Raw genomic sequence first — 72,089 nt, 5'->3', positions numbered from 1 at the left:
AGTCATAATCCTCCATGTACTCCTCTAGTAAAGAGGTGAAGCCATGTATGTTTTCTAGGTCCCATGGGTCATGTTTGACCTCCGAGGACGATAATGAAATCTCTCTCTCTCTCTCTCTCTCTCTCTCTCTCTCTCTCTCTCTCTCTCTCTCTCTCTCTCTCTCTCTCTCTCTCATGCTCCTCTCTCTCTCTCTCTCTCTCTCTCTCTCTCTCTCTCATGCTCCTCAAATAGTCTCACCCTCTCCCTCTTCCTCAAAATAATCATTCTTGCTTTGCCTCCTATTCTCTGTGTGTAGCCCTTCCTCCCCATCTCATAGAGTTATGGAAAACTATACCTTGCAATCTGATTTGATAGGTTTACTTGCATGTTCAAGGGGAAAAGAAAATGAAAGTAGCAGAAGGGATCCTTTACATATGATGAATCCCAACTTAAACAATCCAATGTGTAGTCGTTAGGGATTATGAGAGAAAAAGAAAAAGGAAACGATGCAAGAAGAAAAAACTTAAGCAAGTTTAGGCTCGTTATCTTGCCTTTGATGAGGAAAAGAAGAAGAAAATATCCTCTAAGATTGTGGAAATGTTCAAGAGGGGGACCAAAGGCATCCGTTTAGAAGTCAAGCAAGAAATTTGGAATATAGTCACTCATCATCCTGACGTGCAAGCGATTTGTCCAGAGTCTACACTAGAGGAGTCTACTATTCAAAGAGCAATCATGCGCAATGTTTGCAACCCCTTAGCTCTTGTGAAGCAACCAAGCTTTAATGAGGAGTTGTATTTGAAGAATACAACATTGTCCATGATGTTGAATTCAAAGGAGAACATGCATATGTCAAAAGTCTTGAGAGTCCTTAAAGTTTTGCATCGATTGTTGTACAAGGCTAAATTGTGGGAGAGATCATTGATGGTGGAATGTTTTTGTTGGCTACATGTCACAAGCATGCTTGCTATTCCACAATCATAGATGAAATGAAAGAGCTGGTTGTAAACACATTTTGGAGGGATGAGACGCGTGTATCCCTTGATAAAAAGGATGTTTATCAAAAGAAAAAGCACCATGTACACCTCCTTGATGAACCTCAGGTAATTGATCCAACCAAAGCACCATTGTACAAGTACACTAATAAGCATGTGAAACTTAACAAAGTTAACATAATGGTTGTCATTTAACATTGTGCTAATTCGCATACCAAAAATGATAGTTAGAATAATGTATATGCTACTTGAAATCTTGAATATGTTTATTAGCTTACTGACTGTGTTATTTATTGTATTAGTAATGATAATTAATGTACACTGCATACATGGAGGCATATTTTAAGTGCTAGTTAGCATATTGTATGTAATAATTAGCATATTGTGTGTGCGAGTGAAAATCTTGTATATGTTAATTGGCTTATTGCGTGTGCAAGTTATCATATTAGTAATGCTAATCAGTATACAAGCCATACATGGAAGCATACTATAAGTGATAGTTAGCATATTGTAAGTGCTAGTTATTATATTGTATGTGCTAATTAACATATTGTATTTGTTAATTAACATATTGTATGTACTGGTTAGCATACTTCATATGCTAGTTAAAATCGTGAATATGTTAATTAGCTTATTGAGTATGCTACTTATGATACTAGCAATGCTAATTAATATATAAGCCATACATGAAAGCATACTGTATGTTCTAGTTAGCATACTGTATATGCTAATTAGCATATATTGTATTCTAGTTAGCATATTGTATATGCTAATTAGCATATTGAATGTGCTAGTTTGCATACTATGTATGCTAGTTAAAATCTTCAATATGTTAATTAGCATACTAAATGTGCTAGTTAGCATATTGTGTATGCTAGTTAAAATCTTGAATATGTTAATTAGCTTTTTGAGCATGCTAGTTAGCTTATTCTATATGCTAGTTCACATACTACATATGCTAGTTAAAATCTTGAATATGTTAATTAGCATATTGTGTATGCTAGTTAAAATTTTGAATATGTTAGTTAGCTTTTTGAGTGCGCTATGTTATTATACTAGTAATGATTATTTGTATACTGTAAGTGCTAGTCGGCATATTTTATGTGCTAATTAGCTCATTAATTGTGTTGGTTATGATACTAGTAATGCTAATAGTATACAAGCCATACATGGAAGCATATTGTATGTGTTAGTTAGCATAATGTAAGTGCTGGTTAGCATATTATATGTGCAAGATATAGGTAGCACACAAATCCTTCTAACTTCTCTCATATTTGCAGGTTGAGCTCTACTACAAATTCAACAAAAAAATTGCAAAATTGGTATGAGAACATTTGAGGTGATGAAGCCAATTTTTGTATAGTGGTGGTTGAAATATAGATACACATGTTACTGCAAATATCATGTGCAAATGTTCTTTTTAAAGACACATTTAACAATATGCAGTCTCAATTATTTAGGTAGCATTGAGCCCAATGCAAATGTACATGTAGTGTTTGTGTCAGAGATGATGAAGCTAGCATGGGTTGCATGGTTCTATGTCACACTTTCAAAGGTATCACACATCTATGGGAGTTAGTCCTCTGCCCAAAGTAGATAGATGTTGGTTACCATAATAGGGAGTGTTTGATGGAAGAATGCAAGAAATGTGGTGTGAAAAATCTCAAAGCATGCTGCTTGGAGACACAAATGCATGATAAGAACATCTCTCTAAAATTGTTTGCATGTGTGGAGGCAATTTATAAGCATGGAGGAAAAAAAAGAGAGAAAAGGTCTTGTGAATAAAGAAATGCAATGTTGGGAGTTTCTTCAACACTTACAAACCAAGCTCAAGGTTTTTATCGAACATAACTATATCGCTCAATGGCAAGCACAATAGTTCAAGGAATGTATTCTTAAATTCCCAAATGATGTGGTTGTTTTGGTTGTATATTTTGTTGGATACTATGCATTCGAGGAGCAATGTGAGATTCAATCTATGCATTGGCACTCAAGTCACACATGGAAGGGGAAGCAGTCAGGACAATCCACTTCTTCCTATCAAATGACAAGGTGCATGGCACATATGGTATTTTTGAGGTGATAGGGTATCTAGCTAAAAATTGGGTCAAATATGTTTCATGGTCATACTTATAACAGACTTTTGTATTCATGTGCACATATTATAGCCTAGTATGCTTCTTCTTGGATTGATGTCTCAATTTTTTTTGGAATTGAAAGGAAGTGCCAATGTCTAGCAAAAGGAATTGAAAGGAAGTGCCAATGTCTAGCAAAAGATGTGTTATTTCCAGGTCCCCCTAGAACAATTGGGTGCAGTTATACATCATTGTAAATTTGGTCTCCTAGCCTTGAGATTGTCCTAAGGGTTCACAAGGGCTACCTTACTATGATTGTGCTACTTATCTGTATCCACATTTGGGAAGCAATGAGAGTCTATAGATGCAACTAGAATGTAGCATGAGATTACAATTGGTAGTGATAGCTCCTACATATTGCCATTTCCAAAGGCTTGCTGGTGGGCAATGTCTTTAAATGAAGTAGCAGATGTCTAGGGTACCAATTTTCTACCACAAATCCACACACTCTCGAATTTGTATAGCAATGATGCTCCATCAATTTTGGTTCCATTGCTCGAGAGAAACCATTATCTCTATCTCTCTCTCTAATATATATATATATATATATTTATTTACTAGAGAGAGAGAGAGAGAGAGAGAGAGATTTAGTTATTGTCCGCGGAGGTTAGATATGACCCATGGGACCAAACAAGACGTTACATCAGTTCTTTGAGGTGAAGATGCTAGATACATATTAGTTAGGGACTGAGGGTCCATCAAGGGGTAAAGGGAAGAAGGGATAGAACAAGAAACAAAATCTAAGGGGGGTCAGGTGGAGGGGGAACTAGCTTGGGATTTTGAAACTCTTGGTTGATGGCTTTATCGCCATGGTAGACTGCCCCATTTACCTTGTTATGGGCTTCATGCATCTTCTTGAGCTCGCTTGCTTTAAGCTTGAGTTGATTTGTGGTCAGTTCCTTGGCAATCCAAATCTTTGTCTCCTTGAGACGGTAGGACTGTCATAGTAGGCTCATCCGTTCTTCTTTGTTCTTGAAAGTGAGGATGCATTGACCAAGTGGCACATGCCTAAGCATGTTGTTGATCCAAGAGACAGTATCGGGCTCGATGTTAACTGGTTGAAGAATGTCAGTGAGCTTTGTGATGGCTTCTTTGAGTGTGTCCTCATGGTGCACTCATCTCCTTAAGCCTACTCAAGCATTGTTTGAGTTCAGCAATCTCCAATAGAAACTCTTGGATCTGAGCCTCTAGGGTCGTGGTCGAGCATGAAAAACTAGGTTCCTCTCAACAGCCAATGCACTCTGACTGTCAGGGTAGATGATGTTGGTAGTGTCATGTCCAACCAGCACCCAAATCAACCATAAGGCATCTAAGCCATACACACTTGATCGTAGTTTTGAAGACTACCCTGTAATCAAGCTCACAACTGGAAGTGGCCACAGTAGGTTTCTTCTTGCTCAACCATGATATGCATGAGCATGAAATGAAAACCACTTGTGGACACTTGCATGTCATAACAACCAGCCCACTCTAAGTCCGAAAAAGCATGTAAATATGGCGGCAAGGATCCCCCTTTGGGATAAAACAAGCCAAGATGTAAAGTGCCACTCAAGTACCAAAAATTCCCTTGACAGCCTACCAATGCTTAGACCCTGGGCTATGCATAAATTTGATGACCTGTGAGACTACAAACTAAATATTGGGTCTCGTATTGCATACATAAATAAGGCATCCAACAATAGTCTGATAAAAAATGACATTGGTAGCCTCAATTTCAAACATGTTTCCATGGGAGTAGCAATAGGTTTGTAGTCCTCAAGTCCAAACTTAGATAGTAATATCTCTATATAGCTTGTTTGACACAAGGCAATACAACCATCACACTGCTTGAACTGTATGCCCAAGTAATGATGGAAAAGCCCCAAGTCTTTCATCTTGAAAGTAGCATTCAAATCAACCTTACATTCATAAATATGTCTCATTTGGGCCAATAATCAGCAAATCATCTACATATAGAATGACGATGAGAAATAGATCACCCTCACACTTTACATACAAAGTGGTTTCAGTTGGACTGTTACAAAAGCCTCGTTTAACCAAATGAGTGTCAACTTTCTCATACCAAGCATGAGGAGACTACTTCAACCCATACAAAGTGTTCTTACATTTGCACACTTTATCTTCTTGTCTTTTATCAACAAATGGCAAGGCTACGTTACATAAACTTCCTCAAATTTATCACAATTTAAAAAGCAATAACAATGTTTGATTGATGTACATCCCATCCAAGATGAGTTGCCAATTGTTAGCAGTTGGACACACGCAACGGAGGATGATTGCCCGACGGGATACTAATTTCCTTTGTGATCATTCCTTAATTGAGAAGAAACCGTCATTTCACCTTTGTAAATAGTGGGGCTTGCAGAAGCTTCCAAATTGTATCCCATTTTTGACATTTAGACTTAGTAAATGGTTAAATTGGAACATTAGGGTTTGAGATTGTAAGGTATTGATACCACTTTTGACCTTAATGCAGAAAACCTTTTGTCATTTTTTTATAAGTTTTGTCTGTGTGAGTTGAGCGTACTCTGTGTACGAGAGAGTGAGAGTCTATCTTGACGCTACACGCACACTGGTGATCGGAAGCAAGTGCAGAGAAGTGCAGTGTGTTGCTCCCAAAGAGAGCTACGTGCCAACACCTACATTGCAGGTGTACGGCCCGGCTTTGCGAGATCGATCCACGAGCTATATATGGTGATTCGGTGAGCATACGTTGTCCGTTTTTGCATTTCAGCATATCCACGCGTTCGCAATGAGTAGAGCTACGCATTAGGCATGTTAGTTTCAGAAAATGTCAACCTGTAAATTTCGACCAGACATCCTACGTGATTCTGCACCGGGTGTTTAGGGTTGGGGTTTTGGGTCACGGACCTTAGGGAGAGTGACCTATTGGTGTTAATAGGATTTCCTTCAAGTTCCGTAGCGTTTCGAGAACATTTGATGGGTATTTGTCTCTTGAAAGCGTTGTAGAAAATCTCCTCTTGTGTACTCTTGAAGGTTGTAACTTAGACGTTGGGTAGAGACCTTTGTAGGAAGTAGTCAATAGTCGGTCGAGTGTAGGTTGACACCCTATGCTTGCTTCCACGCGCCTGCGGGTTGAGCTTCGTCCTTAGCTGACAAATCTTGTTAGGTGAGTTCTCGCTGTGCTGACGTCCGTCACAGCGTATCCGCCAACACCAATGCACATAGGACAAAAAAAGTATTCATACGACAAGTGGGAGCAAAAGCCTCTTCATAATCACAATGCCTTTTTGTTGTGCATAACCTTTTGCAAGAAGGCGAGCCTTGTAGTGATCAATCTCACCAAAAGGTTTACATTTCAACCTGTAAACCCACTTTGTACCAATGGCCTTTTTGCCATGAGGCAAATCACATAAAGTCCATGTGTCATTTTCTATAAGTTCATCATATTTTGATTGCATGGCAGTCATCCAATTTTTTGAAGTATGTGCTTCATCAAAAGATAGAGTTTCCTCCACATCACATAAACTAGAAACAACCAAAGCATAACAATTTGATGCATAAGATGCATGCCAAGAACCTGAACGAGTATGACTAGACATAGGTGCATCCAATTTACTGTCACACAAAGGATGCACCAACCATTTTGGTATACCTATAGCCTGCTCATTCTCAACCCTTTCCACATCAAGTACATCACACACACCTGCATTAAGTAATAGCATGATCCATAGCATTTCAAAAACCCCCATAGGCTGCATATTTGCCTCATTGGAATGTACATTCAAGTTTCAACCATTAAAAAGTGGCAACAAATTGTCCCCCTCAAACACAACATCTCATGAAACCAAGATACGTTTTGTTTGCGGATGGTATAACCTGAAACCTTTGTTTTCAGTGTTGTAACCAACAAAAATGCATTTAACAACATTATCATCCAATTTTTTGCACTGCGTTTGTGGCACCAAAGCATAAGCTAAACAACCAAAAATGTGCATGTGATCAATAGATGGCTTCTTATCATGCCATGCTTCATAAGAAGTCATAGACTATAGAGATTTTTAGGACACTTGTTAAGTACATAAGTAGCACACATGATGGCCTCAAGCCAAAACAAATGTGGCAAAGCTTGACTCTTGACCATACATCATGCCATGTCTGTAAGCAACCTGTTTTTTCTTTCAGCAACACCACTTTACTGAGGTTATACGCACTGTAAATTGGTATTTTATCCCACATTTAGCAAAAAATGCATAAAACTCATGAGACATATACTCCCCTCCTCGATATGAACGGAGGGTGCCCATAGTACATTTAGAGATATTTTCAGCCATAGCCAAAAATTGCTTGAAGCACATAAACACTTCACACTTAGATTTAAGCGGATACACCCATGCATGCCTAGAGTAATCTTCAATGAAAGGCACGAAGTATAGATAATTGCCTAAGCACAGAGTTTGCAGAGGCCCACAAACATCATTATGCACAAGTTGTTATCTGTATGTAGCCCTTATTGAACCATCCTTTGGAAACTTCAAATGTTGCAACTTATCCAAAATACAGGCTTCACAAACATGCTTAGAAGGTGCTTCAATATGTGACAAAGAAGCAACCATATCAAACTTCTGCAAATGCAGCAAACTGGCAAAATTCAGATGCCAAAAATGTGCATGCCAAAGTTTTGCATCTAAAATATCCTTCGAATCCACAATTGCATTTGCAAAAGTTTTCCCACACTTGTCATACAAAGTGAGCTTATACAACCCACGGCATAAAATGCTAGATGCAACAATTTCATCACCAAAACTGAGACCATGAGCTATACATCTGTCATCCATAAATTTGACAATAAGGCCAAGTCTAGCAAGTTTAGATATAGACAAAAAGTTCTTTTTTATCCCAGGTACATAAAGTGCATCAAAAAGGATGAAAGATCTGCCATTTGCAGAAGTCAGCACAATATTTCAACTCCCTTGGTCGGATAAGATGCATTGTTGGCACGTGACAGTATTCCCATGAGAAACATACTCGAGAGAGGTAAACAAGTCACGATGTGAAGTAATGTGCTTTGTAGCACAACTATCAAAGTACCACACATGTGAATTTGCAGCAATTGACATACATGCATCATGGACAGAAGGATCATAAATGCACTCTCCACTAAATGCCCACTCTGCATCTACATCAGCATCTCCTTTCATAGAAGATCTTACGATAGCTAATGGAACCAACCTCTTTCTTCTTGGCCTCTTTTTCCTTCAATTTAGGACACTGCTTAATCAAGTGATCATTAGCCTTGCAATAATGGAAACTCGTCTTCTTCTTGCCTTTTTCACCAGAATTTCCAGACGAGGTGTTGTCAGCAGAAGCATTAGGAACACATGATTTGCCACTTGATGAAGAACCATGAGAAGTGGCTACATTGTTGTTACCCTCGTTTTTTTTAGAAGCAACAAAGGTATATTCAACCGTACGTTGTTTAGCCATGTTCTTTCTTGAAGTGGAATTTGTCACACTTCATCATGCTTGGTCATATGCCACATCAATCATGGCACCATGATTGATGGGTAAGAGGGAAAAAAACGGGGGGGCAAGGTGCATAGGAAAAGGATAGCATGCAAGACTTGTGGGATATAGAAGGTGTGAACGATAAAAAGTGGAGGAGGGAACTCAATTGCAAGGAAGATCTCTCTCTCTCTCTCTCTCTCTCTCTCTCTCTCTCTCTCTCTCTCTCTCTCTGTCTCTTATTGAAGAGCATTAGCTCTCAAAGGTTTGCTCCCTCACCTTCGATCGTGAAGGGCTCCCTTACCTTTGCTTAAGGAAGGCTCTCTCTCGACATTAATGAGAGCTTCAAGGATGGCATGAAGCAAGGGAGATAGCATGGGTGTGTGCAAGGAGACACGAAGGAGAAGAAGGAACGAGGAGGAGAGACAAAAAGCAGGGCACTATCTCGCTCGCAAAAAGGAAGCATGGAAAAGGAATCTCTCTCTCAATCTTGTCAAAGGAAGGGAAGGTCGAGCAGAGGGTGTGGATCAAAAGCAAAGCAATAATTTCTCTCTTACTCTTGACCTTTTCAAGGGGACATAATAAGGTGAGGAGCATTAGGGCAAGGAGGGAAGAGGATAATTTTTCTCTATCATACTTGGGAGATACAAGGGCATCAGGTTGTAGGTAATTTAAGCTAGGTTTGCATGTTCAAAGAAGCAAAAGGATTGAAGAGCAGTTTTCATGTTCAGGGGTGCAAGAGTGCTAAAGACAGAGAAGAAAAGAGAGGCTTTGGAAAAGTAAGGGTGAGCTCAATAGCAGATGGGTAGTTATTGATGTTTGGAGCAGGGGCCAATCTATGTTCATTGAAGGGCTTGACTGCATGCAACTATGAGGGTTTGGACATGCATCAAGAAGACTCCAATATCATGATTGACTAGGTGCCAAGCATCTATTTTGATTGATTGACAATGCTAGAGCTATTGATTAAACTTTACTCATTGTTTTTATTACCACCTGTTGATTAGACCACATCTTGTACAATTTATTCCTATTTTAATGATATAGTACTCCTATTCGGTTCATATTGGCATCCATCTATCTCTGTCTGTTGTTTTCTCTCTCTACCATCTCTCATAGCCAAAGGCCTCGTGCCTTCCCGACTCGCCTCTTGAACACATATTCCCCCACATTGGGAGGATGCAACTTGCTCTGATACCAATTGTTGGAAATAGGGTTACAAGGAAACACACACAGCTTGGAGAAGATGAAGAAGCTCAAGGTAAACAACATAGAGTGTATTGCTTAGTCCACAATGGAAAGATAAGTCGGCCCTAGCGTGATGGGCGTATATATAATGCAACGGGGGAAAATCCTCCTAGTGAGGGAAAAAATGCCCCGGCGGTCCTAAGTGTGTTCACACACATCACTACCACATATATATAGTAACATCTTTGGGAATTCCACGAGTAACATTGTTCTTGGAAAATCGCTCTCGTTTCTTTAACTCCTCTACATCCACATTCTCTCCACATTCTCAACATTCTTTGTTTGGGCCATAACTTGTACTGGAGAGGAATTAAGAACCACATTGCTACCACATACATCAGCTCAAGACTCATTTGTGTATACATTTTCATGTTGAATACATCACGACTCATGGTGTCAAATTTCTCCTCTTTCAATACATGGTCATACTCCGCTTTGCTCATTCCCTCCTTCAAAGCATTCAAGTCCACAAAAGAGTGTTTACATTCTTTGACTTCCTCTTCAAGTTGCATCCAATGTGCTCTTTGCATCTCAAATCTCTTCTTGAGATGCTCATTCTCAATAGCAAGAACCCTTAATGTGCCATTCTCTATTGCAAGTGCTTGTAAGTCTTCACCTTGCTTGTTTATGGTCTCTTGCAACGATACCAACTATGCCATAATCATGGTTTTTTATGTTGTTGGTGAAATGGTTGTGTTGCTATCTCCATCCTTAGGATATTTTGGATCGTTTTCTACAATGATTATGGACCTTGAAGAAGAAGAACCCTTGCGAGTATCGGAAGATATTGTATGCAAAGACGGGATGAGAGTTAACTTTCTCAAACTTGTTCACTTCAAAAATGCTACTGCATAAATACCTTTCATTCCTCAAAAAATTCATGTTCTTACATCAATGTGTAGAAGCTATCGTTCTCTTTGATGGAGGCTATATAACAACCAAATCGGAGTTTGAATGAAGAAGTTACAATCAAAAGAGTGACTGTTATCTACTAGGTCAAAAACGACTGCATGAGAGAGAGAGAGAGAGAGAGAGAGAGAAGAGAATTTTTATTGTCATAAGAACAATTAGAGAAGATATCAAAGATCTGCTCAACGAGTCTTGATCTCAAGATTTGATGGATGAGAGAGAGAGAGAGAGAGAGAGAGAGAGATAATTTTCATCTTCATGGAGTGATTACAGGAATTACAATCCACCCTCCTTGATTGCGTGTGTGTGCACACACACGTATAACTAATTGTAACTCCCCACAAACTTGCATTTGCCCATAGGGAAAGAAAGATTGATGGAGGGAGACAAAAAGAGTAATTAATTGTGGAAATCCCAACATGTGTCTATGTATGTGTGTGTGTGTGTGTGTGTGTGTGTGTGAGAGAGAGAGAGAGAGAGAGAGAGAGAGAGAGATAGAGAGAGAGAGAGAGAAGAAGAAGAAGAAGAAGAAGAAGAAGAAGAAGAAGGAAAAAAAGAAAGAAAATTATAACCCACCAAAAAAGAAAAAGAATTCCAACAGACTTCAAAGATCCACTTGGGCGAGAGAGAGAGAGAGAGAGAGAGAGAGAGAGAGAGAGAGAGAGAGAGAGAGAAGTTTTAATGTCATACGAACACATCAAGAGACCTCAAAGCTCTATGTGATAAGTCTTGAACTTTGAACTTAAGACGTACTGTGATAACCACTCTGCTACATTCAAAGGTTATTATAGTTTCCTTTTCTTATTCATTGAAAGGGATCTCAAAGATCTAGCCGATAAGGTCTTGAACTCAAAAATTTTGTGTGTGTGTGTGTGTGTGTGTGTGTGTGTGAGAGAGAGAGAGAGAGAGAGAGAGAGAGAGAGAGAGAGAGAGAGAGAGGGGGGGGGGGGGAGAGGAGGAGAGAGAGATTCTTGACTCAAGACTTGATGATAGAGAGAGAGAGAGAGAGAGAGAGAGAGAAGAAGAAGAAGAAGAAGAAGATAATTTCTATTGTCATAGGAACAATCCAAACATATATCAAAGATTTACTCAATGTGTCTTGATCACAAGATTTGAAGAGAGAGAGAGAAAGAGAGAGATAGATAGATAGATAGATTTTATTATCGTCCTCGGACATCAAATATGACCTATGGGACCAAAGTTACATGTGATGTAGTATGTGCATGGCCAATTAGTGACTCTTGATGCTCCAAAATTGTGGCGATGAGAGTCGCAATGGAGAGCCCACACTTTGGATGGGAGAGGAAAGTGTGTAGGTCTAAGTTATGGCTGAAAATGTGAGAGAAGCAAGTTCGGATGTGACCAAAAGCTGCGCACTCTAGTAGTGTGTGGTACTCAGACTCTAATTTGACTCTTCTCCATTGCCCAACGCCCTATCTCGCATCGAAGGAAATGGGAGCTAAGCCGAATGGCTACGATAGTGCGTATCGCCAACAAGGGGATAGGCTCAAGCGTGTAAGTGTGAGTCTCTTGAGAACCCAACAATTGATGTTTCTCGCATTACACATGTTCTCAAATGCATAATATGCTCTCTTTCCCGCTTCCAAACGATGCATAGACATTCATGCCACTTGTGATTGGACGGAACCTCAAGGCCAAGGTACTTAAAAGCGCTCAACAACTTCAAGTGTCTCATTGTTGTACACAATGCATGGATTCTCCTTATGGTTGGTTTTCACAAGCATAACCTTTGTCTTGGATTCGTTCACAATCAGTCCACTATGCAAGCAAAAGTTCTCGAGGACAACCATAAGCTTTTGTGCATCTTCTAAAGTGTGTGCTAGAAGCACTACATCATCCGCATACAACAAAAGCATGATTGCCACATTGCAAATAGTGCCCTCTTCAATGCCTTCCTCTTGCATAAAGTCAAGTACCATTTGTTCACAATTGATTGATGCATAGACCAAAGAGAGTTGGTGACAACGGACATTCTTGTTTAACCCCAATAGTGCTTACAAAAATTTATGAAATTTCTCTTCCTATGCGCAATTGAGAAATCACCTTCTCATAGATTCGAGAAACCACAAGCATAAACTCACTTGGCAATTGGAGTTCTTCCATCCTTCTCCACAAATTGTTACGTGGAATCGTATCAAAGGCTTTCTTAAAGTCCACAAAACAACAATACAATCACTTGCCTTTCAACCGACTTTCCTCCATGAGAACACGAAGAGTGACAAGATGATCAATGGTGCATTGCATCGACAAAAACCCGCTTGTCCCTTTGCATGCTTGTCATTATCTTCAGCCCAATCACTCAATTTTATCTCCATTATGCATCCAAACAACTTTGCCATAAGAGACCCAATCATTATAGTCCGATAGTTGTTTACATTCTTTACATCCCCTCCTTTATGCAAAGGCTTAACCCAATTAGTACTCCAATCATAAGGCATACCATGTTGAAGTGCAAGGTTGAACATATCACACATCCACTCATGGGTAAAATCTCCCGTCCATTTGATCATCTCCGGCTTGATACCTTGAAGATCTCCCGCTTTGCGAGTGGCCAACTTTTCAAGCCCACCGCATATATCCTCAATAGTAAAAAAAGAGGGCATACATGGAAGTGAACCATAAAATGGCAATTTTTTAGCATTTGCTTGCTCATATAATTGCCTACAATGTGTGTACATATCCACAAGACTCAAGTTATCAAAATTCTCAACCCGCTTGTCCCTCAAGTTTCTCCAAAATCTTTCACATGCATGTGCCTTTTCTTGGAATTGAAAAAGTTGTTGCTTTACTTCCCATTTTCTTCTCTTCTTTTGAATCGATGCCTTGTATGTATGCAAATGACTTTGATTAGTTGTCTTTGTCCATAGTTGCATCAAGCCTTATCAAGGACTTTCGAGCATCTTGACATTCTTTATCAAACCACCTTTTGCGTGATCTATCTATGTTGATACCATGGAGATGCTTTGTAGCAAAGCATTCTTCGGCACAAGAACAAATAACTTTCTTGAAAGCTTCCTATTTAGTTTTCAATGGTGCATTATATTGAAGCTTCTTCATCCATAATTTTTGCTCAACCATTTCAATGTACATTGGTGCCCGTTTGAAATTCATACATAGTGAAAATTTCTCTTTCCTTTGGCTGGGATTATCATGCTTAGTTGCTTCTCCACATGAAATGCCAATACATAAGGTGAGATGGCATGATTCTAGGGTCCATTGGCCAAACATAAAACCCTGTATACGATACATGATGGCTTTAGAGAGTAGCATATAGTCAATCACACTATCCCCATTATGTCTCCTATATGTAAATCCATTGGTTCCACTCCACAAAGATACACCATTGGCAATGGGCATATCCATGCTATTACACATGTGTAAAAGTAACTTATCATAGTGATTTGGCTCTTTCTCATCCATTGAAGAACGATCATACAAGTGAACTTCCTCCAACTCCCTTGAAATGTATGGCATATCAAATTTGTTGAGTATCATGTTGCAATGTTTTTGTGCGAGCATTCATATCCCCAAATACAATAACATCACCTTCACCTTTGAAATAAGTAATGTCCTCTTCTAGATCAAAAAATGGCTCATGTCTATCCATGCAAGCATAAAAGGGAGAATCATGATGAGGAATATAGTAACCGGCTACAAAAATGGATGCTCTTTTTGGTGTCATAATTTTCAGTCATACATAACGTTTGTACTTGTCATCTTTCACAATTGATACAAAATCTTCCAATCCTTTCTTAACCATACACGCTATCCCTCCTTGTCCTGTTCGTTGCTTAAGGTTCTTTGACCACATCAATGAATGTACATTGTAATTCTCTAAGCCGTTAATCCTTTGTGTATCATACTCCCAAGTCTCAACAAGAAGTACAACATCGGCTTTGCTTGTTAGCTCATCAATGCCAACCCCCGCATTCCATGGGTATCCATTAAAATTCCAAAAGCATATTTTCAATTGTAACTCGGTCTCATAGGTCACACATCCCTATTTGCTCAAGGGACTTGCCTCCTCCTTGGGCACATTTTCTTCATGAGAGATCTCTTTGTTTTTCTTATTCTTTTCCTAATATGCCTTGCGACGCATATTTTGTTGCTTAATAGTGCGATCTTCACATACAAAACATTTTGTATCTCTCAAATAGATCCAGCTATTATCAAGGATAATTTTTCGCTTGGTCTCATCCGGCATGGTGCATACAATTGCCCGTTCTCCCGAGCGAGGAGCCCCTTGCTTCTCCATTCTATGTGCTCCATAGACCATAACTTCGGACATGCCAAAGTGGATTTTGAAGAAACAATAACAATGGCAAGAGAAGGAGGTTTCTCTAACTTCTCTTCGGGAATTCCACGAATAACAATGTTCTTGGAACATCGCTTCCGTTCCTTCAACTCCTCCATATCCACATTCTCAACATTCTTTGTTTGAGCCATATCTTGCATGAATGAGGAATTAGAAACCACAATGCTACCACATACATCAGCCCAAGACTTGTTTGTGCATACATTTTTCATGTCGCATACATCCTGGCTCATGGTGTCAATTTTCTCCTCTTTCAATACATGGTCATGCTCTACTTTGCTCATCCGCTTCTTCAAGGCATTCAAGTCCACAAGAGAGTGTTTACACTCCTTGACTTCCTCTTCAAGTTGCATCAAACGTGTTGTTTGCATCTCAAGTGTCCTCTTGGGATTCTCATTTTCAACCACAAGTACCCTTACTGTGCCATTCTCCATTGCAAGTGCTCGTAAGTCTTCTCCTTGTTTGTTTACGGTCTCTTGCAATGATACCAAGTATGCCATGATCATGGTTTTCGATGTCGTTGGTTGGGTGGTTGTGTTGCTATCTCCATACGTAGGAGATCTTGGATCATTTTCCACAATGGTTGTGGACCTTGTTGAAGAAGAAGAACCCTTGCGAGTGAGAGAAGACATTGTATGTAAAATAAGAGATGAGAGTCAATTTTCTTGAACCTGTTCACTTCGAAAATGCTGTTACAGAAACACCTTCCATAAGTCTAAAAATTTATGTCTTTATATCAATGCGTAGAGGGCTTCGTGCTCTTCAATTGAGGCTATAGATCACCCAAATCGGAGTTCGAATGAAGAAGTTATGATCAAAAGAGTGAACTGTTGTCTACCAGGTCAAAAAACGTCTGCGTTTTTTGTTGGGGAGAGAGAGAGAGAGAGAGAGAGAGAGAGAGAGAGAGAGAGAATTGTCATCTTTCTTGAGTGATTATAGGAACTATAGTCCACCCTCCTCACTTTGTGTGCGCATGCAAACACACACCTACAAATATGTGCATGTGTGTGACCCAATGACCATGCTTTGCTTGGAAGCAACAACACGCGGATCACACACTAGTTTTTCATATGAAAGCATTAAAATCTTCTTTTTGTTTTAGTTCTTCAGTGGATCCCTTCATTTTACGTCTTTTCTTGCCTAGGTTCTCCAAGGAATCAGGCTGTCATTTTGAAATTGAACGGGGAAAAAAAGTTTTTGCTAGGTGCAACCCCGAGTCTTGGCCCCGGAACAATCACTCCCAAGCCCAAGGCTCAACCAACACTCCATCATGTTTTACTTGATACATTGTACACCCATAAAAGATATTGTAACTAAAAGGAGAAAGGTCACTTTGAGTTCACACGGTGTACACGCGTGATGGGTGGTGTCACATTGAGGAGCAAATCACTTGGGATCACAATGATGATTACTTTGAGTTCATTTTAATTTGGTTCACTATGCCTTCACTCGAGGATTACTCTTCGATCGGATGGCGCAATTCTGATGTTGATGCTGCCCCAAAAGGGAGACCATTGATCTTATCTCATAGCCCGTGTGAATCAGTCTTGAGGCAAGGCCCCAAATCCTGCAAGTGGGGGGGTGAGTTCAAATGCTCTAGACCAAAGAGAGAGTGAATTTGGGTAGGACTTACATTACTCTTCCGCCTACTTAGCCAAATCTTGCAAGTCGATAAAATGGTATTTTGGAAGCAAGAAAATTACCAATATACCCCTGTAATTTGTGGAAATTGCCAAAATACCCCTTAAATTTCAAAAACTCCCAATCCACCCCTCATAATTGGCCAAAAAATCCCAAAATGCCCTTCAATTTTGTAAATATTCCCAGAATACCCCTAATTAAACCTCACAAACATCTCTAAAAACAATTTCTTTTGCAGGAGATTGGTTTTCCTTAATTGAAGATGATAGAATTAGGATTTTAGATGGTATTGAGGCCTCTTCAACTGAAATTGTTTATCATTTTCAAACACAGATGGCTCTACTAGTGAGCTCATTGGTGAATAATTTATGCAAAAATTGGGGTAAATCCATTCTGAAATGATCCAAGGGTATATTGAGAAATTTTTAAATTTTGAGGTGACACAAATTACAAGGGTATTTTGGTAATTTCCCTTTGGAAATTCGAATATTCGAAAATGAACATGCGTGAAGCTATGTCAGATAAGATTATCGCGAGCTGGTTTCCCTGCACAGTTGTGCCTGTCTGAGCTGATATCACCGTCGGCCGAGCACTGTTGGGTCATAGCCAGCTATTCTTCACCGATATGATTGATGGTCTTTGGAAGGCGGCCAGTTGCCGATGCAAGGAAATGAGCCGGGATTTTTAAGCTGGCGAACGCAGAGAATGCTGGTGAACAGATTCTTGAGGTACCCAATTTCTATTTTCCACTCTGCACAAATCCTGTTGAGCAGAGGGCGGAGTACCTATGCTCCTCAAGAAGCCCAAGAACAGCCTGCTCCCAGTAAAGAGCTAATCAGCAGCAACTGCTCCAATTCAGAAATTATTACTTTGTGGGCAAGCTACAGATTGCGAGGCGGAGAAAAGCTGCATGAACTCCGGAAGAAAGGAATGGTTGCGAGCATGGTTTCTGACTTTGATGCAGAGAACAGAACCCAGTACAATCACTACATTGCCTTGCAAAGAAAAGAAGTATGGGGCTATGTCACTCAAATGGGCCGCCAGGACTTCATGTCTCACTTTTACAATCTAGCCCTTCATGAGCACCCTGAATCTGATCAAATTCGACATGTGATCAAAGTGTACCCCAGAAAGGTGCATAAAAAAATCTAATTTTTAGTGTGTTTTTTTAATAGCCTTTCTTGCATAGTTGATTGTGTGTGTGTATGTTTTTTTAAGGGGGGGGGGGGGGGGGGGGGGGGAGGGGGCATGGGTTTATGGAAACAATTTTTTTGCAAGTATCCGGATTTCCCTGGAACAATCTTTGACAAATTGATCATCTTTTCTAAAAGTGAAGAAGAGCATGGACAACATTTGGCTTTGGTTTTTTGAATTTAAGTTGGCAAGAAGAGCAAGTTTTTAATGTCAAAAATTCACTATTTTAGACATATCATATTTGCAGAGGATATTCGCATGAATCTAGATAAGGTTAAGGCAATAAAGAAGTGGCCTGATATGAAGTTTGTTCATGAACTTCACAGCTTCCTTGAACTAGATTCTTTTGTCGACGGTTTATTGAGCACTTTGCCGCTCTTACTTCTCCTCTTCATTATTTGATGGAGAAAGGGGTAAAAGGAAATCAATGTCTTCAACATGTTGAAGAGCAAGCTGTCTACTGATCCAATGCTCGCACTCATCCTTCTCGATTTGAAGAAGTCTTTTGTGCTTGCCCAATGCTGATGCTTGTGGCACTAGCTTTAGAGTAGTCCTTGAGCAGATGGGCATGTGTTTTCCTCTTAAGAATTGCAATGACTATGTCCATATGAGTTGTCTAGGTCATTGACGAGGAGGAGTTACTTTCTATCTTACATGCTCTTGATTCATGGAAGCCTTATCTAAAGAAGCAGAGTTTATGATTGAGACTGAACATCAGAGCCTTCACTACTTTTATGGAACCATTCAAAATTTCTTGAAAGAAATTGGGATGGACCAATTTCCTTTCTCTATTTCACTTCCAAATCCTCCATGTCAAAGGAAATAACAAGAAGATAGCTGATGCACTATCTCGTCGACCATTTGTGGACTACATCACTATTGTCACTCATCCCCATGGATGATTTGAAGGATTTGTACCCTACAAACCCCATGTTCGCTGATATTTCTGAGAGACAAAATAGCGCAGTAGATGCAAGACACACTTGCGGTAGCAGACATGCACGAGTGTTTGCGTGCGTGTGTGTGTGTATGAGAGAGAGAGAGAGAGAGAGAGAGAGAGAGAGAGAGAGAGAGAGAGAGAGAGAGAGAGAGAGAGAGAGAGAGAGAGAGAGAGAGAGAGAGAGAAGAAGAAGAAGAAGAAGAAGAAGGAGAGACGTCGTAGGAAACTATCCCAAGAGACCTAAAGATCTATCCGACGAGGAGAACCTGTTATTCAAGAGGGAAACAATCTACCACACTTGGGTGATAGAAAGAGGGAGAGAGAGAAGCAAGCCAAGCTTGAGATTGTTTCGATTAACCCTCACTAGATGGATACAAAGTGATAGCCCAAGGGCCTTTATATATTTGCCATAGAAGTCAACTGGTCTTTTCCTTTGTGGACAATGTGTAACAAAGTGCCCAGGCTGCTTGCATATAAAGGATTTATTCTCAACCATCAAGACCTTCTTTTCCTCGAGCGACTTACGCACAAAAGGCTTCCTTTCCTGTTTCTTTGCCTGCGCTCCAGAAGTCTCGGCTGAGTCCTTGTCCTTGTCGACCTTTTCTGAACCTTGTGACGCTTCAGGAGCCGTTTTCACAAAGGGCTTCTTTGCTGAATTTTTCTTTTGCTGCCCCCCTTTCACGTTGCCCGGAAACCCACTATCCTCTCCCTTCAACAAGGCAAGACCAATGTTGGCAACTTCCATAAGGTGAGTGAGGGTAGCCACTCTGTTCTTTATACAGTAATCTCGAATCCCTTTAGGCAGCCCACAACAATACTTCTCAATGTGCTCTGTCAGTGGCACAAACCTGTAGGAGGTTACTGAGAGCAACGCTTTACAAAACCTCCGATTGTACTCCTGAAGGCTCTTGCAAGTAGCCGCAGCGAGTTGGTGCCAATCCGTCATGACATCGGCTTCAAATTCATTTGACAGCCTTGCAGATGCAAACATTTGCTTGAAGTATACCCATGTGGCGGGTGCCTGTCCTTGCATCAATAATGTCGTCCACCATGTAAGCGCATTGCCTTTTAAGAAAATGGCAGCTTTTGTGACCTTAGAGTCCTCTGTAAAATCCCCCCCTGCATAAGCTGTATCAAACTGCTGGAGGAAAGTAAGAGCCTTTGCCTTATCCTCAAAGCCGCTGAAAGTGCTAAACTTTACAGCTGCACCACCTTCTTTGTAAGCTTTTGGCTTTTCCAATGCCCCCGAATTGTCATAGGGAATTGTCTACAATATGGGCACTGTAATAGGGGTCATTGGCATTCCTTGGCCAGAGACATTTTGCATCGTAAGTGCCATATTTGGCTGCTGTCCAGAAAAACTAGCCATGCCAAAATTGCCCCATGGCACCCCAAACTGGCCTTGATTGCTCTGAAAGCCTTGCTGCATGCCGATATTACTATACATGGGGTTTGGCATCATGCCTTGCATACTCCCAAACACTGTTCCCGGCATATATTGCTGGTTTCTAGGTGCATTACCGGCCATACTTTGGAACACAGATCCACCCCAGAAATATCGAGGATGTACCGTGGGTGGTGGAAAAACCTGATGCATTGCCTAGAAACTGGTTCCCTGTCCATTCAATGCAACATGTGGACTCTGAAAGGCGGCGGGCTGAACTGACAAATGAGTCTAGTGACGAGGAAGAAAGAGCAAAAAGAGGAGAAAGATCAAGAGACAGAGGAGAGGCACGAAGAAGGCAAAGAAGAGTCGATCCCATAGAAGATCTTGGAAGTACTTCGATGGTTCAGACAAGTATTCCTCCTCCTGAGAGCCGATGTTTGCTAAGAGCAAGCAAGAGCCAACCAATATGATTTTCACGAGGATAAGAAGAAGAAACCCAAAGATTTTAAGGAGGGCGGGCAAGCTATAAAGTTTGACACTTTTCTAGCTTCAAGGATACTCAGAGAGCCCTCGCTTTCATTCAACAGTTTGATATTGTATACTTCGGAGGGCACTATTCAGAGCACTTCAAAGTCCGGAGGGCAGCATCCTACATGCACAGACTTGGTGGTCTACCATGCTTCTACGAAGGGAGGCACAGACATAGTGGCTTCAGTTCAAAAGAGTATTCACTTCGTCATGGCTCACTCAAGAATACGAACGAGATGTGATCACCGCTTGGAATCATCCGAGGATGACCAAGGAAGATACCCTAGATACCTACTGTCAGAGATTTTGGGACACTTTCTTATTAGCCTCTTCTTTCAAGAAAATTACGTTCAAGCAACATATAGAGTGATTTTGTTGTGATCTACCTAAAGAGATACAAGATTATTGTCTGCTGCAGAAGTTCGAGTTCATGCAACAATGGATGGGACATGCAAAGCGAGGGTTTGCAATGCATGGAGGCACTCTTACATACCCCACAAATAGATTAGTCACAGCTTGGACCGGACAAGATACAAACAACAGTAACAAAAGGAAGGGAAAGCAGAGACCTTGAGGCCCTTGATTGTCGGAAGAACAACAAGCCAAATACTTCAAGGAGGGTAAATGTTACGGTTGTGGCGAACATGGGCATGTTTTCACCAGATGCCTTGACAAGGCGCCAAAAGAACAGCCAGAGGACAAGCTTGAGAGTTCTAGAGGAGCAAAGGAGCGAGCAAAGAAGGGAAAGACAAAAGTTGGACTGGTAGCAGATTTTCTTAGGACCGACCCTGAGCAAATGGATGAAAGTACGGAGCTCTGCAGAGCGTGGAGTAGAGTACGAGATCAAGAAGCCCTTATCTTCTTCGATGGAGGAGCCAAGGCCAACTTCATTTCGACTGAAGTGGTGACTCGACTGGGAATTACGTCAGAAGAAATGCGACCACCAGCTGAGATAGTTCTAGTGGCACTTGGACGGGATGTGGCCATTACACCTGTCATAGGCAAACTTCGGCTGGATTGTCAGGGTATTTGGGGCACGAGGACTTCTATATCATGCCTTTGGAGGGGTGTAATGTCCTTTTGGGAATCCCTTGGCTCCACAAGAACAATGTGGTGGTCGACTACATGGCAAGAAAAGCAACGTTGAAGAATGAAAAGGGTAGAGAAATAGGACTTGATGTAAAATTGAAGGGCGAGTCAGTCCCACTTGTATCGCCTTTGGCCATTTCCAGATTAATGAAATCCAGTCTATTTGTTTACTCGATTTTCTTAAATGAGATAGATGACAAGAAAATGTCTAATTTGTCCGAACTTGAGAAGGAACGACCTGAATTTTTGCAAGCTCAAGCTGACAGTATCTCCGAAGGTTTACCAAGAGAGTTATCTCCTCAATGTTGTGAAGATCACACGATTGAATTGATTCCAAGCAGTACGCCACCGAACCGGCCACCTTACAGAGTAAGCACATCCCAAAATGAAGAGATAATGAACCAAGTGAAAGAATTGTTGGAAAAAGGATCCATTCAACCCAGTATCTCACCATTTTGTTCGTCGTGCTTTTAGTCCTAAAGAAAGATGGTGTCACAAAACGGGAGCGTACACGAGCACTTAGAAATCTGAAAAATAAAATACTTTGCAAAAGGGAGAGAAGGGAGAAGATCGACACAGTATTGGGGACCAGAAGATGGGCTGGTCCCCCCCTCGTTAAGAGTATTCTTTATTCAGGGAGAATTCTTATACAAGCACGAGAACCCGAGGAAACCCCTCCGTTCTGTAATCTTAGACCCGAAGGTCGTGCTTTCCCGTAAAGGGCTTGGGCGCAAGGCCGTTCCTCCCGTAAGGGACCTAGGCGCGAGGCCGTACTTTCGCGTAAGGGACTTAGGCGTAAAGTTGTACTTTCCCGTAAGGGACTTAGGCGTAAAGCCGTACTTTCCCGTAAGACGGGAGGTTCCTGCAAAACAAACCACACAAAGCAACAATTCTCAATGCGTATCAACACTGTATACCTGTCGCTCCTTACTCGGAAAAGCGACCTCCGTACTCAGTCGTCACACGAACACTTGCAATTTCCGTCGCAAGCCTCTACTCCAGAATCCCAGCGCTATCACTTTCTGCTGCTTCTGGCCTCTCCAGAAACTGAACGTTGGCTGTCCTTTTATAGGCTCTCGTACCCGGCGGGAATAGCAGCCGAAAAAGCAGAGCCCTGGCGCCCTAGAGAGAGGAGAGAGAGATCGCTAGTGTTGGCGTTTTTTAGAGAGAGGAGAGAGAGAGATTGCAGATTTCAGCGTGCGTAGCCTATTAGCGCTTCCTTTTTAGAGGGACTTGCTTTATTTTATTAATAAAGGGCTGGTCACTTAAAAGTGACCGGCCACTTTATGAAATAAAGTGTGAACCTGTTCAAACTTTAAAAACTTACTCAGTTAGTGAAAACAATGCTACACAAACACATTCCAGGTGTCCTTGGGTGCAGGACACGGCACAGATGCAATGCAGACACAGACTCCTCGTGGGAAAACATCTGCCCTCCCGCGAATGTTCCTGCTTTTCATAAAAAGCTTCATTGAACCCATCTTTATTCTTGTGCTTGCGTTCTTACGCGTATTTTCTTACTCAGTTCGGATTTCCTCCTTAGCCTACGGGATGCCCCCTTACTGATGCACCCGTCACCCATCATGTGACGCATCAGGGGCACTCGTAACCCGGCCCTTTCCACCGAACTTACGGAAACTTCTTCGCGATGTTTACCGTCACCCATCAAATGACACATCAGAGTTTGTCCGTTCTTGATGGCAGTTCCTGTAGCTACAATCTTTTAACAGTTCTTAGTGCACACAATAAAATATCCTAAAAAAAGAGATTAATCATTAAAAATAAGAAAATAGTTCCAACTAGCAACATCCCTCCGGCTTCTAAACAGTTGACCTCAACTGTAGTGCTTGGACATATACCTCCAGTATCTCGGGATAAGCTGCTAATTCCTCCTTCGTCATCCATTGAGCATCTAGATTCGAATAGTTCTTAAACTTAACCAAATACTTCCGTGTTATCTTTCCGGATTTGAGAGACCGCTCCTGATGACTTACTATCTGCTCCGGTTGGAGTATTTCTTCTGTTTCCTCAACCTCAGGAGGTTCTTCAACACTAGGCTGGCTTGGAGGCGGTCCCACATACGGCCGGAGTAAACTGACATGGAAAGCATTATGGATCTTCCAATTAAGCGATAGCTCTAATCGGAAAGTGACATCATTTACTCGCTCAGTGATCTTGAATGGCCCATAATAACGGGTAGAAAGTTTTACCACTTTCCCCTTATGAGACGCTTGTTTCTTAAGTCTTGCCTCTCAAACTTGAGTAAGACTAACTGTCCGACTGTTAAGTCTAGATTCCTTCTGTGCTTGTCTGCAGCTTTCTTATGCTTTTCCTGAGAGCGTAGAATAGCTCTCCTAACTTGCCCGTAGGCTGTGTCCAAATCCTGGACAAATTCATCTGCTGCAAAGATCTTATCCTTAGTTAAAAGGATGGGTGGAAGCAAAGGCTTACCATAGAGAATCTCAAAAGGTGCTTTCCCTGTCGATGAGTGTATGGTATTGTTATACGCATACTCGACAAGAGGCAAATATTTCTCCCAGTCAGATTGCCGGTCTGACACATAAGCTTTTAACATATCCAATACTGTGGAATTGGCTATCTCACTTTGCCCGTCCGTTTGAGGATGGTAGGCAGATGAAAAATTCAGCTTCGTACCAAGATTATCCTTCAAGGCATGCCAAAAATTTCCTGTCATGCGAGGATCTCGATCACTCACAATAGACTTAGGCATTCCATGATGCTTAAAGATCTGTGCCAGGAAGACCCTAGCCATATGATCTGCTTTTATCGTTTTCTTGACTGGTATAAAGTGTGCTTGCTTGCTAAACCTGTCCACAATGGTCCAGATTGCGTCATTTCCAGTCTGAGTTCTAGGGAGGTCCATGATGAAGTCCATGGCAATACTTTCCCAAGGTTCATTAGGCACAGGCAAAGGTTGTAGCAACCCGCAACCCAGGCGTCTTATGGCGACCATACTTCACTTTTTGGCAAACCAAGCATTCCCTGATATATTTATCAATGTCTGCTTTAAGGCTAGGCCAAAAGAAATATCTTTCCATTGCTAAGGTCGTAGGGAGAATACCCCGATGACCCGCATAAGGCGAAGCGTGTGCTTCATCCATGATCTTCTTTCTTAATGGTTCCGCCACACATATGGCTTGATGGTGGTAGAGATAACCGTCCTGAATGGAATAGGGAAACTCATTCTCTCCACGATGTAGCTTTCCCCAAATGGTGGAGAAATCTGGATCATTCGGATACAAATCTGGTAGTGCTTCTAATTCTTGGTGATACACCGAAGTGATAGCGTTCACCCTTGGCCGCCTAGACAATGCGTCCGCGACCACATTCTTACTCCCAGCCGTGTGAAGGATATGAAAGTGAAACATAGACAAAAAGTTAGCCCATCTCATCTGCTTCTCAGATTGTTTCCTTTGCGTAAGAAAATACCGCAAACTCTGGTGATCAGTCTTGATCACAAAATCCGCTCCTAGAAGATAGTGCTTCCAGTTGGATAAGGCGTGAATCACAGCCGTGAGTTCCTTTCCGTAGATTGATGCATGCAACTCTGCATCCTTAAGCCGTCTGCTTTCGTAGGCCACTGCATGGCCTTCTTGGTTTAACACTGCTCCGATGCAATCGCCTGAAGCATCGCAGTGAACCTCAAATGGTTTCCTTAAGTCAGGCACTATCAAAATAGGTCCATGGCTTAGCAAGTACTTGAGCCGATCAAAAGCTCCTTGTTGTCTCGATCCCCATTTGAAAGGAATCTTCTTCTTTGTCAAATCATGAAGGGGTCCTGCTACATGAGCAAATCCTCGGACAAACCTTCGATACTACGAACATAATCCCAGGAAGCTACGTACATCATGTACCGTAGTGGGAATAGGCCAATCTTCTACCACTCGGATCTTGGCAGGATCCATACTCACTTGATTGTGAGAGACTATATGGCCGAGATAGTGTATCTCTGAGAGAGAACTCGCTCTTCTTTGCATTCGCATGCAACTCATGCTTTCGCAATTCTTGAAACACTAAGTCCAAGTGCTTCTGATGTTCCTCTTCTTACTTAGAGAAGATGAGTATGTCGTCAAAGAATACTCCCGTAAAAGCTCGATACGGGCTGAAAATGCGGTCCATCATGCGATTGAACGTCGCAGGAGCATTGGTCAAGCCGAAAGGCATTACCAAAAATTCATATAGTCCAAAGGTTGTGCGGAAAGCAGTCTTATGGACATCCTCAGGGGCGATCCGTATTTGTTGATACCCACTCTTTAAGTCTATGCGACTAAAGACACTTGCACCCTGCAACTTATCAAGTATATCATCAATCCGAGGGATCGGAAAACGATCCTTGATCGTGATCTTGTTTAAAGACCTATAGTCTATGCACATGCGAAACGTGCCATCTTTCTTCTGTACCAGTAGAACTGGAGAGCAGTAGGGTGAAGCACTTGGCCGTACTAACCCTTTCTCTAGAAGCTCGTTGACTTGCTTCAAAATTTCCTCTTGCTGAGCAAGACTTACCCGATAAGGGGGTTGATTGGGAGGCGAGCTACCCGGTATGAGATCTATGCGGTGATCTTCCGGACGTTCCGGAGGGAGTTCATCAGGAAGTGTTTCCGTGAAACAATCTTTGTACTTTTCAATAAATTGAAGACGCTTAATTTCCAGACTAGAGAGAGAGTCCCTACTAGTTTTATCCTTCTCACGTGCAAAATACTAGTTTTATCCTTCTCACGTGCAAAAATCAAGTAAGCAGAATCACACTTCTTCATTTCTTTCTTAATGGAGATATGGCTTACAATTGGGAACTACCAATCTCCTGCATCAGCATGAATCTTTAATTTTTCTTACCCCCATGGTCAAAAGTGAGGGTCTTTTCCACATAATCGGGAATAGGTGTCATGTGGAAGTGTCATGGCATACCCAAGATGATATCACACTCCTCGATGGGTGCCATCAAAAATGATTCGCGGTCCTTGTACTCGCCAATCCGAAGATTGAGTTGTCCTTGCACGGGAGTTGCATTGGTTGTCAACCCCTCGAATGCCGATCCGGATGTAACCGGTGTGCCAAGCTGAGCCGGTGTGAGGCACAAACGTTCCGCAGTATCCAGGGAGATGAAGTTATCCGTGGATCCTGGATCATAAAGAATCAGTACTCGCTGGTTGTTCAAAGACCCCCAGCCCTTCAGAAGTTGACGCTTCCCTTTCTCCGTTTCTGTGGTTCCTTGAACATCTGGAATTGAGTTCGAGCTTGGCGGTGCGGGTTCCTTCCTTGCTTTTTCTTGCCTCGTAGAGGCTTGTTCTTGCCGTTGCTGCTTTAGTGGGCAATCCGGTTTCATATGTCCTTTCTCGCCACAGTAGAAGCATCTTCCTTCCTCTCTGAAAGTTTGAAGTTGAGTAGGAGAAAGATACTTAGTTCGCTTGCCATTGCCCTCTGGCTTCTTAGAATGATCATAGTCCCTAGATGGAGGACGTTTTCTTCCTTGGCTCCCTTGGTCATCGTAGACCCCTCTTTGTCTTGCACGGTAAGTGCTATGCTCCATTTTTCTGGGTGTCCCGGTTGAGTGCAAATCCTTAGCAATGATTGCTGACTCCATCATCCTCTGAAGAGTGTCATGCGGATACACTTTCATACTCTTTCGAAGCTGCGGTTGGAGACCCGCTTCGAACTTTCGTTTCTTTTCCGCGTCGGCAATCTTCATGAAGGGAGTGGCCTTCAGAAGAACCGACCAATACTTGTCCACATAAGTCGTTACTCTTTCATGTTCCTTCTGGGCAAGCCAGTCCCATTCCTTCCGTATGTCCTGCTCGAAGTCAGGTGGAAGAAATTGTTCATAAAATTCAGATTTGAAGCTCTCCCAAGTTCTGGCTTGAGAACCTTCCAGAATCTTGGCTAACCACCAATTACTTGCCGTTTCCTTGAGGTGCATCCCCACATGGCGTAATTTGGATCTTTCTGTGAAGTGCCCATTGGTAAAGGCGACTTCAAACTGCCTGATGAAGGACAGTGCTTTGCAGATGTCTTTCCGTCTGTTGTAGGTTTCGAACTTGATGTCCTTGTCGCCCGATTTGAAGACTCTCATGCGATGTTGAGACTTGCGACCATGCTTCTTGAATCGAGGCTTATCTTTAGGTTGATGTAGGGCAGTAGTAGTAGCGGCTTCCTTCTTCTGACGAGATGATCGAGAAGTAGAAGTGTAATCAGGAGAGTAAGATGGAGATGAGATAGAGATGTCCTTGCTCTCGTCTAGCAAAGAGAGCGCTTTTTCCTGGCCTTTCCTTGGAGTAGGCCGTTCATTCCGATCCGAAGATCCTTTGTGCACCTCGGCACGTTCTTCTTCTCTTTCCTCCTGTGGTCTCACGCCAACAGTGTTGTCTTGATGCCTGGCTGCATTGGTTCCATTCGTTTTCTTCATTCCGCCCAAGAGCTTTTCGACATCTGGCAATAGTAAGATTTGTTGCAAATCCGCAAGCTGAGCTTGCACTTGTTGAATCTCCTCTTCAACACTTCTCCCTTGGCCCGACATGGTTCTTCCCGTTCTTCCCGGAATCGTCCTTCTTTGCAGAGAAAGAGAGGAGTCAGAGCTCTGATACCACTGTCACAAAACGGGAGCGTACACGAGCACTTAGAAATCTGAAAAATAAAATACTTTGCAAAAGGGAGAGAAGGGAGAAGATCGACACAGTATTGGGGACCAGAAGATGGGCTGGTCCCCCCCCGTTAAGAGTATTCTTTATTCAGGGAGAATTCTTATACAAGCACGAGAACCCGAGGAAACCCCTCCGTTCTGTAATCTTAGACCCGAAGGTCGTGCTTTCCCGTAAAGGGCTTGGGCGCAAGGCCGTTCCTCCCGTAAGGGACTTAGGCGCGAGGCCGTACTTTCCCGTAAGGGACTTAGGCGTAAAGTTGTACTTTCCCGTAAGGGACTTAGGCGTAAAGCCGTACTTTCCCGTAAGACGGGAGGTTCTTGCAAAACAAACCACACAAAGCAACAATTCTCAATGCGTATCAACTCTGTATACTTGTCGCTCCTTACTCGGAAAAGCGACCTCTGTACTCAGTCGTCACACGAACACTTGCAATTTCCGTTGCCAGCCTCTACTCCAGAATCCCAGCGCTAGCACTTTCTGCTGCTTCCGGCCTCTCCAGAAACTGAACGTTGGCTGTCCTTTTATAGGCTCTCGTACCCGGCGGGAATAGCAGCCGAAAAAGCAGAGCCCTGGCGCCCTAGAGAGAGGAGAGAGAGATCGTTGGTGCTGGCGTTTTTTAGAGAGAGGAGAGAGAGAGATTGCAGATTTCAGCGTGCGTAGCCTATTAGCGCTGGCTTTTTAGAGGGACTTGCTTTATTTTATTAATAAAGGGCTGGTCACTTAAAAGTGACCGGCCACTTTATAAAATAAAATGTGAACCTGTTCAAACTTTAAAAACTTACTCAGTTAGTGAAAACAATGCTACACAAACACATTCCAGGCGTCCTTGGGTGCAGGACACGGCACAGATGCAATGCAGACACAGACTCCTCGCGGGAAAACATCTGCCCTCCCGCGAATGTTCTTGCTTTTCGTAAAAATCTTCATTGAACCCATCTTTATTCTTGTGCTTGCGTTCTTACGCGTATTTTCTCACTCAGTTCGGATTTCCTCCTTAGCCTACGGGATGCCCCCTTACTGATGCACCCGTCACCCATCATGTGACGCATCAGGGGCACTCGTAACCCGGCCCTTTCCACCGAACTTACGGAAACTCCTTCGCGATGTTTACCGTCACCCATCAAATGACACATCAGAGTTTGTCCGTTCTTGATGGCAGTTCTTGTAGCTACAATCTTTTAATAGTTCTTAGTGCACACAATAAAATATCCTAAAAAAAGAGATTAATCATTAAAAATAAGAAAATAGTTCCAATTAGCAACAGATGGATCGTGGAGAATGTGCATTGACTATAGGGCTGTCAATAAAATCACCATCAAGAATAGATTCTCGATACCTAGGATCAATAATATACTGGACAAGGTACAAGGTTCTACTTGTTTCAGTAGAATCGACCTGAAAAGTGGCTACTGTCAAATCAGAATGTTCCTAGAGATGTATATAAGACCGCCTTCATAACATCCTTTGGATTGTACGAGTATGTGGTGATGCCTTTTGGTCACTTTGACCATCACTTTGACCACAAATTTACACTAAATAGACCAAAGAACATGAGTCATATAGACGCAAATGTGCTAATAAAACATGGAGAGATGAGGACCCAAAGGGTGGCTTTTATAGCCATTGGGGTGCTTCAAAGTTCAAACATATGGCTATTGGAGAGGAACTAACCACTAGAAATGATCAATTTTTCAAATTTTAAAAAAAGTTGACTGTCGCTCCCTGTCGTCCCCTCCCCTCCCCTGTCGTCCCCGGACGTTATTCTTGCGTTCCCACTTGGCAAGCATCTGCCGTCCGTCCCCACCCGTCCCCGTCCCGGAATCGGGTGTCCCTCATCCCTAGGGTCCGTCCCCTCCGTCCCCTGTAACTATGACCCTGGACCATAGTGAAGAAAGGCCTTGGGCGCCATAGTCGTAGGAAAGCCTCTCTGCGCTCTTGCATGCGGTCGGAGCTGTCCTGGAGTCTCTCCAATTGATCCCGGAGAGTGTGAATTAGCTCCAACCAAAAATCATGAACAGTCTCTGCCGATGGGATAGGGTGAGCCTCGAAGATGCAGATCAACGGGCCCGCCAAATGAACTAGAGTGTTAGGCCACAGACGAGCTCCCTCTCTCTCGCTGCACCACTCCTGAGGGTAAGCTTTGTGACAAGCTAAAGTGTAGGTCGACCCCCTGGATCACTATCATCCTGCCGATGGAAGCCAACTCAAAATGTAACGCAGGGCCCATGAGAGTGGATGAGGCTCAGCACCCCAAGTGTATTGTTGAGCCGTGGAAAGAGCCGGCATCAGCCGAAGAACCCGAAGCCAAACCTGCTGTGCCGTAGGACAGTCCCACAAAGAGTGTCGTTGACTCTCCAAAGGATGGCCACAAGCTGCACAGGCCGCCGAAAAGCCACTGTGTACTAGCCAGCTCCCAACTGCTGTAGCTCTGTGTACAGCAAGCCAGTGGAACAAAGTGACTCTCCTTGACTGTCTGGAGTCCCACAACCGCTCCCAGAAACCTGACAAGAACTCAGCTGTGAGACCCTCCTCCTACCAATGAAGTGTTGCTGACACCAACATGTGACTACTATCTATCCTTTTTGTTGATTTCTTTCTTATTATTTATTTATTTTCACTTTTTGGAAACACCCCTCTGGAAATCTAACTGCCCTACATTGCATAGCTAGTGTGGAACTGTTCAGAGGGAGTCCAGGCCTGAGGGCAAGAGAGCACTAAGGTTGGACAAGGACTATGGTTAGCCAAAGTGGGGTCATTGATTAGCCAAAGTGGAATCCTTTGCTACATAGGCTACATTTCAGTTCTTGGTGTGGCTGCAGTGTACAAAGAGGGTGAGATGACCTAGAAAGATACAATGGCAGCATCTCCTAAAATTTAGGGAACTGCTATTTTGGACCTGAAAATGTGTTCTCGTCATTAGCTCTGGAATGACAAGAGGAACATTTTATTGCTCTGCTGCAAAGTCAACTGAAGCACCAGTTGAGATATTTTTAGCCGGGAATGCCCAAAGTCGGAAAGTGTGCCATGTGGCACTCCGTGAGCATTCTGCTACTTCTGGCCAGAGAGGGGGCGCCTAAAATGAGAGGAGACTCATTTGCAGCTTTGACACAGGTTAAGAGCTATGGAGTGCTTGCTTACCCTCTATGTACAGTGAAGTGCAAGAACTGATGCCTTGCACAGCTCTCACTGCTCTCTCTCTCTCCCCTCCGTGCAGTTATGTGATGCCCCTCTAGTGGGCTACTGAGTTGACCAATGTATACAGTTGTGGGTTCATGCTTTTGTGTTGAGGCAAGAGCCTCTTGAGCAGGAACAGGTGTAGCTAACTGCTACACGAAAAGCAGGAACCGGTGAGGCTAAATACCTCACCAAACAGGTGCAAATTCAGCGCAGCTGGGCTGCTGATTTTTGCTGATTTGGGACTGTTTTGGTGCCCTAAAACTCTCCAGATTCAAGGGGCAACTACCCCAAGGTGCAGGGGACAGTATAGGGGCTACAGGGAGCTGAAAACAGTGAAAAACCAGAAATTACAAAGGCTGGTTATGCTCTGTTTTGCTCAGTTTATGGTTGATTAGGGACAAGGACAGTGGTCTCCTTAAGATTCCCTACTTGCAGACTGAATTGGGCTGGATTCTGCACCGTTATGCTGCCCAAATTCCCACATACAGGTTAAGAACTGCGGGATACAGGTTATGCTACAAGCACTCTTTGTACTTCCTCTTAACTGTTAAAGAATAAAGAAATACCGAAAGGGGCGCCTATTTAGGGGCCAATCTGGTGTCGGTCTTCTCATACAGGTGCAATCTAGCAAGCTGTATCCCTTTCCCCTTTGTTGTGTCTTGAAAGTACAGGTAAAGTGGGTGACAAATTAAATGGGTGAAAGCAAATAAAGTTTAAGTCTAAGGTCTACCGCCCTATTTGGTTCAAACAAGCCGGTTTCATGGTTCCATTGCCGGGATCAAATCACTTTTTCCCATAGAAGTGAGCCTTGGTCAGTTTGGGCTTGAAGACACAGGGGATCATTGACTAGACTCAAGGAATTGCAATTATGGCTGACAGACCAGATGATGTGACTGAAGAGGTTTCCTCTTCACAGGGTCAACAGACACATGAATTGGGTGAGTCTTCAAGACCACCACAGACGGATGATGATATATTCAGGACCCAGTTGGTTACTGTTGTGACTATGTTCACACAGGTAATGCAGAACCCGAGGTTTTTAGCCTTTCTGCAACCTCCTCTTCCGTCTTAGCAAGTTGGGTCACTGGATCATATTCAAAAGCCTGTTAAGGCTCAAGCACAGGTGATTCATACTGCAGAATCAATGGAAACACCTGTACACTTGACGGAGACCATGCAGTCTCCAAAACCTGTGCCTAAAGTGCAAGAATAGGTGGCTGAAACTCCAGTCTTTCAAGCTGTACTAGTTCAGCTAGCCACCTTTTAGCAACCTATAGCTGGTTCTAATGGGTAGGGAAGCAACCTACAGGCTATGCAACAAGTTTTCCGACCACCTTCAGTACACCTTGGCTATTTTGGAGGTGGATCAGTATTCCAGAGCATTGCTGGTCATGCACCTGGAAATCAGTTTTAAATGATGATGCCTAACCCCATGTATGGTGGCTATTTTGGAGGTTGATCAGTATTCCAGAGCATGGCTGGTCATGCACCTGGAAATCAGTTTTACACGCCAGGAACAGTGTTCGGGGGTGCTCAAATGATGATGCCTAACCCCATGTATGGTGGCATTAGCATGCAACCAGGGTTTCAAAGCACTCAGGGCCAATTTGGGATGCCACAAGCAAGTTTTGGTATGGCTGGAATTACAAATCAACAGCCAAATATGGCATCTCTAGGTCAACTTAATAGCGGCCAAGGAACAGTGTTTCCATGTTTCAGTCACTTCCATATAACAACTTAACGCCGCTGGAAGCCAACTCCGTACAAAGAAGGTGGCAAAGGTGTGACATTCACGACCTTTACAGGGTTTGATGACAGGAAGAAGGCTCTCTCATTCCTTGAGCAGTTTGACAAGGCCTATGCAGGAGGAAATTTTATAGAGGCTTCAAAGGTCCGCAAGGCAGCCACCTTCTTGATAGGGAATGCGGGACAATGGTGGACAACTTTATTGCTTCAAGGGCAAGCTCTGTCCACATGGATTTACTTCAAGCAGATTTTTGCATCAGTATGGTTATCTGATGACTTTGAAGCAGATGTCATGACAGAATGGCACGAGCTTAATGCTGCTACTTGCAAGAATCTAGTTGACTTCAATCGGAAGTTTTGGAAAGCTCTACTTCCAGTAACTTCCTACAGGTTTGTGCCATTGACAAAATAGATTGAAAAATACTGTTGTGGCCTACCCAAAGGATTGAGAAAGTACTGCACGAAGACCAAAGTCACTACTTTGACGTAGCTCATTGAGGTAGCAAACACTGGCAATGGTTTGCTCAAGGGAAAAGATTGTGAATTCAATACTGGCGTCAAGGAAGGATCAGCCAAGAAAAATTCAGCGAAAAAGTACGTTCTCAATGAGGTTCCTAGAGCGACTCAGGAGCCAGCCAAAGCATGGAAAGGCAAAGCCACGGCTGAACTAGCAAAGGGACCAGCAAAGAAATGGAAAAGACCTTTTCCTCGCAAGTCGGAAGAGCAAAGGCAGGTCTTGAGGTCAGAGAACAAATGCTTTATCTGTGAGCAGCTTGGCCACATTCCTCAGAATTTCCCTCAAAAGAAAAGGCCAGCTGATTCTGAAGACAAGGAGGACAGGAAAGGAAAGAGGCCCATGGTTGTTCTAGAGCCAGATATGGTGGGCGACAAGCCAAATTCAGATGCAAGTGAGCTTTGTAGAGCATGGGGAAAGGTCAGGGATCAAACAATGCTTATCTTCTTTGATCCAGGTGCCAAAGCCAACTTCATTTCCCCAGAATTGGTTTCAAAGTTGGGAATCAGACCTGAAGAGATGGGGTATACAGCAGAGATAGGTTTGGCATGTCGTGGCCATACAGAGGCTGTGACACCCATCATCGGAAAGTTGCGCCTACATATCCAGTCCTATGTAGATACTGAAGAATTTTACATCATGCCATTGGATGGATGTGATGTGTTGCTAGGCATTCCTTGGTTGTTTCGTATACAGGGAATCATGGATGCCTACAACAAAAAGATCACTGTATAGAGCAGGGGAAAGACTCACATTCTGGATGTAAAGCTTAAAGGGGAGTCTATTCCCACTGTATCAGCTTCTGCTATTACTTCTGTAATGAAAAAGCATCTTTCTGCGTACTTGGTTTTTGCACGTGAAGTGTCAGATTGTGATGAATCAAATTTATCTGTGCTAGATAAAGAAAGGTCAATGTTTTTACAACAGTACAATGACTGTTTTTCAGATTCATTACCGTCTCAATTACCGCCAGAGAGACCCGAGGACCATGCGATAGATTTGGTGCCAGGCAGTAGCCCACCAAATAGGCCTCCGTACAGGGTTAGTGCGGCTCAGCAGAAAGAGATAATGAGCCAAGTACAGGAGCTGTTAGAAAAGGCGTTGATTCAGCCCAGTTCATCTCCATTCTGTTCTCCAATGCTGTTGGTGCAGAAAAAGGATGGCTCATGGCGTATGTGCATCGACTACCGTGCACTGAACAAGAATACCATCAAGAATAGGTTCCCTATACCTAGAATTGATGATATTCTGGACAAATTAGAAGGAGCAGCTATGTTTAGCAGGATAGATCTAAAGAGTGGGTACCATCATATCCGCATTAGATCAGAGGATGTGCACAAGAAAAGTTGCGCCTACATATCCAGTCCTATGTAGATACTGAAGAATTTTACATCATGCCATTGGATGGATGTGATGTGTTGCTAGGCATTCCTTGGTTGTTTCGTATACAGGGAATCATGGATGCCTACAACAAAAAGATCACTGTATAGAGCAGGGGAAAGACTCACATTCTGGATGTAAAGCTTAAAGGGGAGTCTATTCCCACTGTATCAGCTTCTGCTATTACTTCTGTAATGAAAAAGCATCTTTCTGCGTACTTGGTTTTTGCACGTGAAGTGTCAGATTGTGATGAATCAAATTTATCTGTGCTAGATAAAGAAAGGTCAATGTTTTTACAACAGTACAATGACTGTTTTTCAGATTCATTACCGTCTCAATTACCGCCAGAGAGACCCGAGGACCATGCGATAGATTTGGTGCCAGGCAGTAGCCCACCAAATAGGCCTCCGTACAGGGTTAGTGCGGCTCAGCAGAAAGAGATAATGAGCCAAGTACAGGAGCTGTTAGAAAAGGCGTTGATTCAGCCCAGTTCATCTCCATTCTGTTCTCCAATGCTGTTGGTGCAGAAAAAGGATGGCTCATGGCGTATGTGCATCGACTACCGTGCACTGAACAAGAATACCATCAAGAATAGGTTCCCTATACCTAGAATTGATGATATTCTGGACAAATTAGAAGGAGCAGCTATGTTTAGCAGGATAGATCTAAAGAGTGGGTACCATCATATCCGCATTAGATCAGAGGATGTGCACAAGACTGCTTTTAGAACGACGTTTGGCCTTTACGAATTCTTAGTGATGTCCTTTGGTCTCACAAATGCTCATGCTACGTTCAACAGGATGATGGACAGAATTTTCCGTCCACACCAGCAGTTTGTTGGTACATTCTTTGACGACATGATAGTCTACTCCAAGAATGAAGAGGAGCATAGGCATCACTTGGCCATTGTGTTCAAAGAGCTACGCAGCCATAGGTTGCTCATCAATAGTGAATTTTTTCTGGAAGAGATTCACTTTCTGGGACACATTGTCTCAAAGGATGGTGTCAGAATGGATCCTGCTAAAGTTGAAGCGATCAAGTCGTGGCCAGATTTGAAGACAGTGCACGATGTCCGAAGCTTCTTGGGACTATGCTCCTATTACAGAAGGTTTATCCGAAATTTCGCTGAGATTGCTTCACCTTTACATGCTCTTCAAAAGAAGGCAGTCACCTTTAGATGGACACAAAAAGAGATTTCAGCTTTTAATCTCTTAAAGGAAAAGATGACTTCAGATCCAGTCATTGTGTTGCCAGATCTTAGGAAGTCATTTGTGGTCCAGTGTGACGCCTGCGGTAGTAGCATTGGTGTAGTGCTAATGCAAAATGGCAGGGTAGTAGCCTATGAGAGTAGAATCTTGCAAGGGCCAGAAAAGACTATGCAAGTCTATGAAAAAGAACTGCAGGCCGTGATTCAGGCGCTCTTAAGTTGGAAACACTACTTGGTAGTTGCAGATTTCGTTGTCCAAACGGATCATCAGACCTTGCGATACTTCTTGACACAGGCAAAGTTATCTGAGAAGCATATGCGATGGGCAAATATCTTGTCCATGTTCCATTTTCAGATTGTGCATGTGGAAGACAAGAAGAACGTTGTGGCTGATGCCTTGTCAAGGAAGCCACAAATTTCAGCTGTGTCAATTCCTTATCATCATGAGCTTGATGATATGAGGGAACAGTATGCAAATGATGAAGATTTTGCAAGGGTCTTCGAGCAGCTAATGGATGGACAACGTCATGAACACTATCTTCTCAAGGATGGCTTTATGATGATGCATGGCAGATTGTGTGTCACAAAGCCATTGCGACGCAAAGTTATGGAAGAGAGTCATGTCCCACCGTATGCAGGGCATCGTGGTATTGATGCTACAGTTAAAGCGGTTGAGACATTCTTCTACTGGCCTACATTGAGAAGAGAAGTGGATGCCTTTGTGCGAGAATGCATAATATGCCAGAAGGTCAAGTTTGACAGGCAAAAGGCACCAGGGTTATTGCAACCACTGTCTATTCCAGATAAACCATGGGAAAGTATTGCTATGGATTTTATCTTTGATCTTCCGAGAACGCAGACAGGAAATGATGGTATTTGGACCATCATTTGCAGATTCAGCAAGCAGGCTCATTTTATTCCTGTCAGGAAGAAGAAAAAGCCAGATCAGATAGCACGCTTGTTTATGAGAAATATTTTCAAGTATCATGGCATGCCACAGTCGATTGTTAGCGATCGTGATCCACGCATGACAAGTTTGTTCTGGAGAGGCTTGTTTGAGAATATGGGCACAACGCTCAAATTCTCTTCGTCATTTCATCCTCAAACAGATGGGCAGTCAGAAGAGGCAAATTCTACTGTCCTAGATCTGGTGAAGTGCTATGTGTCAAAGCATAAAGGAAAGTGGGAGCAGTATTTGCCATTGGTGGAGTATGCATACAATAATACAGTGCATTCATCAACTGGCAAGACACCTTTTGAGATAGTTGAAGGTGGCAAGGAAGTTCCTCCCATACTGCATACAAAGGACAAGATATTTGAAGCAGATAAGTATGTTCAGGACATGGATGAAATGTACAAGAAAGTCAAAGTGGCCTTAGAAAAGACTCAGGCAAAGCAAAAGAAAGCAGTTGATTGTCACCGTCGTGAAGTGGTATTTTCACTTGGTGATTGGGTGCTTCTGCGCTTTGAAAAGGCAAGGTTAAAGAAGATGAAGGGCAAGGAAAGACTGTTTCCAAAGCTGAGCATGCGTTACTATGGGCCTTTTCAAGTATGTGACATAATCAATGATGTTGCATATAGGCTGGAATTGCCTGAGAGTTGGAAGATTCACAATGCGTTTCATGTGAGTCTTCTCAGACCCTATGTGGGTGATGTGCCAGAAGATATACCAGCTGAAGATCAGCCGGAAGTCGAGGAACTTGACGAGATCTTGGTCCCGGAACAGATTTTGGCACATAAAGAAAGAAAAGTGAAAGGCAAGGTTGCTAGGCGTTACTTGGTGAAGTTCAGAAACTATCCACCAATGGATGCTAAGTGGATGGAAGAAGGTGAACTTGCAGAGTCACCAACTGTGTTATCACTTTACCTTGAAGCCTTCGATTTGCAACCTGCCTTGACTCCTTGAGTTTCAGAGCTACATGGATTGTCAGTGTGACAATGGCTTCTGAAAGAAATGATGTACATGTTATTTAAAGTGAGCTCAAATGAAGTGCATGTTACATGAATGTTAGAGCTGTACAGATTGTCAGGTTGGCAATTGCTCTTATGGAATGTCCAAAAGTTTGGTTAGTGCTATAGAAGTGAGTATTTCTTGTCAGTTTGTCAATGATACAGTAATTGCTTCTATTAAAGAGTACATGTGTAACTGCATTCTTAAACTGTCGGTTTGGGTATGCTCAAAAGTGTTACTGGATCCAACGTGTACTAAAAGACAGTGGCAAAATGCGTAGCTACCATTTTGTCATTGGAAAGTTATTGACTCAAAGCAATGGCAGAGTGCGAAGCTACCACTATGTCATTGGGACAGGGTTCACACGCAGACAATACATGTCTCAACGAGGTGTTGAATACACTAGGGTTAACAATGAGCATGTATGTGTCGTACATGTGTCGATAGGTGTGCGCACACCCGAGTGTTGACTGTGAGCATGTGCGACATAGATGCAAACGAGGACATTTGAGATTTCAAGAGGGGGTATGTGACCAGCATGTGACTACTATCTATCCATTTTGTTGATTTCTTTCTTATTATTTATTTATTTTCGCTTTTTGGAAACACCCCTCTGGAAATCTAACTGCCCTGCATTGCATAGCCAGTGTGGAACTGTTCAGAGGGAGTCCAGGCCTGAGGCCAAGAGAGCACTAAGGTTGGACAAGGACTATGGTTAGCCAAAGTGGGGTCATTGATTAGCCAAAGTGGAATCCTTTGCTACATAGGCTACATTTCAGTTCTTGGTGTGGCTGTAGTGTACAAAGAGGGTCAGATGACCTAGAAAGATACAATGGTAGCATCTCCTAAAATTTAGGGAACTGCTATTTTGGACGTGAAAATGTGTTCGCGTCATTAGCTCTGGAATGACAAGAGGAACATTTTATTTCTTTGCTGCAAAGTCAACTGATGCACCAATTGAGATATTTTTAGCCGGGAATGCCCAAAGTCGGAAAGTGTGCCATGTGGCACTCCGTGAGCATTCTGCTACTTCTGGCCAGAGAGGGGGCGCCTAAAATGAGAGAAGAGACTCATTTGCAGCTTTGACACAGGTTAAGAGCTATGGAGTGCTTGCTTACCCTCTATGTACAGTGAAGTGCAAGAACTGATGCCTTGCACAGCTCTCACTGCTCTCTCTCTCTCCCCTCCGTGCAGTTATGTGATGCCCCTCTAGTGGGCTACTGAGTTGACCAATGTATACAGTTGTGGGTTCATGCTTTTGTGCTGAGGCAAGAGCCTCTTGAGCAGGAACAGGTGTAGCTAACTGCTACACGAAAAGCAGGAACCGGTGAGGCTAAATACCTCACCAAACAGGTGCAAATTCAGCGCAGCTGGGCTGCTGATTTTTGCTGATTTGGGACTGTTTTGGTGCCCTAAAACTCTCCAGATTCAAGGGGCAGCTACCCCAAGGTGCAGGGGACAGTATAGGGGCTACAGGGAGCTGAAAACAGTGAAAAACCAGAAATTACAAAGGCTGGTTATGCTCTGTTTTGCTCAGTTTATGGTTGATTAGGGACAAGGACAGTGGTCTCCTTAAGATTCCCTACTTGCAGACTGATTTGGGCTGGATTTTGCACCGTTATGCTGCCCAAATTCCCACATACAGGTTAAGAACTGCGGGATACAGGTTATGCTACAAGCACTCTTTGTACTTCCTCTTAACTGTTAAAGAATAAAGAAATACCGAAAGGGGCGCCTATTTAGGGGCCAATATGGTGTCGGTCTTCTCATACAGGTGCAATCTAGCAAGCTGTATCCCTTTCCCCTTTGTTGTGTCTTGAAAGTACAGGTAAAGTGGGTGACAAATTAAATGGGTGAAAGCAAATAAAGTTTAAGTCTAAGGTCTACCGCCCTATTTGGATTAAACAGGCCGGTTTCAGTTGCAGTAGGCAAGCCTCCCCCCGTGCTGTAAGTATGTGGCGCCCCAGTCGAACTGTGTACTGAAAGAATGGGATCCGAGGGTGATTGGCTGACGAGAAGGGGTCTCTCCAGAACCACTCTCGAGGGTCCCACTGCACTCATGCTAGAGGGCAGCTCTCCCAAGCCCAAAGCCTCCGGTGGCTTGTCTCAAGATCTGCAAGGTGAGGATCTATTACACATGTCCTCCCACAGATGCCCAAAACTAGTATCCTCTGAAAGCAACACTTTGCAACATGTGGAGCCTCTGTGAAGGCGACCCTCTCCTTGAATCTCAAAGAACATGTGAGGTACTGACTCCGAGCAAGCCCGAACAACGATGAGCTGACCATGGGGTTCCAAACAACTGGCATTGGATGCGAAATGGATAGAGGAGGAGGACCTAACAGATACTCCTCAGGTTTTAGAGCTTTTCTTTGAGGCTTCTGGTCTAGCTTCGACTATTTGAAGAGTTAATGATGATCAGCGGGTTGCATTTGGTGCAATGCGGACTGCACAAGAGGGGAGTTACACCACTCCTTTGTCACAAATTACCCAGATGGATTAAAGTCATAGATTTCTTTTTAGATTTCAGGGGTACCGAAGGGCTAACAGTATTCTGCTGTATGACTTTTAAGAAAGAAGTACTTTGTAATGGGAATTCCTTAAATGATTTTGATATGTTCTCTTTCATGTGTGTGATGGTTGAGTGCATGACGAATAGCGCCGCTAAGTGCTCCCCCGAGACAGATGATTGTGGTATGAAGCAACAAGCTACTCAACGACTACCTCGTCACTCCCCCGCAAATAACTTAAAAAGGTCCAGGCCATGAGCTTAAAGGACTGATACTGTAATGGCGACGGGCATCATGTGCCAATGGAAAAGAACAGACTGAACAACTTTAAGCACTTCAAATAAAAACTGAATTGAAAGAGATAGATGACACACGAGATGGGGAGTGGCGGAGTTCCACCTCGAGAGAGCACTGGCCCCAAACCTAGGCGGCCCTTTCGGTATTTCTTTATATTGCTTCAACTCAGTACAATGCCGGCACTCGCGCTATGCACCTTCACCAAGAAGCATGCCAAGGATTGAGCCCTCTGCACATATTTAGAGGCCCTTGGCCTATGAAAAGCAGTTACATGAAAAGCTTTAAACGCAAAAGCATCTGGTCCCAAAAGCACTAGCGTCCAAAAGCTGCCACCGTGTTTTACCGAAATTCGTACAGCTACTACGTCATCATGTCAACGCAAAATCTGGGAATCCTGTTTAGGTTGCCACATCAGCATTTTAACGTAATTGCGGGTCTTCCGTACAACTGCCACATCATCACACAATTCTTGTGTATGTGAGTGGGTCCAACTTAGTTCAAATGTCTTTAGGTCACTTGGGCCCCATCAAACAGGGTCCCATAAGTTGGTGGGAACTCCTCTTTAAAAGTAGGCCACTCGGCAAGACTTTGCAAGTTGGTAAAACTTCTTGTGTCGCTTCTACTTCTTAGGGTTTAGGCCCCTCGGTCGGGATCTGCAGGTTGGCTCCGTTCTTCAGTGGCTTGACATGTCAGCAGTTTGTGGCAGATACAACCAAACGCTCCCTAAACATCCCGTTTGCGTCATATAGAGGTTTTCCAACATACAACGAAACACTCCCCAGGCATCCCGTTTGCATCGTTTTGAGGTTCAGACAATTCCAAAACAATATTTCTCACTACTCCACCCAGGAGTAAATCACCAAGCATTGACACGAATCTTAAAACCAGAGTCAAACAATTTAAAGCGGCAACAAGACAAGTTTAAAACAAAAAACAAGATAGGTTCAGACAATACCAAAACAATATTTCTCACTACTCCACCCAGGAGTAAATCACCAAGCATTGACACCACTGTTAAAACCAGAGTCAAACAATTTAAAGCGGCAACAAGACAGGTTTAAAACAAATACCATCCATTTCATTCAAATTTCAAATAGTAGTTTCTCAAACAGAGTTTAAAAGTATCTAAGAACAAAACCTAGAAAATTAATTCAGGTTTTTGTACGGACAACGGAACTTTGAGGACGGCTGGCTTGTCCTTCTGCATCAGGGTAATGGTACGGTTTTGGATCTGAAGGGTCGAGTCATTCTTGTTGTGCCAAGGCATGCCCAATAGAATGTCGCAGTTTCCAAGTTTCATAAGGTGGAAATCAACTTTTCCATGGTATCCTTGTATGCACACTGGAAGCGCACCAATGAGAGGTACCATCTTCTTGGTTTCTCGTCCTTCTGCATCATAATCATAGTCCATCTGCTTCAAGAATTCTGGATGGATGAAGTTCTCTGTAGTTCCGGGGTCAAAGAACATAAGGGCTTTCAAGCCATTGACTTTGCCAAGCTTTGCATAATTCATTTGAACTCTCGGGATTTATGCCATAAATTATTAGGTACTAGGCCAATAAAAGGTTTAGCTCTCTTAGCCGAAGGTGGCCCCGGGGATCTTTCTGTCGTCAGAGCGGACGGTGGCTATGAAGAAGTTGAGGCTCTTTGAGGAAATGTATTGAATGTATGCTTTGCTTGAAAACATTCGAAGCATCGGCCTTCTTGTAATAGGGTTTGTCGTTGAATCGATGTCAAAGGAGGCCTTTGAGGTTGAGTTTCAGGAGACTCTCGAGGATTGGTTCTTTGTTGCCAGGAGTTCTGGTTATTGGCCGGAGTTGCTTCTATAGTAAACTCCAACTGCTGCATGGTCCATAAGCTCTTGCATGGTGGATACTTGCTTGGACAAACAGTACTCCTGTAACGGTGATGGTAGTCCAATGGTGTATTGCTCGCCCTCGTCCTCTAAGGGATTGAACTTAAAGAAAGACACCGGAACATAGACGCTGATAAACGGTTGATTATAGTCGTCCATGGTCTCTGTGGCAAGCATTTTCAAGCTGCCCCATTCTTACAAGATCTTGAATTCAAAGAGAGAAGTCATATAATTGCGTGCAAAAAATGTCCTGAAAGCTTGCCATGTCCTTGAAGCATGCGATTTTGTCGTGATTGAATCCATCATTGCATAGCATTATCCTTAAGAAATCCTGCTGCTCGAGAAATCTTGGATTCTTTTGTGTAGTTCCCCAAATCATAGATGTTGTCAAATTGCTGTAGGAACTGCAATGCTTTCTTCCAATCTTTCACCCCAGAAAAGGTGAAAAATTTGATTGTCGTGCTGCCATCCTTGAAATCCTTCGGTTCGTTAGGCGCATACACCGGGTACGGATAGTAAATCCATACGGGTGCCAACCATTGTAGCGTGGTGGTGGCAACGTCGGTGGCAAAGGCGGTTGCACTTGATTCGGGTCAGATGAGTGCACCATATTCTTGAAGACTCCCCCAATCGGAACTAACGGCTGGGAAGGTTGCCGGTTGGAAGCTCTCTTACTTTTCTGGTGCCGTAGGAGGAGGTAGCACCTAGGGCATCAGAGGGGGTAACGTGTAATTTAGAAACTGTTGGAAACCCTACAACATCGGAAAATTTTGTTGCGGATGCCGTGAGAGTATGTTGTGAAGCTCGTCGAGAAGAAACTGCAGGTACTCTACCAAATTCATAAACGCCATGATGCTTAGTTTGTTCTTGGTAGGACCAGTATGCTTTGAGAAAAGCACACGACTGGAGCTCTAATACCAGTCTAACGGGAAAGAACAGACGAGACAACTTTAAACACTCCAAAACATCTGAACTGAGAGAGTGCACGACATATGAGATGGGGAGTGGCAGAGTTCCACCCCAAGAGAGCATTGGCCCTAAACCCTTGTGCCCCTATATTGCGGGAACACAATACCATGCTGGTAATCCTGCACTGCACTTCCACACAGAAACGTGCCAGATTATGAGCCCTCTACACATATTTAATGGCCCTCAGGCCATCAAAAAACAGTACATGAAAAATTTTCAACTCTAAAAGCATTTGGTCCAAAAACTGGTGTTGAAAATCTGCTAGCACTAATCACGGAAATCTAGACACTTGCCACGTCAGCATGCTGGAACACATTCATGGAAGTTCGTACAGGTTGCCACGTGGCACTGTCAGCGTGAATTTCAGGCGTCCGTAGAGCTGCCACGCATGAGGTTTTTACGCATCTTGTTCTGTGTGTGTGTGTGAGAGAGTGGGTCTTGCTTTATTTTAGGGAAAATTACCAAAATACCCCTCTAATTTGTGGAAATTCCCAATATACCCCTCAAATTTCAAAAATTCCTAAAATACCCTTGTATCTATTTTCGTTGAATCTTCAAGATTTTCTAATCTTTATTCTTGTTTGTCAATTGAGATCGGTTTTTGAGTGCTTAGCATGTAATTTTTTGCAAATTACTCACAAAAAAAGGCAATTATGTCTAACAATGATGAAGGAATTCATCTCCAAAGCCTACATAACCAACTTAAATTTCAGTTTTAGCATCCTGTATGGTAGACAATCACTCTTCTTATGAAAAGCTACTAATTTTTTTTTGTTTTTGGAGAAATTTACTCTCACAACCAGGGGTATTTTGGGAATTTTGGAAAATTTTGAAGGGCATTTTGGGAATTTATGACAAATGATAAGGGTACTTTGGGAATTTTTGAAATTTGAGGGGTATTTTGGGAATTTCCACAAATTAGAGGGGTATTTTGGTAATTTTTCCTTTATTTTATTATGGGCCCCATTGGACGGGAACCTCATAAGTTGGTTAGGGACTTCTTTTAAAAATTACCCCACTTGTTGAGGATCTGTAAGTTGGTAAGACTTCTTCTTCTCTTAGGGTTTAGGCCCCTCGGCTGGGATCTGCAAGTCAACTGAGGTCCTTAGTGGCTTGACACGTCAGTAGTTTGTGACATCTAGATGCGTTAAATGCTTATTGCACATGACAATGGGCTCTCCATCAACCTTGGCAAAACCAAGGTGATGGTATTCAATACTACAATGTAGTGGGTCAGGAGATCAACACCTATTTTTACATATGGACAAGAGATAGTAGAGTATGTAATCTCTTATACATATCTTGGTGCTGTATTTAGTCGGCCATCTTTCTCTATGAGAGGTATATCTTGGTGTTGTATTTAGTGCACCATCTTTCTTTATGAGAGGTGTTGCAGAGGCGAGATTGATGAGGGGATATGCAACATTAGGAGGACTAGAGGTTGTTCACAGGTGCAGTTTTAGGAGCCACACACTAAATGAGGGGATATGCAGCATTAGGAGACTAGAGAGAATATGTGCAGTTTTAGGAGCCACACACTAAGCCGTGGCTATTTGACACATTGGTCACTTCCACCGTGCTTTATGGAGTGTGGATATGGGGGCCTAGCCTAGATCATCATAGTAGATCAGGGTGCACATATGATGGATGGAGATCCATGGAGAGACCACTTGTATCCATGATCTCTAGGTTGATCCAGGTGAAAGCCTTAGTGCCACACGATTATCAAAGCTGACGTGAATGCACCACCAATTGTAGTGGAGGCTCTTGCTAGATCAGTGTTTGTCATTCATAGCACATAAGAGCTACCACACAACAGATATGCACGACTAGCGCTTGAGTCATCGCGACAACTCGCCATACTTCATGTTGGTTTGCACAGATATCATCTTGGTTTGAGCTATATGGATTTAGTATGGACAGGCTGCCCCTTTTTTAGTATTCCTTGGATGCACCATCCCTCATCCTCACACATTCATAGATTAGCAGCATTATCAGACATGATCTCATTCATCTGGATACAGATGATGGGTTTATATCACGCCCCAAACGCCCCAAGTATATGGACACCCACCTATCTCATGGCATTAGATGTGTTATTGGTCAGCTACACACCTCATCTCGCCAATTGGAGATAAGAGACTGACCGATACAAAGGTATACCCCGAAGGAGAGATTATGCCAGGTTTGCCAGAGAGAGCCAGAGATAAAGGAACACTATATCTGCCAATGCACAACATACTATGAGATCCGCGGGAGTTTTCATTGCTTATTCAAAGAGGGCTTTGGATCCTTATCCCGCATCATAGATTACTATGATTAGAGGGGCCTATGTCTCTTTTTGCTGGAGATCCGTAGAGTAGAGACTACCCTTACGAGCTAGAGGATCCATACAGAGCCAGATCACTACTTTTTACAGAGGAACTATTGGGGATGGCCCACCAGAGGTTACCTAGTCTCACCCTCATTGGGGCATTCTTCTTGATTGAGCCATCCAACTTGGCCGCTCACGACACCCGAGGATGCGAGGGTCTTCACATCATAGACGAGGTCTACATCGAAGGCTACAGAGCATCATTGAGCGACATTAAGGACACCCCCCCCCCCCCCCCCAGAGCTGACAATGGAGGACATTGAGGCCACACTGCAGAGACCCATGAGAGCTCTCATGGGATGATCACCTTTCACACATAGACGAGGTCTACATCAGAGGCTACAGAGCATCATTGAGTAACATCGAGAACCCCCCCCCTCCCCTCGAGAGCTGACAATGGAGGACATTGAGGCCACACTGCAGAGACCCATGAGAGCTCTCATGGGATGATCACCATTGTCCACTTTCCCCACTATGCACCTCAGTAGCCTCATGTGATTGTACCCCTCCCCATATGTTTTGAGCTGATGCATTATGTGATGAGGATGTTGATGCCTACCCACTCTAGGTACCCTCATTTATATGTTCCCTTGACATTGTACTAGAAACACACATGGATTTAACCTTTTGGTCTCATCGATCATTTTGGCCTTTTGAAGACATTAATATAACATTCATCTCTCTCTCTCTCTCTCTCTCTCTCTCTCTCTCTCTCTCTCTCTCTCTCTCTCTCTCTGATCCTGCCTAATCTAGCAAGAACCTTACTAGCCGCGCGCTCATTTTCTTTCTGTTGAGAATGCTGATTTTCTCGCTCCAAACGTCAATTCTACTCTTTTGTCTTTCTAAAACAGTTTCCTTTCTCTAGAAAAGCCTTCACAAAACAAAGATCCTTTGATATGCTGCTACAATCAAAGATGACCGCAACAATTACCTTCCGTAGGTGTCCTCGGTAGCAATAAACAATGAGCATTGGTAAGGTGTGGCAACAAGATGGTGTTGTAACACACGACTTGTGTTGAGCGCGCGGCGGTGTGTGCAAGTGAAAGAGCACGCGAGGAAGTGCAGCGTGTGTGCAGAGAGGGGTGGCGAAAGCCAGCAGGAGAGGAAGCGCTAGCAGAACGATGAGGGAGAGAGAGAGGGCTCACGTTTTTGGGGAAAACTCAATAAGTGAGTTTTGGGTTTTCCGACTTTTATTATAACCTCCCACTTAAAGGCATAAATGACGCCTTTAAGTTAACCAACTCCCACCAGCTGTATGCAATGCTCATGTTGAGCCTTAGCAAGACTCTTGGTGAGAACATCTGCAGGGTTATCCTGTGTGTGAATCTTAGTCAAGGTGACTAGACCATCCTCCAATACCTGTCATATGAAGTGGTATCGCACATCAATGTGCTTTGTCTGTGCATGAAACATGGCATTCTTGGCCAAATAGACAGCACTTTGGCTATCACATCCCAAGACAGGAGTACTAGCAGGCATACCAAGCTCTTTGACAAGTCTGCCCAACCATATGGCCTCTTTCGAAGCCTCAGTGGCTGAAATATATTCAGCCTCAATAGTACTCAATGCCACAATTTTCTGCAGTCGTGAATATCAAGAGACAACACCCACCAGCAATAGCAAACACATAGCCACTAGTGGACTTCCTGGTATCCAAGTCACCTCCCATATCTGCATCACAATAGCCCTGCAACTTCAGGTCACTTTTGCCATAGCATATACACCTAGATTGTGTACCTGACAAGTATCTTAGAATGCATTTCACAATGTGCTTTGCCGGGATTGGACATGTATCTACTAACAACTCCCACCGCATGGGCAATGTCAGGACGAGTGGCAACTATAGCATACATAAGAGAACCACAAGCTGATGCATAAGGGATTCCCTTCATAGCATTTACTGCCACGTCATCCTTTGGGCAATCTGCTTTGCTAAGTTTTGTGTGTGGAGGTAAAGGTACTCCAAGTGACTTAGCTTCAACCATGTTAAACCTGTCAAGTACTTTAGCAACGTACTTTTCTTGAGATAAGAAGAGCAATTTCAGCTTTCTATCTCTCTTGATTCTCATGCCCAAGATGTGCTCAGCATCACCTAAATCCTTTATTGCAAAAGCTGAATTCAGCTGACGTTTAAGAGCATCAATGGTAGACTTATGCTTCCGAGCAATCAACATATCATCTACATATAGCACAAGGATTATAGGACTTCCATCATTATCCTTCTTTGTATACAAACAATGGTCTGAATGGCTGCGTTTAAAGCTTTGAGACAGCATAAAAGTATCAAACTTTTTGTACCACTGACGTGATGACTGCCTCAAACCATACAGTGCCCTTTTTAGTTTGCATACAAGTTCCTTTCTATCAGGAACTACAAAACCCTCAGGTTGCTTCATGTAGATATCTTCATCAATGTCACCATGAAGAAAAGCTGTTTTTATATCCATTTGATTCAATTCTAAGTCAAGCATTGCAGCGAGAGCAAAAAGGACACGCAATGTCGTAAGCTTTACAACAGGAGAAAAGATCTCTTGAAAGTCAATCCCCTCTTTCTGTGCATACCCTTTGGCAACTAACCTTGCCAAAGGGTATACCCTTTGGCAACTAACCTTGCCCAAGTATAAAGCAACTAACCTTGCTTTATACTTGGGCTTTCCATCAACACATTTAACCTTGTAAACCCATTTGTTAGGAAGAGCCTTTCTTCCTTTAGGCAATGGCACAAGATCCCAAGTATTGTTTGCATGCAAAGATTTGATTTCCTCTTGCATCACAAGCTCCCACTTACTGCTTAACTCACATGATTTTACCTCTTTATATGTAAGAGGCTCTCCCTCATCTGTCAACATAACATGATGCAAAGAGGGGTCAAAGTTCTGTATCAACCCTCTGACACGAGTAGACCTGCGTACCCAATGGTCTACATTCTCAGGCACAAGTTCTACATCAAGAGGCAACTCATTTTCAGCATGCTCATGCTGCTGAAAATCATTTTCAGTCATGACAGGTGGCTGTCCATCCTCATTTGGAGCATCTAAATCATGTCCTACCTCTTCTGGCTCAAGGTTAACCGGCTGATTATCAATTTCAGCTTGCGGTAATGCATCCTGAGGCTCTTTTTGAACATCAATAGGTGGCAAGAGAGGCTGAAATTTGACCGATTTCTTGTCAATTTCATAAGATGTAGCATTTTTCATCAATTTAGTCTCATTGAACACTACATCTCGGCTGCATACAACCCTCTTAAACTGAGGCAACCATATCCTGTAGCCCATTTCACCTTCCTTAGATGGACTTGGCATCTAGCTTTGTCCTCAAGTCATTACGAACATGGACAAAAGCCTCGCAGCCAAACACTCTCAAATGATCATAAGAGGTAGGTTTGCCAGACCAAATCTCCTCTAGAATGTCATTTTTAAGCGTACTGTTAGGAGAGCGATTGCATACATGAACTACAGTTTTCAAAGCCTCTTCCCAAAACCCATGAGGGAGATTAGCCGTGGACAACATGCAACGCACTCTCTCACATAAAGTACGGTTATACCTCTCAGCCACACCATTAGAAGATGGATTATAAGGGGCTGTCAACTCCCTTTTAATCCCATATTCTTCGCAATAACGTTGAAATTCAGCAGACGTGTACTCTCCCCCATTGTCAGATCTCAAACATTTAAGCTTACTACCCTTTTGCGTGGTCACAAAAGCATGAAACCTCTTAAATGCATTAAATGTCTCACTCTTATTCTTTAACAAATATACCCAACCTTTCCTAGTGCAATCATCAATGAATGTAACAAAGTATAATGCACCACCAAAAGACTTAACAGGCATTGAACATACATCGAAGTGAATTAAATCAAGAGCATTAGCTTTGCGCGAGACACCAGAATAATAAGAAGACTTCTTTTGTTTACCATACAAACAGTCATTACAAAAATCTAACTTGGTGCCCTTTACATCAACCCTCTTCAAAGAGGAGAGCACATCAAGTTCCTTCTGGCTCATATGGCCAAGTCTTTTGTGCCACAACTCCAAATGAAAAGCAACTTCGGCCACTGCAAGAAACTTGCCAGGCAAAGCTTTGCCATGTAAATAGTACAATGTACCTCTCTTGCATCCCTTGACAATGAGCATTGATCCCTTAAGAAACTTCCATGAACCGCCAGCAAAAATGGTTGTATAACCCTGTGCATCCATCTGGCCAACAGACAATAGACTCTTCTTGATGCCTGGTACATACCTTACATCTTTAAGCATAAACTCTTGGCCATTGTTTAATGCCAAGCGCACAGTGCCCATTCCTTCAATGTCACAAGCATGGTTATCCCCAAGGTAAACCTTGCCATACTTGCCTGCATGATAAGAAGCAAAACACTCCACAGATGGAGTCACATGAAATGAGGCACCCGAGTCTACTATCCAAGACTGTGTAAGGCCATCATTTGCACTTAGCAATGCATCAATGACATCTCTACGTGAGATAAGCATGTCTTCTGCATTTGCTACAACAAAATCTGAGGGGCATAAAGTTGCAACCAAGATCTCCTCACTGTCAGATAACTCTGTGATAACCACACTAGAGGATACATTGATAGTCTCCGAATCCTTGGAGGAGGTACCTGTTGATTTTTCCCCTTTCTTATCCTGTCTTCTTCTTCTCCTGTGATTCCTTCTTTCTTTCCTGCTCTTTCTTGAAATACCTGCAATTTGGCTTCTTATGGCCTTTTTTGCCACACTGGTAACAAGTCACATCCTTATCCCTAGACTTGCTTTTGCTCCTGTTTTGAGTCTTGGTACCTGTATTTTGCTTCTGATTTCTGCCTCTCGCATTGTAAGCAGAATTGCCACCTTCCCCACCACTAGACTTGCGTCTAATTTCCTCATTTAAGATGGAGCCTCGCACTCCATCATATGTGAGGTTGGGGCTATTACTCAAAGAAACCACAAGTGTTTCCCAAGAGTCTGGCAAAGTCATCAACAAAAATATGGCTTTCAACTTGTCATCAAAAGGTTGAAGCCCAGTATCCTGTAGCTGACTCATAACACTGGTGAAAGCACTTAAGTGCTCAGAAGCCGACTTGGCTTCGTCAAGCATCATGTTCACCAGTTTGCGCATCAAATGCACCTGATTCACAGGGGTGACATTCTCATAAGTGGCCTTTAACTTATGCCAAATTGCATGTGCACTGTCCAAGCCCTTTATGTCATCGGTCACAGCCATTTTGATATAGGCCTTTGTCCTCTTGTTGAGCTTGGCCCAATCCTCATCCGGCATATCCTCAGGCTTTACAGCCAAAAGGGCGCCCTCACAATCCTTGAGGAACAAAATCCCCTGCATCCTGTCCTGCCATAGGTCGAAACCTGTACCGTCAAATCGCTTGATTTCCATCAAGCTCTTGGCATCAGACGACGAGGAAGTAGAGGCCATTTGCACAGATAAAAATGCAGCAGAAAGTGTCTACACAAAATCTGAAAATTTTCAGTGATCACAATGTACCGCATGTTGCATACAATGTGCTGAAAATTTCAGCAATTAACAAGTATCCCCAATGCGTACTTGCATAAACCCACAAAAGGCGGACATAAACCTCAATTTGTGTACATAAAAACAGTCCAATTCTGAATTTTCTGCAAATTTACTGTTTTGGCGCATCAATTTGCATCAAATGGACCTGTTTTGAGTGGGAAAAGCAAGGGGCATTCACGGGAATCGATTTAGAACACCTGCGTTTTGCTATTTTGACATGTAATTTTCTGGTTTTTACCTGTTTTGACCTAATTTCAGCCTGTTTTAAGCTGCTTTGGGAACCCTAATCACCCTAGGTGACACCGGAAGCAAGGGGCTTTGCGATGAAAGCGGAAATTTGACGCGAGAGAAGCCTTTCGCCTGCTGTCCAGCCATCTGCGCAAAGCTTCTGAAACCCTAATCTGGCTCTGATACCAGTTGTTGAGCGCGTGGCGGTGTGTGCAAGTGAAAGAGCACGCGAGGAAGTGCAATGTGTGTGCAGAGAGGAGTGGCGAAAGCCAGCAGGAGAGGAAGCACTATCAGAACAATGAGGGAGAGAGAGAGGGCTTACGTTTTTTGGGAAAACTCAATAAGTGAGTTTTGGGTTTTCCCACTTTTATTATAAGTGACCTTTAAAAAATATGTCCAGGTTCAATATGGACCTGAACAAAGTATAAAAATGTACAAAAAGGGGTTATTTAGGCCTTTAACCCAACAACCTGTCCATGAAAAACCATGGCTGTTGAGGGATCACGATTTTGAAAAAACCAGTGCATTTTCAGCAACCAATATAACCAAGGGTAAAGTAGTTTAAATACACTAGCCATACAACATGCCAACATGCCTCAAAGGTGAAATTCTTGCCTTCATATAGAAAGATGCACCAGGTCCTATTGGATTGGCATGATGGATATCTTGATAGCCTCTTTTTGCTTAACTTGTAGGAGAGATTCGATCGACTAGAGTGTCATTAGAGTGCCTGGCCTTCGCAAAGCTGTTTCTAGGCCAGTTTCTATTGCAAGCAGTGAAGGTTCTTGGTCTTTTCCATTTCTTTACAAAGGTCTCTAAAGTTCTTAGTAGTCACTCTTCTGATTGGAATGACTGGAGTGTCACAAGGCGGGCATCACATTCCAATAGAAAAGAACAAATTGAACAACTTTAAGCACTTCAAATGACAACTGAACTGAAAAAGAGAGACGACACGCAACACGGAGTGCGGAATTCCACCCCAGAGAGTATTGGCCCCAAACCTTGATGCCCTTTTTGGTATTTCTTTATATTGCATCAACTCAGTACAAGCCGGTACTCTAGACTCTGCACCTTCTCTTGGAAGCATGCCAGAGCATGAGCCCATGGCCTCACATTTAAAGGCCCTAGGCCCCAAAAGCAATTTACAGTGAAAAGCCTTCAAACTCAAAAGCTTCTGGTCCAAAAGCAATGCCAAAAAGCTGCCAACATAACTCACAGAAATCCGTACAACTGCCACGTCAGCAATCAACGCAAACCGCGGAAATCCGCATAGCCTGCCACTTCAGCAATCCAGCGGAAAATCCGGGTTTTTTGTACAGTTGCCACGTCATCACCAGCTACGCAATTCCTTCCTTGTGTGTGTCATTGGATTCCGGGTTTTTCGTACAGTTGCCACGTCATCACCAGCTACGCAATTCCTTCCTTGTGTGTGTGTGGTCCCGCTTTATTTATATTTCCTTTATGTCACTTGGGGCCCCATCGGACGGGGTCCCCATAAGGTGGTAGGACGACTTCTTTTGTTTCTTGTTCTTCTTAGGGTTTAGGCCCCTTGGCCAGGATCTGCAAGTTGGCTCCATTCTTTAGGGCATTGACACGTCAGCAGTTTGTGACACTGGAGTGTTTAATGAAAGTCAAGCATGCTACCTCAGTCTTCTTCCTGCATGAATCTTATGCTCTAGGAGGTATAAGAGCATTCTGTAGATCATTCCATGTGAATTTTCTGAGCCGTCCAGTTTTTCAATAGAGAAAGATGTTTCTTGAAGGTTCATTTCTTCGTCTCATGTTTATGAATGAAGATGTGCTTGTGTCTTTCACTTTACTCACTTTTGCTTTTCCTTTACTTGATGCTGCGTAATATAATCGGTCTCATTATGTGATTGTCTTGTTGCATACAATTTAGCAGCTCTACCTCATTAACGGAAGGCGAACAATTCTGAATGTGGCATTTGTCAGGGCTAGACACAACGTCAAGCTACGGATGATCATTCCTCTGAAATTCAGAGGTCGAACTGTATGTCCTGGTCTGATAAACGGTACTTTCACAAACTAGAAACTCTTATTGATTGACTTTGACAGGATCTTGCATTATTTGTAGACTGATATCGGAGAGAAGCACGGCTCTTGCATGTTGGCAGCAGGCCAAACTTGAACTTGAAGGGTTTGCAGTGTTTGCGAAAGTATCATGGTTGCGCGTGTAATCGTTTTACATGATTTTCCTCTGCAGGGGGTAAATTGGTGGTTTTAAAGAAGGCTGTGAGCTGTTTGGTTTATCCAGATGAGGTGCCTCCTTATATTGAAGTGGATGTCAGCAAGTTGAAGGTTGGAGAAAGAATTTTACTGGATGACTTGAATGTAGATCTAGCGTCCAGACGTCAAGCGGGCTATGTTGTATGTGAAGTTAAAAAATATCAATTAGTGAGACCGAGCCGTTCACGGTCCCTTGCCTGGCGAGAATTCCCGGACATTTTTACCCTAGATTATGATTGGGGACGATGATGTTTTGCAGTGTTTTAATTATCAATATGCGTCTGGTCTCCTTTGCAAACCGGGTTCAGAGCTGTTAAGGGACTGTTTTTGCAGTTGTCTTTACATTGGATTAAAGTTTGTAGGCAGATAAAAAATGCATCTTACCGAGTGGATTCTCATCAAAGAAAAGATGTGCTATCCATATTCAATGTAATTTCATGTGCACACAGCTAACATGTTGATGATGACACTGGCTCTCTTCAGGTGGTAGTAGTGACTTGGAAAGAGAGCCTGTGTTCTAATGGCCGTATTTTATGTTTTCCTGTTTTGAATCACGAGAGTTACCAAGTTGCCTACCCAACCAAGGCCTTTTTGCTCATCCTTTTCTTATAGTATGTGCAAACCTAACCCTCGTGTGCTAAGCTTAACCAGAACCCTAACTGGTTAGTGTTATGGAACAAAGAAATTTGAAGTTTTGCTTCAAGGTTGATTTAAATCAATAAATTGAAGCTTCTGAGAAGTTTTTAGTAGCATAATAAAAGGTGCTAAAACCCTTCTTGAATTCCAAGGGCCTACTAAGCCGTTATGTAGGCCAACAAGGTGAGAGACTAGAGCTCAAAAGTCACAATGGCCCTCTCTCTCTCTCTCTCTCTCTCTCTCTCTCTCTCTCTCTCTCTCTCTCTCTCTGTGCTTTTCTCGAGCAATGGAACCAAAATTGATGGAGCATCATTGCTCTACAATTCCATGCTCAAGTACATGTTATGTACGTCAAAAAGACCTTCACTCCCAGCTTAAGTCACTCTAACAAGATCACTTGGAATAAGGTAGATGACTTTTGTGCTGGCTTATCAGCAATACTACCATTCCACTCCATGGGAGATTTAACCATGATTGAAAGCTTAGTAACACCAATTCCCACACTTCATTGCTCACCTAAGCGCCTCCGCAGGCCTGGCCACCCTTGGCCATGCAACCTTTCAGTAATGTGGAGTCATGTGACAAGGAGATACTTGAAGCTTTAACACCTAGGCGTGGCTATTGGCAAAGGAGGATGCCTAGTTCATCATTTGAGATTTTGTGCAGTTTTTTGCAATCATTTCATGCCATCTGTCACTTGTGCACCCACTTGCATACACAGCTACTTGCAATTATTGGCCCCCTCCCCCTGATTTTGACGTCCAAGAATGGTCAATTGGTGACCATTCCCTTGTAATGCATGCTCGTGCATGGCTCTCGGCCTCCATCAATTGCCATGAAATCACCTATATTATAGGGAGCGGTCACCAACAGGCCATTCCCTCCCCCTTATGGCATTGGAATCTAAGAGATAGCGTGGATTTATGGCCTACAATTGGTGCCCTAGACATCTGCTACTTCATTCAAAGGCATTGCCCACCAGCATGCCTTGGCAATGGTAGTATGCAGGAGATACCACTACCAATTGTAATTTCATGCTACATTCTAGTTGCATCTATAGGCTCTCATTGCCTCACAACTCTTGATACAGATCAGTAGCACAATCATAGTAGGGTAGTCCTTGTGAGCCGTTACGACAATCCCAAGGCTAGGAGACCAAATTTACAATGATGCATAAGTGCACCCAATTGTTATAGGGGGGCTGAAAATGACGCATTGTTCGATAGACAATGAAGCTAACTAGCACATATAGTATGCTTCCAAGTATGGCTTGTATATTGATTAGCATTACTAGTATAATAAGTAGCATAATCAATAAGCTAATTAGCATTCACGATTTTAACTAGCATATACAGTATGCTAACCGATACATACAATATGTTAATTAACAAATACAACATGCTAATTAGCACATACAATATGATAACTAGCACTTACAGTATGTTAACTATCACTTATAGTATGCTTCCATGTATGGCTTGTATACTGATTAGCATTACTGGTATGTTAACTTGCACATTTAGTAATCTAATTAACATATTCAAGATTTTAGCTCACACAAACGATATGCTAATTAGTACATACGAGATGCTAGCTAGCACTTATAGTATGATTCCATGTTTGGCTTGTATAATAATTAGCATTACTAGTATGATAACTAACACACTCAGTAAGCTAATTAACATATTCAAGATTTCAAGTAGCATATACAATATGCTAAGTACCACTTAACTATCTTTTTTGGTATGTAAATTAGCACAATGTTAAATGACAACCAGTATGTTAACTCTCTTAAGTTTCACATGTTTATTAGTGTACTTGAGTAATGGTGCTTTGGTTAGATCAATTACTTGAGGTTCATCAAGGAGGTGTACAAGGTGCTTTATGTAACTTTTTCTCCCCAGTCTCTTTCGATAAACATCCTTTTTGTTAGGGGATACACGTGTCTCATCACTCCAAACTATGTTTACAAATAAACTCTTTCATTTCATCTAAGAGTGTGGTACAACGAGTATGCTTGTGACATGGAGCCAACGAAAACATTCTACCATCAACATTCGATCTTACCCATAATTTAGCCTTGTACAAGGATCGACGCAAAACTTTAAGGACTCTCAAGAATTTTGACATATGCATGTTCTCCTTTGAATTCAACATCATGGACAATGTTGTATTCTTCAAATACAACTCCTTATTACAACTTGGCTGCTTTACAAGAGCCAAGGTGTTGTAAACATTGTGCATGATTGCACTTTGAATAGTGTTGGGGTATAAAGCCCAATGTGGTCGCCCAGGTAAGTGGGCGGGCCACCAGGTATGTACACATATTCTTTTGTAAAAACCTAATAAGAACTCACTATGCTCTACACATTACAGTAGAGCGAGTTCACCATATCGTCGTGCTCTTCTTCTCGCACTCTCTCTCTCGTGTCGCACTTCCACTCGTACTCCTTCAACTGGTATCAGAGCTCAGATCGAGGCTCGGGGCAGCATTTGCAGGTAGCCAGAGTCACCTGCTCAGATTAGAGTGAGATTCGACAGGCGAAGACACGGCCCCAATTCCTGTGGGCATACCCGAAGGGCTCGGTGTACTCAAAATTTCATTCTGAGGTCATCTCGGCCACCGTTCGGCTTCGACAAAGATCTGCGCAGGCCATTTTCGACTACGTGGTCTCGGCGGGTGCAGATTCGACTCTGCAATTTTGCGGTTTCGGCCTACGACTGCAAGTGCTGAGGATATCTGCACTTCCAGAGTGCTGATTTGTGGCTATCTACACAACGAAGGACGGCTTACAGTTCTTGGAGGTGTGTCACATACGACACGGGCGCACCTACACACAGACTGTAGGCGACATCCACTAGTTCATCAGGTAGCTTGTGTTTGCTGCTTGATATTCCAGATTTCATCCTGACATTGCAGGTACTTCCACATGGGATGTATTGTCAGAGATGATGTATGTCTGTTGAGGGTTTGCTGGCTGTGAGTCACGCAGCAAACAACCGCTGCAGCGGTTACAGCATACAGTGGGAAATTTGTGGATGTATGACTTTGTGGGAAGTCTATGTACTGTCAGATTTACTGCAACCTTTGTTGAGGGTCGAGTAAGGTTTTATTGAGCTGGGGGATTCTCAAATGTTGAGATCCTTTCGGTGATACAGGTCTTGGAGCGATCCCTCGAGCACCCTTAGATAGGCAGCTAGGATGTATTGACTGTGAGTTACACAGTTGGGATTGCATCTTTGTTTCACTATCGTTGAGGCATTGTCGCAGTCTATGCTTACAGGACAGTGACAAGACAGTGAGAGACAGTACAGGTGCAGGACAGGTTTACCCACAGCTTACAGTGTTAGAGAGACAGTGGTTTTTTGAGCTTTTTTGGTCTGTTTTTAGTACACCAGAGCCATTTTACAAAGGAGACTCTACCGAAATTTCTGCAGAATCTGAAGATTTATTGGTTCATTTGACAGGTTGATATTGGTTCAGAGGTCAGTTTACAGGAGAAACTCTGCCGAATTTTTCCCAGGAAAGTAAACTACTGTGAAGCGTAGCTATGGCTGGATCACAGGACACTGCTCTTTACAATATCAAGAAGCTGGATGGAACCAATTTCCCATTGTGGAAGAAGTAGATTTGGCATGTGTTGGTAAAAAAGAAGCAGATAAAACCTATAAAGCTCAAGGGGATAAAACCACAAGATATGGACAAAGATGAATGGAGAGAAATGGATGAATTGGCACTTTCTACCATTATGCTGACTGTGGTAGAAAGCGTTTACTTCAATGTAGCAGACGAGATGTCGGCTTATCAAGCATGGACAAAGCTGAGTGATCTTTATGAGAAGCAGAGTGCAGCTTCACAGGTATACTGGATAAAAAGAAGCTTGTTGACTTGAAGATGAAAGAAGGGACACCTATGTCCAATCATCTGAATGAATTCAACACCATCTACAGTCATTTGTCAGCTCAAGGTGTCAAGTTTGATGAACCTGTTAGAGCTATGTTCCTGTTGATCACATTGCAGGAAAGTTGGGACACTTTTCGCACAGCTTTGAGTAATTCTGCACCTCCAGATGGTTTGACCATAGCAGGTGTAGAAGGCAGTCTGCTTCTTGAAGAAACCAACAGAAAGACAATGGAAAAAGGCAAAGGAACAGCCTTAGTTGTGAGGGGAAGGACCAAAGAAAAGTACAAAGGTGGAAAGAGGGATCAGTCTCGTAGCAAGTCCCGCAGTGCTAAAGGCAAGAGTGACATAGAATGCTACCATTGTGGCAAGAAGGGTCACATGAAAAGAGACTGCAGAGAATGGAAAGGAGAAAAAGGCAAAGAGAAAGCAGAAGACCATGGTGAGAAGAACAAGTCCTTAGTGAAGATTCAAGAAATAAATGTGACAAACACTATTGCAGAGGATGACAGTCTAGTGTCAGGAGATATCTACTTCTTGAAAAATACAATGTACTCAGCTCTTCTTACAGCATCTGATGGAAATGCACTGAGTGACTGGATTATAGACTCAGAGGCATCACTTCATGTGTCTCCAAACAAGGAGTGGTTTACCTCTTATGTGACCACTAAAGATCATGTTCGGCTAGGCAATGGGAAGACATGTGAGATCTTAGGTGTTGGAGATGTTCAATTGAAGTTTCAGAATGGCTCTTCTTTCACGCTGAAGAATGTGAGACATGTTCCCGCAATTACAAAGGGCTTGATCAGCACAGGTTTACTTGATGATGCTGGCTACGTCACCACTTTTGGACAGAACATGTGGAAGATATCCAAGGGTTCTATGACAGTAGCACATGGAGTAAATTCTGGAGGACTTTACATGATTTATGTATCAAATGTCTCTAAAAATTTAATCAATGTAACCGAGCAGTCGAACGTTTATTTGTGTCATAGCCGGTTAGGACATATGTCCAAGAAGGGAATGGAAATCTTGTCTCGTTCTGGTTATTTGCATGGCTTGTCATTTAATGATTTTGAATTCTGTGAACATTGTCTGTATGGTAAGCAAACACAGCAGCCACATAAGCATAGAAGCAGTAGAAGAGATACACAGTTGGCACTTGTTCATAGTGATTTGTGTGGACCTCTGCCTAACCTATCTCTAGGGGGAGCTTCTTACTTTATGACATTTATAGATGATTACTCGAGGAAAGTATGGGTTTACTTTCTCAAGCACAAGGATGAAGCGTTTAGTGTTTTCAAAACGTTTGTGACACTTCTGGAGAATCAGAGTGGCAAGAAGCTTAAATGCTTACGCACTGACAATGGTGGAGAGTATGTTTTAAAGGCCTTTCAGGACTTTTGTGAGTCAAAAGGTATAAAACGTGAACTTACTGCTCCTTACAATCCTCCTCAAAATGGTGTTGCTGAGAGGATGAATAGGACCATACAAGAGAAGGTCAGAAGTATGTTGTCTAATGCACAACTACCAAATGGGTTTTGGGCTGAAGCTGTATCAACAGCTGTTCATCTTATAAATAGATCTCCTAGCAAGGTTTTGCAGAAGGATTCAGTGGCAGAGATGGTATGGTCAGGCAAAATGCCCTCATACAAGCATCTCAGAGTCTTTGACTATGAGGCATATACTTGTTAAGTATGGAGCCTGATTTACCCTTGTAATTTTCTGTGGTAAAAGCGCACATTTGTAAAGCCCCCATTATGAGGAGAAGCCATCGTGCGTGAAGGAAAATCACTCACCGGAAACCAAAATTTTCACGGACAAGAATCAGGGGCAACTTTAAAGGCCTTAGGGGCGGAGGCCCCCGAGACTTTTTTTTTCGCCGGAATATTATGGCCGGACGGCGGCCGGAAAGTGGTCGGAAAACAACCGGTCGGTTGGCCGATGGCCGGTAGTCAATGGCCGATGGCCGGTGGTCAGAAGTCAATGGCCGGTGGTCGGTGGCCGAATTCAAAAGCGGACTTGTCTTCTCAAGGGCGGCCACACTTGGGCGGATTGGAGGGTCCGATTTGGACTTATTCGCACAAGGGCGGCTACACATGGCTATCTCTCATAAGAGAGGGCAGCCCTTTTGGCCTATAAAAGGAGGCCATTTCTACACACATTTCATAGTGTGAAGTTGATGCAACAAGGTGAGTGTGAGGTGGTGAGAGTGAAGCAAGGCGGAAGCTCCATTAAGGGTATAATCCCTTTGTAAACTACTTCTTGTTTTGAAGTACTAAAGCCATTGAGTGGCTGCTTTCCCATGGACGTAGCCCACATTGGGTGAACCACGTATATCGTGTGTACTCTCTCTCTCTCTCTCTCTCTCTCTACTCTATAATCTCGTGTATATAAATTTGTCTCTCTCCATTAAGTAATCTACTCAATTATCTATTTAGCTATGTCTTATTTCCTAACAACTGGTATCAAAGCAATGTTTGCTCGTAGCTAAATTATCTCAAGGAAAGGATTCCTTGAATTGAGTGGGAGTTATGGCGGAGGAAGGGAAGCTCAAGATTGAGAAGTTCAACGGCAAAAACTACCAACATTGGAAGATGCAAATTGAAGACTATCTCTACCAGAAGGACCTCTATTTGCCACTAGGCGGTCTTGCGAAGAAGCCCGCAACAATGGCAGATGAAGCATGGATTGTCCTTGATCGAAAGGCACTGGGAACAATCCGGTTAAGCTTGGCGTCAACGGTGGCCTTCAATGTTTCGGAGATGAAGACCACGGAGGACTTGATGAAGTCACTTGACGACTTCTACGAGAAACCATCGGCATCCAATAAGGTATTTCTTATGAAGCGCTTGTTCAATCTAAAGATGGCAGAGAATGGTTCAGTTGCAAAACACCTAAATGACTTTAACACAAACATAAGTCAACTTCGATCAGTGAAAATCAATTTCGATGACGAAGTGCGAGCTCTCCTTATACTATCATCTCTACCGGATAGTTGGGACAGCCTTGTGATGGCTGTAAGTAATTCTATCTCTGGCACAAATACTCTTAAGTTTGATGATGTTGTGGGTGTTCACCTAAGCGAGGAAATGCGAAGGAGAAGCACAGAAGAATCATCAAGTGATGCACTATCAGTGGAAACAAGAGGAAGGCCTAAGGAGAGGATCAAAAACCAAAAGGGTCGTGATCGCTCAAGGTGGAGCAAGTCACGCACAAAGTCAGTTCTTGAATGTTGGAACTGCGGCAAGAAGGGCCACGTCAAGAAGGATTGCTGGTCCAAGAAGAAGAAGGAGACAGAGTCTCAAGACAACAAGCCAACATCGGAGGCCAATGTGGCAGGTAAAGTAGAGCAAGATGCTCTAATTCTCTCATTAGACAATGTGTCTAATTCCTGGATAGTAGATTCCGGGGCTTCATTCCATGCGACACCACACAAGCAACATTTCCAAGACTACACCAAAGGTAATTTTGGGTATGTATACTTGGGAGATGATGAAGCTTGTGAGATTGTCGGCAAAGGTACAGTTTTTGTCAAAACTGCTAACCGAAATGAATGGAAGCTTAAAGATGTTAGGCATGTTCCTCCTCTTCGCAAAAATTTGATCTCTACAGGACAGTTGGACGATGAAGGTCACAACATTGCATTCGGAAACAAATGGTGGAAGATCTCAAAGGGATCTTTGGTGGTTGCCAAGGGAGAAAAAGTCGGTACACTTTACTTGTGTACTGTTAGCACGCAACCTTCAGCTTGTGCAGCAACTACAGAAGTTGACAGTGCGGTGTGGCACTACCGACTTGGGCATATGAGTGCCAAAGGAATGCAAATCCTTCAAACAAAGAAGCTTCTACCAGGTTTGAAAGAAGTGGACTTAGAGTTCTGTGAAGATTGTGTTTATGGTAAACAAAAGAGGGTAAAATTTCAAAATTCAAGAAATGAAAGAAAAAATAAAAAACTTGAGTTGGTTCATTCTGATGTTTGGGGTCCTGCAAGTACACCATCACTTGGTGGCTCATTGTACTATGTAACATTCATAGACGATGCGACTAGAAAAACATGGGTTTATGTCATGAAGAATAAATCCGATGTATTTTCCATATTTCAAAGGTGGAAAGCCTTTGTGGAGAATGAAACAGGTACCAAGGTTAAATGCCTCAGATCCGACAATGGAGGCGAATATTGCAGCCAATCTTTTGAAAGCTTTTGTGCTAGCAATGGAATTCGGAGGCAAAGGACAACCCCAAGGACACTTCAACAAAATGGGATTTCGGAAAGGATGAACAGGACAATCATGGAACGAGCACGAAGCATCCGGCTACATGCAGGCCTACCGCTTGAGCTTTGGGCGGAAGCTGTAAGTACGTATGTGTACTTAATCAATCGGTCACCTTCAACGGCATTGGATGGGGGAGTTCCAGAAGAGGCATGGACAGGTAAACCGGTGAATTATGCATTTCTTAAAGTGTTTGGGTGTGAGGCTTTCATGCACATAGATAGAAGCCTAAGATCAAAGTTAGATGCAAAGTCCAAAAAGTGTTTCTTCATTGGCTATGGAGAAGGAGACTTTGGGTATCGCCTATGGAATCCTGAAGATGGTAAAATCTTAAGGAGTAGGGATGTAATTTTTAACGAACAAAATATGTACAAAGATTACTTGGAAAGAAAACAAACAAAAGAAACAGGTGATGAGTACATGGAGCTTGAGGACGGTGAAGACTCAAGGACTGCAAACGGTGACAATGTGCAACAACGTCAACCAAATGAGGAGCCTCAACCTATTCCACGAAGATCTACAAGAGCAAGTAGACCTCCAGAAAGGTTTGTTCCTTCCTTCAACTATCTCTTGATCTCAGATTCTGGAGAGCCGGAATCATACGAAGAAGCTATGCAACATGAATCCAAAGAAGAATGGACGAAGAGCATGCAAGTGGAGATGGACTCACTACATCGCAACCAAACATGGGAGTTGGTTGAGTTGCCTAAAGGTAAGCGGGCACTTCAAAACAAATGGGTGTACAAGCTGAAGGAAGAAGAAGGTGGGAAGAAAAGGTACAAGTCTAGGCTTGTAGTAAAAGGTTTTTCTCAAAAGAAAGGTATTGACTTCAATGAAATATTTTCTCCTGTTGTAAAAATGAACTCAATTAGGCTTGTCTTAAGCCTTGTGGCTGCTCATGATCTAAATCTCGAGTAAATGGATGTAAATACGGCATTCCCTCACGGTGACTTAGAGGAGGAAATCTACATGCTTCAACCAAAGGGGTATAAAGTAAAAGGTAAGGAGAAAATGGTTTGCAGATTAAATAAGAGCTTGTATGGTTTAAAGCAAGCATCAAGACAATGGTACTTGAAGTTTGATCGATGGATGTTGGATCATGGATTCACAAGATGCAACTCGGATCACTGCGTCTACACGGAGAATTTGGGAGATGGGAAATTTGTCATCCTAATGTTGTATGTTGATGACATGTTGATTGCAAGTGCTAACATGCAGGACATCAAAGACCTAAAAGAGGAGCTGTCCAAATCTTTTTTAATGAAAGATTTAGGTGTTGCAAAGAGGATACTTGGTATGAAGATATCAAGGGACAGGACGAAGAAGACAATAAAGCTATCTCAAGAAGATTACATCAAGAAGGTACTAGAAAGGTTTGCAATGCAAAATGCAAAACCAGTTTCTACACCTTTGGTTGGTCATTTTAAACTAACGAAGGATATGTGTCCAAAGACACAAGAGGAGATAGCCTATATGTCTAAAGTTCCATATGCTGCAGCGGTAGGTTCTCTAATGTATGCTATGGTCTGAACAAGGCCAGAGATTGCACATGCAGTGGGAGTTGTGAGTAGGTTCATGGACAACCCAGGTAAAGAGCATTGGCAAGCTGTGAAGTGGATACTTAGGTATCTAAAAGGGACAACAAAAAATGCTTTGTATTTTGGAGGAACTGATATTTTTCTAGAAGGGTATGCTGATGCAGATATGGTAGGTGACAAAGATACTCGAAGGAGCACTTCTGGCTATGTGTTCACGGTTGGAGGGACAGCAATAAGCTGGAGGCAAGCAAAGAAATTCTGTGGCTTCACAGATTCTTAAAAGAGCTTGGATTCAAACAAGACAATTGTGTCTTGTACAGTGATAGCCAAAGCGCTATCCATCTTGCGAAGAACTCAGCCTTTCATTCAAGGACAAAGCACATTGAGGTGAGGTATCACTTCATACGCACTCTCTTGGAAGAGGGACAACTAAAGCTAGGAAAGGTGCATACAAGTGAAAATCCTGCAGACATGTTTACAAAGGTGGTCAACAAGGAGAAGTTGAGCTTTTGCTCATTTTCAATCGGCATTCAAGGATAAGAAGCCAGAATGGAAAGCAGTCATAGGTTTGGTTTGGAGATCAGTCTCCAAGTGGGAGATTGTTAAGTATGGAGCCTGATTTACCCTTGTAATTTTCTGTGGTAAAAGCGCACATTTGTAATGCCCCCATTATGAGGAGAAGCCATCGTATGTAAAGGAAAATCACTCACCGGAAACCAAAATTTTCACGGACAAGAATCAGGGGCAACTTTAAAGGCCTCAGGGGCGGAGGCCCCCGAGACTTTTTTTTTCGCCGGAATATTATGGCCGGACGGCGGCCGGAAAGTGGTCGGAAAACAACCAGTCGGTTGGCCGGTGGCCGGTAGTCAATGGCCGATGGCCGGTGGTCGGAAGTCAATGGCCGGTGGCCGGTGGCCGAATTCAAAAGCGGACTTGTCTTCTCAAGGGTGGCCACACATGGGCGGATTGGAGGGTCCGATTTGGACTTATTCACACAAGGGCGGCTACACATGGCTGTCTCTCATAAGAGAGGGCAGCCCTTTTGGCCTATAAAAGGAGGCCATTTCTACACACATTTCATAGTGTGAAGTTGATGCAACAAGGTGAGTGTGAGGTGGTGAGAGTGAAGCAAGGCGGGAGCTCCATTAAGGGTATAATCCCTTTGTAAACTACTTCTTGTTTTGAAGTACTAAAGCCATTGAGTGGCTGATTTCCCATGGACGTAGCCCACATTGGGTGAACCACGTATATCGTGTGTACTCTCTCTCTCTCTCTCTCTCTCTCTCTCTCTACTCTATAATCTCGTGTATATAAATCTGTCTCTCTCCATTAAGTAATCTACTCAATTATCTATTTAGCTACGTCTTATTTCCTAACAATACTCATGTTCCAAAGGAATTTAGGAAAAAACTTGAGCCAAAGAGTAGAAAGTGCATCTTTCTAGGCTATGGTAATTCTGGTGAGATGGGGTACAGACTTTGGGATCCCGAATCCAGAAAGGTTATCCGTAGCAATGATGTTCACTTTAATGAAGCCAAATATCATTCTAAACCAGAGAGGTTGAGGAGATTAGAAGAGTTGTCTTCCAGGAAGATGGACCTGCACGTGCAAGACAAAATGTCAGGGCTCAAGAGGAGCAAGGACAAGATAGAGTGGAACCACAGGTTGTGGCTGAGCCTGAGCCACCTATTGTGTGTAGATCTGAACGATCATGCGACCTCCTGATAGGTTTGTTCCATCTATGAACTATGTCATGTTGAATGATTGCAATGAGCCTTCATGTTACAAGGAAGCAGTGCAAATGAAGGACTCCGGGAATTGGCACTTGGCCATGCAGTCAGAGATGACAGCTCTGCATAAAAACCAGACATGGAAGCTAGTTAAATTACCACAGGGCAAAAAGGCTCTCCCTTGTAAATGGGTTTACAGGTATAAGATCACCGCTCATGATAGTCAGCCAAAGTACAAAGCAAGGCTTGTTGCCAAGGGCTTTAAGCAAGAACAAGGCATTGACTTTGATGAAGTCTTCTCTCCAGTGGTCAAGATGACTACATTGAGATGCTTTCTTGCATTGGTTTCCATATTAGATTTGGTGTTGCACCAAATGGATGTCAAGACAGCGTTCTTGCATGGTGATTTAGATGTGGAAATTCACATGCAGCATCCAGAAGGGTTTGTTGAGAAAGGCAAGGAAGATTTGGTATGCCAGTTGTTAAAGAGTCTTTATGGCTTAAAACAATCACCGAGGGCATGGTATCATAAATTCCACAAGTTTATGCTTTCTCAAGGCTACAAACGTAGTGAGTTCGATCATTGTCTATATACAGAGAAGGCTAAGGATGGCAGTTGGTTGATCCTTATTTTGTATGTGGATGACATGTTGATTGCTGGCAAGCACTTGGAAGAAATTTCAGCTTTGAAGTCAAAGATGGAAAAATCGTTTGACATGAAAGACATGGGTGAGGCAAGTCATATACTTGGTATGCGCATTGAGAGAGACAGATCAAAGAAGTTGATTTGGTTATCTCAAACAGAGTATATTGACAAGGTTTTGCAACGTTTCAATATGGATAAGGGAAAGGCATTGAGTGTTCCATTGCCACCATATGTGAAACTTAGCAAACAAGATTGTCCTGTGTCTGAGGAAGAACAGGCTGAAATGGATAAGATTCCATATGCGTCTGCAGTGGGTAGTTTGATGTATGCAATGATTGCTACTCTCCCAGACATTGCATTTGCAGTGGGAGTAGTAAGTCGATACATGTCAAACCCAGACAAGAAACATTGGGAGGCAGTGAAAGGAATATTGAGATACCTGAAAGCTACAAAGAGTATGCGCATATGCTATGGGAGTCAGGAGCTAAGTGTAAAGGGTTTTACAGACTCAGATTATGCAGGTGACTTAGACAACTGAAGGTCTACGTCAGGGTATGTCTTTACATTGGCTGGTGGAGCAGTATCATGGCGTTCTAGATTACAAGATTGTGTTACTCAGTCTACTACAGAGGCTGAATATGTTGCAGCATCAGAGGCATGCAAAGAATCAATTTGGCTTAATCGACTAGTAACAGATTTGGGAATCAAAGAAGAGATGCCTGTGGTATATTGTGATAGTCAAAGTGCTATACAATTGGCTCGCAATCCAGTTTATCACTCAAAGACAAAGCATGTGGATGTGAAGTATCATTTCATCAGGGAAATGCTCGAGGATAAGCAACTTCAGCTTGTCAAAGTTCACACCACAGAAAATCCTGCTGATCTACTTACAAAAGGACTTCCCTCAGAGAGCTTTGCACATTTTCGAAAGCAGTTAGGTGTAGGGTAGTACATCACTTCTCTACATCTCTTGTATATTAGCTTGTATAGTAGCTTCTCTCACACTTAAAGTACCACATTGGACTTTAAGTGGGAGGTTGTTGGGGTATAAAGCCCAATGTGGTCGCCCAGGTAAGTGGGCGGGCCGCCAGGTATGTACACATATTCTTTTGTAAAAACCTAATAAGAACTAACTATGCTCTACACATTACAGTAGAGCAAGTTCACCATATCGTCGTGCTCTTCTTCTCGCACTCTCTCTCGCATCGCACTTCCGCTCGTACTCCTTCAAATAGTAGACTCCTCTAGTGCAGACTTTGGACAAATTGCTCTATTGCAGACTTTGGACTCCTCTAGTGCAAACTTTGAACAAATTGCTTGCACGTCAGGATGATGAGTGACTAGATTCCAAATTTCTTGCTTGAATTCTAAACTAATGCCTTTGGTCCCCCTCTTGAACATTTCCACAATCTCAAAGGAGATTTTCTTCTTTTCCTCATCAAAGGCAAGCTATCGAGCATGAACGTCCGCATTGTTTCCTTTTTCTTTGACTCTCACAATCCCTAACGAGACTATAGATTGCATTGTTTAAGTTAAGATTCATTATCCGTAAAGGATTCCTTCTACTACTTTCATTTTCTTCCCTTGAACACGCAAGTAAACCTATCAAATCAGATTGCAAAGTATAGTTTGCCAGAACTTTATGAGATGGGGGGGAAGTAGGCTACACAGAGAGAATGGGAGGCAAAGTAAGATTGATTATTTTGAGGGAGAGGGAAAGAGGGAGAGGGTGAGAATATTTGAGCATCATGAGTTAGAGAGAGAGAGAGAGAGAGAGAGAGAGAGAGAGAGAGAGAGAGAGAGAGAGAGAGAGAGAGAGAGAGAGAGAGAGAGAGAGAGAGAGACCATCCACTACCCCATGACTTCTGTATAACTGAAAAAGATGAGCACTACCTTTGAACTTGACACGCGAGTATACATAACAATTATTTTTAATTTAAAAAGGGACACATTCGTGGGTCTTCAATATATGCTAAAAATCACACTAACTAAGCTGGTCTTGGACAACATTTTTTGTGCACGTTAACATGCTTGTACCCTTGAGCACAACTTGAAACACTAACTCCATGAACAAATTTTTAAAAATATATTATGGTACTGTCCTATTAGAAAACAACGTGAACGTTGTTTTTCCCTTATACAATGAGTCACAATACAATAGGAAGAGCTTATGATTCAACTAAATAACATTTTGGCCAAGGTGCTCATTCGAGCCATTTTTTCACCTTTTTGTTTTCTAGTGGTTCTGCAGAAGATACATTGGCCATGTTGTATGTATATTTATTGCAAAACACTTAACAATGTAACCATCAAAAATTAATTATGGGTTCCTGGATACATGAAGTTCTAGATAGGCCGTAGGGATCAATTCATTTCAATTGAATGAATCTCAAAAGTGGATTTGACCAAATATAGATAGGACATGGGAAGTCTACAAGATTGCATCTTTAGGAACACTTTGGTTTGTATGAGTTCTTGGTAGTCCCTTTTGGTCTTACCAATGCTCTTCAACTTTGATAGGATGATGCAATGAGTTTAGAGGATTTAGAAAATTTGTAGTTACTTTCTTTGGTGAAAGTAGTGCATTCTCAAAGATAAATTTTGAGTAGAGCGCACTTGACCTAAGTGTTTTGGGCTCTTTCAAAGAAGTTGTTGGTTATAAGCAGAAAGGAGTGAGTTTTTAGGACTCCCTTGGTCATATCATCGCCCTTGGGTCCAAAACATTTTGTAGCTATCAAAGATTTTTGCCTTTGAGAAATGTTTATGATGCCATAAGATTCTTGGGATTGTGTTCTTCTTACAAGCATTCATCCATATGTTTGTAGAGATTGCAGCTCACTTGAGCTTACCAAAAAGGGGATTCCTTTCACTAAGGGCTATAGACAGTTCACAACTTTTGAGTATCTAAAGTAAAGTTTCCCACAAGTCTAGTCTTATCATGACTAGATCTTCAAAAAATTTGAGGTCCATTGCGATGCTTGTGGTACGAGTTTGGGAGTCATCTTGTAGCACAATGGACATGTGGTCACCTATGAGAGCAAATTTTTCACTAAGACTGAAAGGGTAGCACATATTTATGAGAAGGAGCTCTTAGCACTTATATTAGGGGCTCATGAACTTGATGTACATTCTTACTCAAGTTAAGTTGTTATAAATAGACAAGGTGAGAAAACTCTCTTCCTTTGACTTTCAAATTGTTCTTGTTCAAGAAAAGAAGGAGCCATAGGAAGCAACTGATGCCAATGCTACTATCTTCCATCCCAAGTTTGTGGATATGAGAGAGCAATATTCTATTAAAGAAAATTTTGACAATGTTTAAAACCAACTTATATTGGAGACACACTCTATGGATTTTCTCTTAAGGGGTCCTTTTTGATGAAGTGAACGAGGTCATGTGCTACTCTTGGATATAAAAGCAACCCTCAAGGCAGTCGAGTCTTATTTCTCTTAGCCCAAGCTTAATTTGATGTGGATACCTTTGCGAAAACTTGCATGGTTTATCAAAATGTTGCCAAATAGGTTGTGGGACATCATTGCAATGATTTTCTCATTGATTTGACTAGGACTCAAGGTGGTCATGATTATTTTGAGATGTAGTGGTTGTTTATTGTTGAGACTTTTGGATATCAAGGGATGCTTTCATCCATTGTGTTTGATAGAAAGCATTGAATTCTTAGTCTTTTTTTGTCAATGTTTTTGTGAGAACATCCAAACTACTCTCAGCTTCATCTTTTCACTCTCAGAGAGATGGCGAGTCAAAGATCACCAAGGCTCAATGATATTAGACTTATTGAAGTGTAATGTTGTAGATCGTAATTGTTACCATATACATGTGGTAGTGATGTGTATGAACACATTAGGACCGCCAGGGCATTTTTCACTTCTTTAGGAGGTTTTTTCCCCCGTGCATTATATATACGCCCATCACTCTAGGGCTATCTATCTTTTCGTTGCACACTAAGTAATATACTCTCAGTTGTGTGCCTTGAGTTTCCTTGGTCTTCACTAAGATGTGTGCATTTCTCTGCAACCCTAATTCCAACAATTGGTATCATAGTAGGTTGCGTCCTCTCGGGCTTAGTTGCCAGCAGCTCCAACACATGCCTGCTCAGATTTTTTATTTGGGCTCATTTCGGCCTCCGTTTCCACTATATGCAGCAGGTCTGCACAGGCAATTTCATCATTTTGTGAAGAATTTTTGTCAGTTCCGTTTTTTGCATAACAGGTCTTATACAGTTTACTGCGGGTTGTGCTATATAGCACGTGCTAATCTCACTCAACTTCTCCTCATTTCGGGTAGTTTTCACATCAGGTGCAAACATTTTCCATGGCTGAGAACAACACAGATATGTTCAAGATGTTTGTTGCTGAGGACAAGTTGGATGGGAACAATTACCCTATGTGGGCTTACATGATGCAACATGTTCTTGTGTCAAAGGGCGTCTGGAATAATGTGCAGGCATTGATGTACGTCCTAGTTCTGAGGATGTAGGCGATGTTGAGGATGTTGCGGGTCTTGCTGCAAGGATTGCCGTTGTTAGAGTTGTTTTGCAGACGACAGAACAAGCTCTTTGGGATGTAAAGGATGCGCAGGCTCATGCGTTGATTTCGTTGTCTGTGAAGCGCACCATTACTCCTCACATTCGTTCAGCGAAATCTGCAAAACAGGCTTGGGATGTTCTAGCAGTCTTTATGCAAGCCACAATGAGGCTAAAATTGCTTAGCTGCGTAAAGAGCTGGAATTGAAGATTATGCATGAGGAAGATGATATGGAGACTTTCCTTGTTGGTGTCAAGAATATCAATGGGCAACTTATTTCTGCAGGTGAAATCATTTCATACAGTTCCCTTGTGCAAACTATTCTTGATGCCTTACCAGA

General features: G+C 42.7%; 1 protein-coding gene across 2 annotated transcripts; it reads left to right on the top strand.

The window, feature by feature from the left end:
* Positions 1–17,204: 17,204 nt before the first annotated feature.
* LOC147438297 (uncharacterized) lies at positions 17,205–54,952 on the top strand. 2 transcript variants are annotated; one of them, XM_086486105.1, is made up of 3 exons: positions 17,205–17,840; positions 54,139–54,271; positions 54,463–54,952. In XM_086486105.1, exons 1-3 carry the CDS (start codon positions 17,367–17,369, stop codon positions 54,732–54,734), a joined length of 879 nt encoding a protein of 292 aa, XP_086342231.1. In that variant the 5' UTR covers positions 17,205–17,366; the 3' UTR covers positions 54,735–54,952. The 2 variants fall into 2 exon arrangements, with proteins under 2 accessions (XP_086342231.1, XP_086342232.1); XM_086486106.1 differs by having other exon boundaries at positions 17,210–17,840; positions 54,142–54,271.
* Positions 54,953–72,089: the final 17,137 nt, after the last annotated feature.

This window comes from Adiantum capillus-veneris, chromosome 17 (genome assembly GCF_014529385.1).
Source record: "Adiantum capillus-veneris isolate H3 chromosome 17, ASM1452938v2, whole genome shotgun sequence".
Classification (NCBI taxonomy): Eukaryota; Viridiplantae; Streptophyta; class Polypodiopsida; order Polypodiales; family Pteridaceae; genus Adiantum; species Adiantum capillus-veneris.
This window is presented reverse-complemented; position numbering and strand designations above follow the sequence as displayed.

Excerpts from the sequence above, each read along its gene's own strand:
- LOC147438297 (XM_086486105.1), top strand. The coding sequence starts at position 17,367 with ATGCAAGGAAATGAGCCGGGATTTTTAAGCTGGCGAACGCAGAGAATG. Across the intron at positions 17,841-54,138 it reads TCAAAGTGTACCCCAGAAAG|CAGCTCTACCTCATTAACGG; the intron begins GTGCATAAAAAA and ends CATACAATTTAG. Across the intron at positions 54,272-54,462 it reads ATGTCCTGGTCTGATAAACG|GGGGTAAATTGGTGGTTTTA; the intron begins GTACTTTCACAA and ends TTTCCTCTGCAG.